Source organism: Haemaphysalis longicornis, unplaced genomic scaffold (genome assembly GCF_048455015.1).
Source record: "Haemaphysalis longicornis isolate Haplotype H1 unplaced genomic scaffold, Haemaphysalis longicornis Haplotype H1 scaffold_7, whole genome shotgun sequence".
NCBI classification, from domain to species: domain Eukaryota; kingdom Metazoa; phylum Arthropoda; class Arachnida; order Ixodida; family Ixodidae; genus Haemaphysalis; species Haemaphysalis longicornis.
This window is the reverse complement of record NW_027526422.1, coordinates 118,206,077-118,278,165: the sequence shown is the minus strand read 5'-3', so window position 1 is coordinate 118,278,165 and position 72,089 is coordinate 118,206,077. Positions and strand designations below refer to the sequence as shown.

Here is a 72,089-nt window from a genome sequence, read left to right as displayed (position 1 = left end):
ATCTTTGTGGAGCTGCGGATGACCGCGATCGTTTACGAAGACAATGCTGTTCAAGACAATACGCTGGATATTATCTTTATGTCATTTCATACAGTAAATTCTTACAAACAAAATGTTATAATTTTTGTAGGGAACAAGATTGCGGAGAGGAATGCACTGCGTTTAAAACTCCCGTGTATTGCTCCTCTATAGGCTGAATGCGGCAAGTCAAAACTCAACAGGAACACTGGAACTCAGGGCACAATATGGCGAATATTGTGATCTGAAGCAGTGTTAATATGATTGCGTTTTCACCAGAAATCTGCCGGGTAGAGGGCGTAGAAGCCAAGCATGGAAGTCTAAAAATGTATGCGGAGTTTCTACTAATGATGAAACAACAGAGCAAGCGTTCGACCTAGGTTTCTTCGGTTTCTAAGTGTTGTTAGGATTTCCTAATCTTAGCTACATTTTGTTAGGTTTTTAATGTTCTTGCTAGGGTAGACTAAGTGTTGAGGGCAGAGGCCATGTTTAGCCGGATTTTACAAGATGTTCTTGAACGCCGATATGACGGCACTCGCGCTGTGCTTCTTGGACCGTGGGAGTTGCATACTTCTTCTACTGTGCCATGTTTTCCGTTAGTCTGAACTTTTGCTCAGCGCAGAGTTTACGAGGCACTGTGTTTCGCCGATACGTCTTCTTTTATGCGGCACGTACCCCGTGTACGGTTGAGCCCACCTGCTAGCCTAGTTCTCGACGCTGCTGGAAGCTGGCTCCGGCTATATTAAGGAACAACTTTCTGTGGCAATGGAGGGAAATCTGCAGTGAGGGAGGGGGACGGAAGGGGGGCTAACTGCTGTGTGTTACTTTGTCGAAGTAGTTCCCGACTGGTTTACGTTCCAGTTTCTAGTGACAGAAATGCATTTGCTACAGCCCATTTATTCCCATGAGCTTCGTGGTTACAAGCGCTGAACTACGATAACCGAGCATGCGGGCATTATGTCGTCTCCTCAACACTTCATTTGCTTTTCATTTCAATTTTTATTTCCTCAAGGACCCCACTGGGGGTATTACATAAGGAGTGGATTCGCAGGGAAATAAAACATTCGAACACTATTTTTCGCAACGCAGGTGATTTGTAATATTCGCTATGAAGGATGATGGGCAGGTGGTTGAAACAATGGAGCAGGGAAGGCCGTTCAAATCCTTGCAGCGCGGGGAAAAAAGAGGCGGGAAAAGTGACAGTTCTGTTGCGATAACTGGACAGTTGAAGTGAATGGCTTGTGCGGTGTGAAATGCGTGAAGGGGGGAGTACGTAGGACGCTGTATAGAGGGGAAGGATGAAAAAAAAAATATGAAAGACGGAAAGGGTGGCGATACGGCTGCGAAAAGAGAGGGTTGATAAACCGGATTGTGCTTTCACGGATGAAACGCTGATGTACTAGTACAGGGAGTGAATGTATCCAACGGCGCGATTTTGGACAAATTCGAGGTCGTTAATGAGATGTTTGGGGCGGGTTCCGTATGAGGAAGGCATATTCAAATTTCGATCTGATGAGGTACTGATATGCCAGCATTTTCACATGTTGGGGTGCATATTACTGAATTGCTTAGATGTTACAGCAAGCCAATTATTTTTGTTGAACTACTTCTAGCGGCGCAGTGAAACAGCGTCGTTCGGCACCGTAGCATTGGCAGTATTACCCCATAAAGTTGTCCCCTAGTATAGAGTTGAGACCTGCAGGAAGACTAGGCAAGGAGACTAGCGCGTATCGCTTTTGTTATTCGAAGCGCGCTGCTTTCGCGCCCTCCCTCCTCGCCAGAACGTACCGTGTGCGTCTTATTTTCTTGGTAATATTTTTGCGTATGCCACCTGACCTACTTCAAGCTTAAACAGCTCCGCTGTTTAAAATGAAAGCGCCGACCTAATACTTTGACCATAAAAGTCAAGTTCATCGACGGCAAGTTAGGTGTCATGGCCTGACTACACGCAGAGCTTAGCGGATCTGTAGTAAGTCAATAAACTAGTACGCCACGATAAACGAGTACGCAACAATACACGAGTACGCGTGGAGCTTTCATTGTGCGATTACCGTGAGGACTTTATCTACTCAGTTCAGCAGCAGAGCACTTGCCCTGCGCGTGTTCTCCACGTCACACCTCGAGGTCTACCGGAAATTCGGTACGTGCCCGGCATCAGCGATACCATAGAGCCTCCCCCTATTTGTAGCGTTTCCTCAATCAGTGCCATGCCGTATGCACGAATAGCGTTTGTTTTACTTCTGCTTATCAGTTTCGACGGCTCGCCTAATTCAATATGATCTGCCGGTATTGCCACTTTCATGGTCTTACGTCTGGCAATTTTTTCCTTGATTTCCTTAGTTTTTCATTTTTTTGCCTACATGTTGCTTCTCCGATGGCTGATGCTGATTGATTGATGCCGATGTTAGGTTGTCATTTAGCGTGTCCACACTGATTCTTTCTGCTTGTTTAAAGGCGCGATTTCACATTGAAGAGTTGTTTAGACTCATGCGATCTGATTCTGACTGCTTCTATGCGGGCGTCCTTAGTTTTCACAAGTTTACTCTTTTCTCTTTTGAGATTCACCCTTAGCTTGCATCTAATCATCCTATGATCGCTGCTCCGAATATAACTCAGCACCTCTCGTCTTACACAATACCCCGGTTGTCGCTTAAAATGAAGTCAATTTCGTTTTTTGTTGCACAATCAGGAATTTCTCTTGTTTATATGCTATTCCTTCGTTGGTAAACGAATGTGTTCATTAACCTCAGGTTGTTTCGCTCTGCAAATTTCACCAGTGCATCACATCGGCAGTTGCGACTGCTTATTCCGAAGCTATTCACCGAAGGCGGTAAGTTGGGCGAGTTGGTTACCAACTAAGGAAATCATCGTACTAGCGAACACCAAACAAAGACACAGGTAAAAAAAGCGACGAAACATACGCTAGAACTTCAACCCAGTTTATGCAGCAGCAACATGAAAAAAAGCCTATATGTACATGAAACGTGGAAAGGGTAAGAAGCAGCGAACACAAACCAAATAAAACAGTATCGCACTTGTCACACTTGCTCATATAACAGCCACCTCACACTGACCGCCAATATCACTTGGCGTAAATTAAACTTACAGGTGTGTTAGGCTATCACCCCTCACCCGTGCAGAACCTTCTCCCCCTCTCCAAAAAAAAAAAACGATTTCCTTTGCAGACAGTGCCAAGGATGGTGAACTGACGCACCTTTTCCTTTCTCTGTTTATCATGAAGGCCTCAAAAATTTCCCGTTCTGTCAGCGAGGAAGACCTGTACAGGATGCGCGTCTGCAGAAAATCTGGAGTGCAATCCTTACACCTCCGGCAGTGATCAGCCAGGTGGCCAGCCCCCATGTGCGCCTTCACAGCCGCTTGGTCTCTTAGAGTCTTACATTAAGCACCTGCCTGTTGGGCCGACGTAGCATTTTTTGCACGGCAGGGGAATCCTGTAGACTGTATCCTGTTTCTGTTGCGTAAACTGAGTTGAAGTTCTAGCGTGTGTTTCGTCGCCTCTTTTACCTCTGTATTTGTTTAGTGTTCGCTAGCACGATGAATTCCTTAGCTATTCACCGGCCTTTCACCCATTTGCTTCTTACCCAGCTTAACGTTAGAACCTCCCATCAAATCATTACTGTTGTTAATTTGTTCATGGCTGATTCGACATCCTCGTAGAAGATAACGCGTCTTTATCATAACTGGTTGTTGGAGCGTAAGCTTTTACTATCTTTATCCTGTATCGCTCCTTTAGCTTGATCGCAACACCTCCGACTCCCAATCTAATGCTGAAAAACTCCTTACGTTCCCTACCTTAACTGTGTGGATGAAGATCCCAAGATCCCAACCCAATGTTGTTCCTTCTCTTGTGATCCACTGTATTAGAGAGTATGCCCCCTAGTAAGCTACATGAAGCATCCTCCTGTCCTTGTAACTTCCCTTAACAGTAGAATTTCCCGCCTAATGTCACAAAGCTCCTCTAGAAATGCAGATAAACTTCCTTTGCTAGACAGAGTGCGTGCATGTAACGTTGCCAGGGTCAGTTTGTAATGATCTGTCCGGACCCAGCCTCTCTGTCTGTCCGGACACAGAAATTCTGAGCACCCTCTGCTGCATCGCTCTTCTGACCGCCGCCGTCGACAGGTGCTCTAGAGCTGCTGGGGCCCAAGTACGGAAAGTTCTGTTGGAGGGTCCTTTGAAGTGGCGGCCATTTACTACACGAGGGTGGTCAGATTCTTGCTTGTTGAGAAATTGCTGTTTGGTCTTTAAAAGCTTCCCTGGCATGGTTGAACCTTCATAGCGTCACCTCTTAGTCATGTGGCATGATAGTTACTTCCAAAGCATGCATCACTCCAAACCTGCATGGGTACGGCACTGAGCTAGACGAAACAGAGAGAGAGAGAAAGTGAAAGACGTTTCCCGCGGATTACGTTGCTGCGCAAGACTGGAGTGATATCGAACCAGGGTTTCCCCGTGTGTATTTTTTATGACTGGAGCTCCTTTGTGTATGGGGCTGTTGGGGTCTCCTTTCATCCTTCCCGTCGCTATCGCCGTTCGTCTCACGTAGTAACGGAAGTAAAGCACCAGAAACCATGTTTACGCCTTGGCCTAGAACGTAACTTGTACTAAACATTTGGCTCCGATCTCCGCTGTAAAAGTGACTGGAAAGCAAATTTTTAGACGACAACCACAAAAATTGCGCATGGCACATCACTTGAATTAACAAACGTGACTCTACAAAGAGTGAAACCAGAGATTTTGCCACCCATTACCTGGAATTCCCGGGAGCGGCGACCACAACGCAGCAGCGTCGCCCACGGCCGTGCTAAAGCCGGTGACGCAGCAGCTCTAGCCCGGCCGTGAGAAAGAAAACGGAAAGGAGCGTCTTTCGAAGGGTGAGACCGCGAACCTAGGAATCCTTATGTGCTAGCTCGGGGCTACACCACCACGCTACACAACAGCAGACACCGAAACAATTCGGCATGTGAACTTAGTGATTCTCATTTATGCCGATTAAAACTAGTTAGTTTAGTCAGTGTGAGAATTGCGAGAAAGCTCAGGGAAGTTTTATAATCCTTATTTATCATAACCAGTTGGTTCTTTCACCTTTGTAATAACTCTTAAAACACAGCCGAATTGGTATTATTCAATTTAGAAAACGCAGTTCTATTTGTGCAAGCAGTGCGCAACAGGTAGCGTTTCTCCAGCGGCCAGATGTCTGTATGGGGTCTCTAGATTTTTTCCCTCTCTGCCAACCAATCCTTAACGTATGTTTGCCGTACAACCCCTTAATTCCGTCAGGTCCAAGTCACAGAGGAGGAGGTGCTTTCGAACAAGTTAATCATGCCGTGTGAAGGAAGCGTGCAATAGAGGCGACGCTTCGCCTAAAGAGGCCCAAAACAACCGTCTCTAAAGCAGGCGACAATGCCGTGCCTCCGACGCGCCCGCCGGTGAGCAGGCACCTCCGCGCGGGGAACGCGTGGTAAATTCTCCGCGCAATCTATAGTGTGCCCCGCTAGTGAAACCTTCCGCCGTGCATATGTTGGTGCGAACTGGGATCAGGTGGCGGCGACCACGACTGCAAACTGTTTCCCCCTCAGTGCATTTGCAGTTGGACGTGCGCAGGATAGTTGTGACGTTGGGATTGATGGGGTGACGAGCCCAGGCCAGTGGCGTGCCGTGGCACTCTTCGGGGAGTCAGTTTTGTCGATGTGCATCGGTGTGAGGTGCATGACTGATGAGGACATTATGGCAAACGTATTGTGTGCGGAGCCAGTTGCTGATGAGTCAGAAGGAGATGACAACAAAGACGACGATGTGCCTTTGCTGAAACTTTGTTGTGTGACGAGGCGCTTTATGTGATGCGCCTGTTCTTCAGCTTTGAAAAGGGCCAAGAGGATTCCCTGTGCCACGTCCGCGTGCTGGAGCAGAGTCGCAGCTGTGGCATTCAGAGATGAGAAGCAGATTGCTCCTACCAATTTTTTGTTCTCAATAAAGATTTTTCACCTTCCTCTCCCCCCCCCCCCGAAATACACCCATTTTTCCACCTTTCATTATTTTCACTATCGTTTAATTTGAAACTCCTCAGCGTGCCCTTGGAATTTGAATTAACGAGCTTTTACTGTATTATAATAGCTAGCAATGAGTTTGTTTAGAGGTTCAACGGCTACCTAAGCGCAGCTGTGGCCCCAAACTTTTATTGTGCTGCTTGATGTATCTCGAAATCATTAAAGATTCAGTGGTTGATTGTAGTGTTTAACGTGCCGACGCAACCACGGCGATGAGGCGCGCCGTAGTGGAGGGCTCCAGAATAATTTTGACCACATGGGATCTTTAACGTGTGCCAAAATCTCGCACACACGGGGGTTTTTGCTTTTCGCCTCCATCAGAAAAGCGGGCGCTGTTGAGTAGTGTTTTCTTTGTCGAAAACAGTACGGAAAACCGCAGGCGTGAACTTGCCTTTAGATATTAGCGAGTTCCAGCTCGACTGCGCGTAACTTAACGGGGCGGCTGGTGCCGCGCGCGCAGATCTCCAAGGAACGATGCGAACAGTGTGGGGTTCACGAAGATCTGTTTTATTATACGCACAGGTATACACTACAGAAAGAGGGTAAGGGCACGAACAAAGAGGAGAGTCTCGGTGCCTCAAATGGCGATGGTTGGCGTCGGTTCGTCTGCAAGCGAACACACATATAAACACACGTCGCTCGCTGGCGCCGCACCGTCCGGGGGTCTGTCGCACTTCGGATGCGCCGCATGGTGTAAACAGCGGCCGCTTTTCGTTCCGATTCTCGTCTTCGGTTACTTGATCCGGGGCCTCCAAAGTCCTCCTGAGCTCTTCCCCGTCAGCGACGTGTAAACTTTAGACACGCCTTCCGAGAACAGAGGAATTCTTAACATCCTCACCCCCAATGCGCCTCTGCTCATTCTTATTACAGCTCCAGAGGGTAAAGCGCTTGAACTGGCCGCCGTAATTCTTTCTTGTTAGGAAGAACTATTCTGCAGGCCCGAGCCTTTCCGTCTCGTCCGGGAAACGTCTCGACCACCCTGCAAAGTTTCCACATCTGGCGAGGTGTTTTATTTTCGCCGAGCAAGACAATGTCTCCCTCCTTGACGCTCTTCTGCGGGAGCCCCGCTGAGAAGTGCGCCGAACGTAGCTCCAGCAGATATTCGCGTCTCCATCGTTTCCAGAACAAATCCATAAGGGCGCTGCGTCGCTGCGATTGCCTTGTGACTGTACTTTTCGTAGATGTCGTTACGATATTACCGCCGGGGGAGGGCAAACTTGTAAGCCTACGTCCGATGAGTAAGTGCGACGGGGTCAAAGGCGTGAGTTCTTCCGCCTGAGAATGCACGTAGATGAGCGGACGAGAATTGACAACCGCTTCTGCCTGAGTGAGAATGGTTACTCTGCTGCCGTAGTCGAGTGCACTTCTTCCAAGGACCTTTCGGAGAACGTTCTTGACTGTACGTACCATTCTCTCCCAGAAACCACCCCACCATGCTGCTCTTTCCACTATGAATTTCCAAGTTATTCGATGGCCACTTAGGTATGCCTGAGTGTCGCTTCCCTTGATGGCGTGGAAGATTTTGTTCATGTCCGCTGAGGCTCGCTTGAATGTGAGAGCGTTGTCCGAGTACACAGTTTTCGGTATACCTCTTCTCGCAATAAATCTCCTCAACCCCATAAGAAATGTCTCAGTAGTGAGGTCTCTTACCAGCTCTAGGTGTACCGCCCTGGTTGTAGCGCAAGTAAAGAGCGCTATATAAGACTTCCGCATGCTTCCTTGGTCCGTGTAAAATATGGGGCCCGCGAAGTCTACACCCGTAACCTCAAAGGGGTCCGCCTGAGTCACCCTGTCAGCTGGTAGCGGGGCCTGAGCTTCCGCGGCAGGTCGACAACTCTGTCTTTGACACGGCACGCAGCGTCTTATGGCTGATTTCACGGCTTGTCTTGCACGAATAATCCAGTAGTCCTCACGGAGGTGGGATAACGTATCTCGTACTCCTGCGTGTAGAAGCCGCTTGTCTTCCCCGCGAATCAGAAGGTCAGCGTAAGGGTGCCTCGCAGACAGAATGATCGGATGTATTGTTCTCTCTTGCTCTGTACTGTTTTGCAGCCGACCTCCAACCCGTAGCAGTCCCTCGTTGTCTAGGAACGGGTTCAAATCTTTTATCGGGGATTTTCGGTCGAGCGGCTTGGATGCACTGTGGGTCCGTACTTCATTTCCGAATGTTCCATCTGTGAAATCCTCAGCCAGTACCTCTCCGCCTCGGTCATCTCTTCGGCTGACAGGCTCCCCATCCTTTTCTCCGAAGAGGTTCGGCAGTTGTAGAGGAAGCGCTTGATCCACACTGTTGTCCGAAGCACTCTAGTGAGGGAACTCTTTTCGCTTAGATTTATCAGAACAGCTGGTTCGCCGTCTGTTATGGTGTTTAGCACCGGCGTTCTGATTTCTTCTTGCCAGAGTTGGGGATCAGCAAGGCAGGGTTCGAAGGTGGGGTACGTTTTGCTTTTGTTGAGCCACTCTGGCCCTTCCCACCATTGCTTAGCATTCACCAAAACTGATGGTAAGATACCCCTGGTTAATATGTCTGCGGGGTTTTCCTTTCCGGGACAGTGCTTCCACACTGCGGGATTGGTGAGTTGTTGTATCTCTTGAAATCGGTTTGAAACAAAAGGCTTCCATTTGGAGGCGGAACTTTTGATCCAGCTTAAGGCTATCGTTGAGTCTGTCCAGCAGTGAACTGTCATGCCTTCAATTCCCAACTGTTTCGTCAGGTTTTTTGCCAGCCGTGCGCCGATAACGGCTCCCATCAATTCCAGTCGCGGTAGTGACAGTCGCTTGAGAGGAGCCACTCTCGCTTTAGCCATCAACAATGTCACCGTGGTGCATCCATTTTCTGTCCTTGCTTTAACATAAGCAACAGCGCCGTATGCCTTTGGGCTGGCATCACAGAACACAAGGAGCTCCACTTCTGTGCACGCATGGCTGAGGTCACGAGCGAGCAGCCTAGGTGTTGCGATCTGCCTCAGCATAGGCAGCTGGTAGCACCACTTGTCCCACGTCTCAGCTATATCGGGCGGGAGACTTTCGTCCCAGTCTGTCCCTCGTTCCCACAGGCTCTGAAATATTACTTTCGCAGTAGTCGAAATTGGCGCGAGGAAGCCAAAGGGGTCAAACACGCGTGCAGATGCCTGCAGAAGAAATCTCTTCGTGTCTTGTCGCTTGCTCAAAAAGTCAATGAGCGTGTTCATCTCAAACACAAAATCGTCACTTTCTGGCCTCCACTCGACTCCAAGAATTTTTGTCACGTCGGAAAATCCGCTTTGGGTTCGATCTGTTTCCGACAATGCCTCTTCGAGCTTGAATTCGTTCGATTTCCATTTACGGAGGTTCATGCCAGCTAGCTGCATGATTTCCTGTGATTCTCGACAAATCTTTTCCGCTTCCTCCAGGTTGTCAGCTCCCGTTACAAGATCGTCCACGTACAAGTGGTCACGTAGCATCTCTGATGTTGCAGGAAACAAGTTATGCACAGAGTCGAGAGGGTGCTTTAAGGTAGCTGCGAGCAGAAATGGACTAGAGGTAACTCCAAAGGGCACTCTTGTCATTCGATACTCCTTGATCGGAGGAAGAACTTCTCCCCGTCTGGGAACGCTTTCGTACCAAAGGAAGCGTAGTGCATCGCGATCCATTTCCGCAAGCTCAACCTGGAGAAAGGCCTTCTCAATGTCAGCCATGATGGCCACATTGTGCATCCTGAACCTAATGAGGATATCCGACAGGTTCGGATTTAGGTTCGGCCCAGCAGATAGTACCTCATTCAAAGACCGCTGACCTGGTGCGCTTGACGAAGCATCAAAAACTACTCTTAATTTGGTAGTTTCACTGCTCGGGCGCGTTACGCCGCGATGCGGCATGTAATAAACAGGCCCCCTCAGGGACTCACCCGCTTCGGGAACTTCCTCAGCGTGTCCGGTAAGGAGGTAGTCCCGCATCGCCCTGTCGTAAGCCTCAGCCGTGCCTTCACTGCGCAAAAGCTTTGTAGTCAGAGAGGAGAGCCTCGCAAGAGCCGTCGTCTTGTTATCCGCAAGCTCGTGTATGTTTTCTTGCCAGGGAAGGGCACCGCAGTAGCGACCGTCCTTGTAAGCGACGTTTTCTTTAAAGTCCTGTAGCACTTGCTTCTCGGTGTGGGTGTTATCTGGCTTGTCCATAATGCCTATGTGCTCCAGCTCCCTGAATGATTTTAGCTGCTTGGAAAGATTGTCGTCATCCAGGTCGGCGCTTACCGTTACGCGCAAGACCTCGGTGCTGGCGTGATAGGCGACAGCGGATGACGAAGTTGACGCACTTCCCTGCAACGTCCATCCGAAAACCGTCTCCACGGCGACGAGCCCGCTTTGTAGGCGCTTGATGTTACCGGTGGCCACCTCCCAGTAATAATCGGCTCCTAGGAGGAGTCCTACTTTGTCGAGACGGGACCCATCGACCGAGCATTCGGCGACCTCCATTCCTTGTTCATTAAGGTATGCCACGGTGGTCATCTCAGGAGCTGGTATCACGTCGCAGCAAATATGAGGGACCTCCAACGCCTCCACTCGGACTTCGTTTCCGCTGTGTTGGTTGCGCAGCCACAGCTCGACGCGGCGGCATTTTCTTTGCTCAGTGGGCCTCTCGTTGCCAAAGGTCATAATTGTCAGTTTTTCCTCTCCCAGGACGCGGAGTTTTAGCCGTCGCGATAGTTCTTGTTTCACAAATGTGCGCTGACTTCCGCCGTCGAGAAGGAGCCTCACTTTGGATCGCTCGTGAGGTCCCTCTGCCCAAACTTGAGCAGTTTGCAGCATAATGCGGACAGCGCCAACCGTCGCTGCTACCTGAAGTGACGGCTCTGCGGTAGGCGCTGGCGGGGCCGCAACCTGGCTCGATGGTTCCTGGGCGGGTCTGTTGTTGAGGCCGCAAAGAGCAGTGGCGTGTCGAGCTGAGCACTTCGCACAAGTGAGCCATTTTGCCGCACGACATTCAGCTGCTCGATGGTTTCGTTTGGTGCATTTGAAGCAACGTCTCTCTTGTTTCAGTATGTTGCTCTTTTGTTCGAGAGAAACACCCGCCTGGCAGTCGGCTGTCAGGTGATCACGTGCTTTGCAAAAGGTTCATGCATTTTCCTTCTTATCCGCGAACGCTGACAGGACTGACGATGATGCCTGCTTTTGGTCGTTTCCCATGCGGTTCTGTTTGTTTCGTGGAGAATGAGACTCTTGAAACCGACAAGTACCGTACTCTGCTCTCTCTTTGCTCTCGATTTCATTTCGCAGGAAGTCTAGAAAACTCAGTAGCTCATCCTCGGTTCCATCACTGCGAGCTGTCTTCCTGCGACAGTACTCCAAGCGAAGCTCCTTTCGAATGCTCTTTCGGAGGACCGTGAGCAGCAGCACTCCGTAGCCGCTCGGCGGCACGCCCAACGCCTCCAACCTTCGGACACCAGCCTGAATTTCATCGTACAGCATCCTCAGCCTCCCTGTTTCCTCGACGTTCTGCACGGGTCGAATCGACAGCAACCGCGACATGTGATCCTCGATGATCACTTCATCTTTGCCGAACCTCTCCAAAAGGGTTTTGACCGCGATCTCGTAGTTTCTGTCTGTCAACGTAAGGTCTTCGATTGCAGCGGCAGCTCGTCCTGTCAGATAGCTTGAGAGATACTTAAATTTGTCAATGGCTGGAAGCGCTGAATTCTTGTGGATTGTCGACTCGAATTCGTTCCAGAATTTCGGCCATGAGCGCACGTCTCCGTTGAATTTTGCAATTTCGAGCTTCGGAAGTCTGGTGGTTGCCTCCTGTGATTGAAACGACATCGTACTTGACGCGGGAGCCGAGGACTGTGTGTTGCTCGTTGAACTGGTGTTAACTTGCAATGAAACCGCCGGGGCAATGTCGCTAGCTGTTACCTTTTTGATAGCTCTTTTGAGGATTGTTTTCATCGAGCTTATTTTTGTGCTGTACGCACTACAGCTGGCCAGTTCTTCATCAAGCTGGTCGATGTCTATCTTCTTTTCGACGTTCTCGTTAGCTACTCTAAGCTCTTCAGATTGTTGGATAAGCAAGTCAAACAATTCTTCCAGCTCACCGATCGCTGCTGGTGACGCTTGCAGTAGCTCGTTGGCGGTTGCAATGGTCTTGTCGATGCTGTTGCGAATTGCTGCTTGCTTTCTCTGGAGTCGATCCAAGATGCTCTCGGTGTCGCTTGGTCGACTTCTCTCGGGTTTCGGCACCAAAATGTTGTTTAGTGTTTTCTTTGGCGAAAACAGTACGGAAAACCGCAGGCGTGAACTTGCCTTTAGATATTAGCGAGTTCCCGCTCGACTGCGCGTAACTTAACGGGGCGGCTGGTGCCGCGCGCGCAGGAGATCTCCAAGGAACGATGCGAACAGTGTGGGGTTCACGAAGATCTGTTTTATTATACGCACAGGTATACACTACAGAAAGAGGGTAAGGGCACGAACAAAGAGGAGAGTCTCGGTGCCTCAAATGGCGATGGTTGGCGTCGGTTCGTCTGCAAGCGAACACACATATAAACACACGTCGCTCGCTGGCGCCGCACCGTCCGGGGGTCTGTGGCACTTCGGATGCGCCGCATGGTGTAAACAGCGGCCGCTTTTCGTTCCGATCCTCGTCTTCGGTTACTTGATCCGGGGCCTCCAAAGTCCTCCCGAGCTCTTCCCCGTCAGCGACGTGTAAACTTTAGACACGCCTTCCGAGAACGGAGGAATTCTTAACAGGCGCCGCGGCCTCGCGCTCAGTATCGCAACGCCTTAGCCACTGAGCCACCGCGGCGGGTCGAAGTCATCGAAGCGAACATTTCATTCTTTCATTACTGTCGCCTGTAGTCCAAACAAAACGCACTGCAGGAACGCGAACTTCATGTCATGATCACGATGAGTGTAGGTGAATTGAATAAAGATTTAAATGCTTCGCGTGGTCGGAAGCGAACCTGAGTCTCTCGCGGTATGCAGCCGACGTATTGCGTCATTTGCCATGGTCGAAGCAGTTTGGGTCTGGCGAGAAGTGAATGTACCTGCAAAATAAGAAATTGCCCACTTTTTTCTAACCACGACAATGGTTGAAAGCTAGGAAATTACGTGGTATTCCCGCAGTTATTAGAGGTCTAGAGAGCACCTTCGCGGTACAATAAATTTTCCCGAGAAGAAACAGGTGTTCGTATAAAAGCGGACAGTCTTACGTCAAACTCTCCGCGGATAAGATCCGCTAGCTTCCGGTTTGCTTTTTTTTTGTTTTGTACTTGATTTTAGAAAGCTCAGCGTTCCACCATGGTTGTCGTTGCGACAGACGGGTAGTTTATGTTTTTGACTAGGAAATAGAAGGGGCATATAGGCGAAAAAAATTACGATGTCGTTTCATGAACACAAAATGGAGAAATCGCAATGAGCGGCGCGGAGGAAGGAGAGGTTGAGACAGTTTTATCCAGGGGCCACTAGTAGCACAACGAATTGCAAATTAAATGGGGAATTCGTATGTGGCACGAAACGGATCACTCTTTTTGTACTTTACGGTAAGACGGCAGCACAGACACGCTACAATGTCCGTTTGAAGAGCACGGGTTTGTGTTTTTTATTGCACGCACTTTGAGCCTACCTTTTGCACATTCCTGAATAGGGCATAATATTCATCAGCCTACATTGCCCACTGCAGGGAAAGTCCTCTCCCATGGATCACCACTTATCCAGGTCCTGTGCTAACTGTGGCAATTTATCTGCGGAAACTTCTTGATCTCATTTCCCGCCTAACTTTCTGCCGCCCCGACCCCGCTTTCCTTCTCCGGGATCCACTCTGTTACCCTTAATGACCAACGGTTATCTTGCCTTCGCATTACATGCCCTGCCAACACCCTTTTCTTCTTAATTTCTACTGATATGTACTTAACGCCCGTTTGTTCCCTAACCAACTCCGCTCTCTTCTTGCCCCTTTATGTTACACCTTTCATCTTGCGTTCCTTTGTTCAATGAGTCGTTCTTAATTTAAGTTGAACTTTTTAGTGAGCCCGCAAGTTTACGCCCCGCACCAGTAAGATGCAGCTCTCATACACTTTATTCCTCAGCGACAATGGTAGGCTGCCATTCATTAACTGAGAATTCCTGCCGAATGCAGTCCACCCCATCTGTATGCTTCTAAATATGTCTGCCTCAAGGTTAGGATCGAGTTCACAACTTGGTCTAAGTAGATGTTATCACGAAGCCGGAGACGCGGCGAAGCAGCAGTCAACAAACTGATGTGTGCGGGCGAGCGTGGACGATCGAAATGCTGTGGCGTCTGCTCTGCAGGCTTTTATCTTTCGGCGGGAGTGTTTCTGGAACCATCGATTTACATCCAGAACATTGTAGATCATAGAAGATTATTCTGGACTAGTGACGTTGGGGCGAAACAGTCTGCTTATCTGAATGTGATAGCCCGTGCGGCATAAAAATGAAGAATGCAAGGCGCGCTTCGCTTGACACAGATAACAGAGCCGGGCGTAGCTCGGCAGTAAAAAAATTCAGGCCAATACACTATGTGAATGTGGTTGGAAAGCAAAGCTGTAAACGGCACCCTCAACGATACCCATGCGGCGTCACTTAAATTCCCTCACGTCGCCCTACAAATACTGAAACAAGAGAGAAGTGAAATGCACTTAACCACACCCGTTGTTACTTCAAAGAGATATTCTTGGTAAGGATTAAATCAATGCATGATGTATAAATGGTGGTTGGTTGAGTTGTGGTGGTGTAGCACATGAGCGGAAACTCGTGTTTTTTATAAAATTAAAGGAAGCTGAAACCTGTTGTCAGACGATCTCACTTCTCCGTGTCTGCCGTCACGGACGGAGGCGACGAGATCAGCGGCAGAGACGGAGGATGAGGACGAGGTAGAGCAGGAGGAGGAAATACTTCTATTCAGATTTTTGAACGGCCCAGGGGAGTTGTTCCTTCTTCACTGGAGCCCACATGCAGTGCATGGCGCCTGTCCACCAGCTGAAGCTGGGTAGGCGGAGAGGGTCTGGACAGCAGCATCTCCAATTGTTCTTGTTTGGTAGTTGGCGGAAAGAGAGGAGGGTGCTTAGCGCTGAAGCCGCACACCCAGGTTATGCGGCAGTCTTCCTACTTCTGAGCAAAATTTATATTCAGCGTCTTAGCGATTCGGGTGCATCAAGTGAAGATACGTCGGGTGTGGGTAGGAGTGGGATTGTATGAGCCGTAGTGTAGCATTCTGTGCTGGCCATCAAGGAGTATTTGAATGTGTTCCTTGATGTTTCGTTTGGTGTGAGGGTGAACGACAAGGAGCTGTGATTTTTTACGTGAACCCTGGAGTCCACGGGGTTTAGGACATTTGCGCACTAGAAGTGAGATGCTATGCATGGGTGTGAGCTTCCTTTAATTTTTGTAATTTCTAGCACACTCGCAAGGCGCGCGTAGGGCAGTTAGGCGTGCCAAGGGCGGAGCGCACAGTGGCGCGAGAGGTCGCGTGACGCTATCATGTGGCATTCAGTGAGAATGCAGGGGGTAAACACGTAGATGCACTCGGTGAGTACACCACCTGTCTTCCCCGTCTCCGCGTGGGCTCGTAGCTAAATCGGTAAGACAACGGGCTCTCGCTTTGTTGCAATATTGGTCCCAGGTTCGATTACCCTCAGCGGCAGTGAATTCTTTTATTTGTTCGCGGGAGTTTTGTGGTGACACCAACGGTCATGAAAGAACCCTCGGGGTGTTGAGGTAAAATCGTTGCTTTAAAAAATGTCTCTACAGATTAGCGAATCAAAAGAACAACCCGGCCACATGGGATAAATACTACACGTGCGCACATAGTACTTTACAGCACATACCGAAGCAAAAAACCATTTTTTTTCTTCTGATCTACTATCAATTCCTAAAACGAATCCTAACAAATTTTTGCGCATTCTATCACCCAAGTCTAGGGGCGAGCAACAACAACTAACAAGTGGTGATTGTGAACCCATACACAGCAATCAATGTTCAACCGTACTGAACAATTATTTTACCTCCGTGTTTACCTATAGCTCCGAAACCATCCCACAATTAGAACCTCCTTCATGCTCCACTTTCCGAGATATACTGATCAGCCCTGAGGGAATAACCAACTTAATTCGTAATCTGAAGCTGTCATCGCGGCAGGCTGGGACAAGATTAACAGCAAACTATTAAAAAACACCGCACATTTCTCAAGCCTAATCCTCCATTATTTATTTACACAGTCATTACAATCATGCGTCGTACCAGACGGCTGGAAGATCGCCCAGATTGTGCATATCTTCAAAGCTGGTAACCGCTTACTAGCAACCAACTACCGCCCTATTTCCCTAACAAGTATTCCTTCCAAGCTACTTGAACACATCTTAACTTCTAATCTAATGGCTCGCCCGAAATCTGTGAACTATTTTTATGCGCACCAGCATGGCTTTCGCAAACACTACTCATGTCAAACACAGCTTGCAGAATTCACCCACGACTTGCTACAACAAATGGAGACTAACCTTCAAGTAGACGCTGTCCTTTTAGACTTCTCAAAAGCCTTCGACCGGGTTAGCCATAACCATTTACTTGCTAAACTATCTACCTTAAACATTCCTTCTAACTTACTTTCATGGATAGAACACTTTCTGAAGGGACGCACACAATTTACCTCTGCTAATCATCACAAGTTTGATCTAACCGACGTAACATCCGTTGTCCCGCAGGGGGCAAGTCTATCGCCTCTGCTTTTTCTAATTTATATAAATGGCTTACCCTTGAAAATCACTTCACAACTCCGACTTTTTGCTGAAGACTGCGTTTTGTACACAACTATTGCCGCCACTAACGATCATAGCAGCCTGCAAACTGACTTAGGCAATATCTTTCTCTGGTGTAACAAATGACACATGCCATTAAATTTAACAAAGTGTAAATTAGTGTAATTTACACGGAAACATGTCACATTTCAGCACACCTATTATATCAACTCTGTTCCAATCGGCTCAGTCACTTTATACAAATTCCTCAGCGTGCTCTCGACCTCATCTCTATCTTGGGCGACGCATATCTATACCATTTTTTCCGAAGCCTCTTGCATGCTCGGGTACCTTCGGCGCAATCTAAAACTTGCTTCTCCTGAAATTAAAAAAAAACGTGCTTACCTATCCTTCGTGCGACCGAAACTGGAATACGCCTCAGCCATCTTGCATCCATCTCAAACATATCTAACCCTCCAGGTTGAAGCCATTCAAAACCGTGCCGCACGTTTTATCACCTCGCAATATTCCAACCATATCAGTGTCACCGCGCTCAAGCTATCCCTCTCCCTCCCAACTCTCCATTCGCGCCGCGTCGTTGCCCGCTTATGCCTCATCCACAAATTCTTTCACTGGCCGCAATCTAGTCACTCTTTACTGAAGGCACTTTACATAACTTCATCCCGTTTAAATCGCAGTCGCCCAATAGCGCCAATTACTGGCAGTACATCAGAATTAAGCACATCCTTTTTTCCTAGCGCTGTAACACTATGCAACGCGTTGCCCGACTACATCGCCACATGCACTGCTAATAAATATTTAGGAGGTAATATTCGCATTCGCACTCAAGATTCGCACTCAAGATTAACCTTCAGGTTCTCCTGCTGTAACACATATTTTGTGCAAGATGTATTGTTCAACTTATTCATTGTGTGCTGCTTCGACCATAATTGTTAACCCTGTAAAATTATGTAACACTTGTTTTGCGATGTTCCTACCTTAGTCAATGTTTCAACTCTGGTGCTTTAGTGCTTTCGTGTTTTTGCATGTTTTTTGTGTTTTCAACAATATCTAGGTTCATTTGTGTTTCTGTAATCACTGTTTTATGACCCTCCTTATGTAATGCCTTCGGGCCTTTAAGGGTATAATAAATGAAATGAAATGAAACATATCCTGTGGAAACGCACAAACACCTCAGCACTCAGAAGACGTCATACTTAGGAGTGGCGGGCTACCGTCTGCTCCCGTTGACCTTCATCCGAAGTTCTACCAGCAATTTTCTGGATGAAAGCGGCTGAGATATGCCACCCTCACTACCGCGATAATAAACAAAGGAAACAAAAACAATTTTATCGCTATCTATCTCTCTCTCAAGGGTTTCTCACCAGTATGCATTAGCACCTGGGATCATATAAACTACTCAGCGTACGTTCCTTTCGAGGCTTCAGTCAACTGTGACGAAAATGTTTTTTGTTATAGTGTCTATGCGTATGTTGGGTTAATGAAAATATTTTCACAGGGAGAAGTATGCGGCACACGGATGTTTTCCAATGCGTTTCATTGACGGAGGCATTATTGATAATGTGTATACTCAAGCCTAACGGCACAGGCGTAGCGTCCAAACTAGTCGAAGCGGCATTTCATAGGATTTGGAATTGTTCATCATGTTAGGCTTTTCCTGTTCACGGGCAATGTTTCAGCAAAAATGTTAGTCTTTTCTTCTGCTCCCTCATCAAGCCGGGGTGTAGTTTCGGATGTTGTATGGAGCTTCACTAATAGGTATTTTATAAAGTAGGGCTTGCATTAGGCATTACTGGCCTGAGTTAGAGTTAGAATGTTGCCAATGGTGAAAACTTGGGAGCTATTTTGTGAGGTCCACGCAATGATTAAAACGGCGGAGAGCATTTGCTTCTGCGGGATTCACAGTCTTTTTACAGGATGTGAAATTTTGTAGGGTGGGCTCGTAGAAAAAAGTGTGCCTACAGTGGGTGCACTTAATATAGGTCGTATTCTATTCACCCAATGCGCGAAAGCAAAGCAGGTGCTTCATATCCGTTCACGTGGCTCTTCCTTTCCATCGTGTAGCAAATGAAAAATGAGGTTTTGGTTCACCGAAAAATACTAGATACAAACGATTTGCCTTGCGCGGCACTCATACAAAAACGAGGACGTTATTCTGCTCGCTTTTGCTTGCGACCTCAAAAATGACACTATATATTAAGATTATCCTGGGACTGAAAACTTTAGTAGTGTGAGGATACTTTGAACATTTGGTGGAGCCCGTGACGGTGTCGAGAGTTCTTATTAACCACACATATTGCTGATATGAGAATACGACCGCAGTTTATAAGAACTTTAGGTTCTTTGGGGCAGGGATTTGTAATATTACCATTTATTAATTTAAAAATCAGAACAAGATGGCAGAAAAGTATCCTTTGCGATAAAAAACATCGGGTGTTGGTGCTCCATAGGTTGACTGCACTTAAGAAAACAGTAGCAATGATTACTCGCTATCAGACATATTGGTGGGAAGAAACGTAATAGATGCTGTTATATTTTGTAGGATTATCTGGGAATAGTGAGCGTCGAAACGAATCGTGGCAGTTACATAAATATTACACAGGGATTGTCAAAAATTTTCGAGAGTGTGACTGTGAACAATAAGCCTAGTTAGATTTTCCGTTGATCTCATGGATGCTACCTGTCGAAATGTGCTGTCACACCCCTCAAAACCTCAACAGCAACTGAACGGGGTTTTGTGCAGCAACCTCCGCCACTTGTTTTGCTTGCCCGACATGGCCAGGAGCCTTCTCTTCACCCCATCAATATTTTCTTGTCCCAATGCGGCTCCTACTGCACGTGCGGCAGTGTCTTGTACCCTCCTGGTGCTGCTTTCTGTCTTTTGCGAGGCTCGGTCCACTGCTCACCCTCCTATTTTATGCCTAGCTCACGATTTGCAATTCATCACAGTGCGTTCTTCAAATCATTGAGGGGAACGAGCTGCCCGCAAAATGGAAACGTTTCACGATGATGTTTTTGTATTTCCAGGTAGAAGGCAAAACCTTGAGCAAAATGGGATTCATCCGCCAGCCTTGGATCCTTATTTTATATAGTAAACAGTCCCTCCACTGCCACTTCGGGATAATGACAAATGTTCTGAGGCTACGTGTCCAAGATGCTGCTGTCGGAAAAACTGAAGACAAAAATTGAGAGCAGGGAAAGATGGGGACTCGGAGGTGATCGGCAGAGAAGAAGCATGTGGTACAAAAGTTCACCTCGTGAAATGGCTTAAACGGAGGGGGAAAAATACTCAGTAAAGAGGAACGCAACGGCAAAGCAGAACAAAAACATTTGACACCACCACGGGGTAAACGGAGAATTTTTCACATGTCATTATTTTTTTCATGCCGAACATTTGGCGGATGCTCGCACTGGATTGCCTGGCTTTGTAGAGATTCGGGCATGCTATAAAAAAACAAGGTCAAACAAAAAAAAAAACAAAATACCGGATACCCACGCATGCGGTTTTAAGCGTATTAACACTCCATAAAGAGCAGTAGAGACAACTCGCACACACGAGCGAAGTGAAACTTTCTACGCTTCGAAGCCGATTCACTCTCCGAAATGTTCCTCCTCATTGTAGTAGCCAACGCTTTGGTGCTGGACCACGCTCTTGTCAGCAGTTCTGAGATGCGCATTTCTACACAGGCGATGAGCGCATTCCAAAAAGCCGAAGAGGTAAGGTGAATCCTCAGGCTGGTTTCTTTTTCTCGTGTGGCGGAAACTGGTGCGTTTTAAACGGTTAAGGGAAGAACATTAGTGAACACATGATGACATACGCACCTGTAATAGGTTTGTATCAGAGGTGTGTTTCAGTGGTGCTTTTATAGCTGGTTTATTAGAATGTGGAAATAAATGTTCATGAAAAGGACTCTGGACAGCTCAGGATCATCAGTTTCGGGCCACTGTTCAAAAGTATGTATACTTGCCATCATCAGTAATTTTTCTTTAAAATAGAAATAATGAGTTGCGTTGCTAAATTTAAAATACTATGTTTTGATAAAGCTGAGGAGGCTGGTAGATAATAGCTGAACTGGTTAACGCTCTATTAGAAATTGACGTGTACTCATGGCTGCACATTCTCACTGAGTTGGAGATATTCGAAGTCATAAAGACCTCAAGAAGAAAGCAGTACTTGGAATTATCAAGGGTTCACGCAATGTAAATAGGGCATTCATAGATGCACAAACATGTTCAGTTTACATGCATGCAGCAGCGCACTTCAGCAAATCGCGGTCCGGCGCAGCACAAAACTCAATTTTATTTGTTCGCCAAGTGTGCTGTACATGCGAAAATTACATGATTGCACATTCAGGTTTGCTCTTGTTAATATATCTATGCCTATTTTATATTCAGCAAATAGTTGACATAGATATCAATGAACGCTCTCACTGGCAAAAGTACAAGTTGTCGATGCATCCAAGAATTAACAGTAAACGACGCCGCACTTGCAGGAAAGAGGTTAGGCGATGCTTTCAACGCCCCCTTTATAAATGCGGGCTCGTACAAAAGACCTAGCATTAGCGCAGACAACGCGTTGACAGATGGCCCCGGTGTGCTTCAGTCCATCTTTATGCGACGAACAGACGCAGTTGAGATTGGTAACTTAATCCGCAAGCTCAAAAACCAATGGAGCATCTGGCATAGATGAAATCGGGCCCGCACAGTTGAAACTGATATCACCATTCATATGCGAACTTTTATCCTTTATTATTAACCTCACCTTAACCCCAGGCATTTTTACCTGACAGTTAAAACTGGTCAAAGCCACTGCTATATTCAAAGGTCGTGAGCGTAACAACCTGTACATCTACCGTCCTATATCGATGCTTCCAGCTTTATCTAAAATATCCGATGGCGAAATCCATGAGCGACCCACTTCTTTTTTCCACAAGCGTCAAATAGTAGCAACCAACCAATACGGCTTCCAAACGCATGCGTTAACTGAGCAAGCTCTGGCATATATCAAGCAGAAGAAAATCGTAACTATGAAAAACAGAAAATACACACTCGGTCTATTCTTAGATCTTAAAAAGAAATTTGATTCAATACATTTTGATTTGCTGTGAAAAAAATATCTAGCTTGGGGATTCATGGGATCGCATTACAAATTCTAGAAAACTACTTCCATGATCGGTATCAAATAGTTGGAATCAATGGCATATTAGCTGCCGAAATCAATTTGAAACAAGGCGTCCCACAAGAATCCCTACTTGGTCCGTTATTATTTCTTGTGTACATGAATGATACTGTTAGTATACCAGGTTCTTCTGATATTACTATGTATTCAGATGACACAAATATTTTTTTCTTATCAAACAGTTTAACATTTCTAGAATTTGTTGTAAACGAATATGTGGTGCATCTTTCAAACTGGTTTTGAACTAAACAAGCTGCGATTAACTGCGACAAGGACAACCTATATAATTTTCCGCCCAATCAATGAGCCCTTAAACGAAGATATAAATCTCAAATTCGAAGGTCATGTTATTGCACGGGTACATGAACAAACGTTCCTTGGTGTTTGGTTCCAAGAACAGTTAAATGCTCAGTACACGAAAATTATTTAGTTACTGCTATGGCACGAACAGTTGGATGCTTTTATGCAATATCAGTATAATAACGCTACGGCTAAAAAGAAACATTCAATTCAAAACTAACCTACGGAATCTTGGTGTGAGGAACAACTTCACAAAATAATTACAATAAGTTTGTTGTCCTGCAAAACAGATTACGGTGTTTTGAAATTTTTCAAGAGAAAATTACCAGACCTGACAACTTTACCTTTGTTTTCAAAACGCTCAATACTTAGAGATGACCAGCTGCATTACTTTAGCCTTCTCCAGATGGTACACAAAAACAAGCTATAGGTAGATGGCGACGCAAAAAAAATCTGTCTTTACTGTGTGCGGTGTACGACGTACGCCTAAAACTAGGACTAAATACGGCAAACAATCAGCCACTTATCAAGTACCACAAGTCTTGAACATTCTAGTGGATAATTAAAAATTTAACCCTAGTGCAACCACATTTATTACTGAAACCAAACTGATGTTTACAGAAAAGAAAGTGAGATATGACAATAACAGGCGTGTCTCATTTTAAGGAACTTAAACTGTATCGTGTGTAGATGCGATTTTTTTCTTAGACATTACGAACAATCAGTCAAGAAATGTGTCGTGTTCTATTGCATCTGCTTGTAACAGGTATTGCAGAAAAAAGTTTTATGTAGATTATACAACGTGTGATTCTCATTATTCGAAATGTACGATTTTTTTTATTTTTTAAATTCACTTACCTTTTCTCTCTATGTTGCTGAATCCCATTGCTAAGCACATATTTGACTCAAACGTGTGCTCTGTTGTGAACTCTTCTATGGTGAACTCCAGAGGGTCAGGAGCCCTCGTCAGGCACTCAATGCATTTAGCTCCTGCCCCGTCAGCAGGCATTGTAACACAGTCTGCTGAAAAATAAAGGCTTCTTCTTAAAAAAGAAAGCTCCCCTTAACCTGTTGTACTGCTGTAATCAAAACAGCTGCGCCGTTTACAAACGAATCCGTTAGTGTTCATTTCAGGAGAAAAATCTCTAAAAAATTGATACTTGTTTACAGGGCGATGAAATTTAGGTCGACTTGTTTCGTTAAATTATGGGCTTAGCTTTACGTAAAGCACGGTTATGAGCACGGTGGTCAGGTGGTAATTTTTTATGTCGGTGGCCTAATTAACTAAAATTGAACAATTCACATTTTTGTGGCGGCAGTAAGCAGGCATGTTTGCATTGCAGAGTTCGACGCAATTGTGTTTCCACGCAGTTCCATTTGGAAGAATTCTCAGAACTCAGAGATATACTAGACAGCGACGACGGGCGCAAACCTCCTTACTTCTGTTCTGTTTTGACAGCGTTTCCACCTTGTGCAGATTACGATAACGTCAGCCGAAACAGAGGAGGTGCCAGTTATCGATTTTTTCCTATGCCGCAATCCCTTTGTCAAATTAAACACTGTACATACCAGGGATGTCACAAAACGGAGGACCTTTGCGCAGGTTGTCACTATCTCGCATGCGTAATCATGCGAATAGCAATTAAACTTCGGAGTTATATACCACCGAGTACGGATGCGCTATAAGAATTCTACGAAATGAAACTGCGTGGGAACACGATTGCGTCCAACATTTCAAATCAAACATGCCTGAATATTCCTTACAACTACAAAGTTAATTACTCAATTTTAATGAATTGAGCCACCGATATAAAAATTACCTCCTCATTGTGTGCCCCACTTTGCGCATAACCTTACTGTAGCGGTGGTCTTCACGTACATCTAAGCGCCTAATTTTTAAAAAATCTGTCGACTCAATTTTGATAACCCTGTAGAATGTTTGAACTTTTGTTGACACATTCTTGAAGCGTGTTTGCGCACTTAATGATTCCTTAGTCAGCTATTTGACCCTGAAATTTTTGAAATTGTGTCCAAAAAGGGACGTAATATGCATTATCTTCGGTCCGATCTGCTTCTTTCCCTTCCGGCAGTGTTGTTCTTGGAGCGGTTGCTATAAATATCGCTATGCCTAGAAGTCGGTCTGTGGTTAATATTACCAAAGATGTAGCTGCACGTGATAATATCGTTCCTGAGTACTTTTCAAATACTTTACACAACCAAAATTTGAAAAAAAAAAACGGCCGCATAAAACTGGATATTAGACGCGCCTACACGACAGATTTAGATCTTCCACCCGGCATGTCCACTCCAAGGAAGTGTTAGGCCTTCACAGCAAGGTTAGCGAACCAGTTATAGCACGCCTAATGGGAAAATAAGACGCATCGCTCGTACACCGACGAGGAGACACACCCTCAAGTACAAGGAATCGGATACCGCACACTATACCAGCCTGCACCAACAACTCCCCAAAATATTCTCTCTAATGTTGCACCAAACCACTTCGCCTCAACAAGCACCCCACGTACCACACTGAGCGGAATAAGCACTCACCCCGTGGTCTGCACAATAAGTACCAAAATGACCAACCCGCTAGTTCTGTACGTCGACGCAGGTCAGAACAGGCACGGCGAGGGTTTCACAGCATTCGCCGTTCAAAATTACCCCAACTCCAGCATGCTAGATTCTAAGGCAGTCCCGATTGATAGACTGATTGTAGGGTTTAACACGCTCGCGCCACGCAAGCGATCACGCGCGCCGTTGTGGTGGGGTCCGGACTAATTTCGGCATCCACGATATCACTAACCTGCGCTGAAATTTCGTACACACGGAAGCTTTTAGTTTACGCCTCTATCGGAAAAGCGGCCGCCCATTCCGGGAGTCGAACCCGCGTCCTCATGCTCATCACCACAACGCCTTAACCACTGAGCCACCGCGGCGGGTCTACCGCAGTCGCGACCCCCGTCACAGTCCCGAGGCCAAAGAGGAGGAGAAAGCGCGCGCCCTTTCACTCACCTCACAACCGCAACAATCATTACAGATTCTAAAACCACTCTGCGAAACTTGGCCGCTCGACGTATACCCCCGACGGCACTCAAACTTTTCTGTAGGTACCCACCGCAATACCCAGCACACCCGCCGCAGTGGCTCTGTAGGTAAGGCGTTGCGCTGTTGAGCGCGACGTCACGAGTTCGATTCCCTGCCTCGGCGGCCGCTTTTCTGTTGGAGGCGAAAATCAAAAACACCCGTGTGTACGAGTTTTCACCGCACGTTAAAAATCCCCAGGTGGTCAAAATTAATTCGGAGCCCTCCACCACGGCGCGCCTCATCGCCTGCGTTGCGCCAGCGGGTTAAAACCCTACAATCAGTCAAACAACCAATCAATGAATTAATCAATCAGTCCCTTGTACAACAGAACTGTAGTCCCAAACATCACGTGACAATCATGTGAGAGCGTGACATGACAACTCTGAAGGGTAGTCATCAGAAATAAAAATATAAGAAACCCACGGCAAGTGCGCTCGCCGCATAAAACAGACAAACAGACTCGCGGTAGTTGTTTGCGCCGTACGCGGCCGCGAGCGCTGCATGCCTGGGTCTGTTCAGTGCCCGGGCCGTCCGGGCGCCTGCGAGGTGCTGCCTACTATCACATCCCCAAATGTAGAGCGGACGTAACGGACAGACTAAGTGGTCTGGTGGAGCGGTCGAAGTTTATCGCGTCACGCCCGCACGGAAGTGTTGCTTGCCGTGGTGCAAAAGTGAAATTAGAGAGTGGGACATCCCCGTCTTTCCCTTTTTTCCCAAAACACGCCAGATTTTTCTTTGTTCTGATCAGTTTATCTCTTGAAATTGCCACTCAAGGCCTTTTCTAGGTACTCAGCCGTTTTTTCCAAGGCTACAGTTAGTCCAGAACATACAACGGTACCTCCGAAGCGCAATCTCGCATTCGATATTTTCCCATATATACATGTCGCACGGATTAAGCAGTCCTATCGCATACCTATCGCACGATTTTTAACGAGTCTGGCAATGAAGTAATTCATGGTAGGCAGAAATGAGAAGAATGGAGCTTCCAGCAGTGGTTACAATAGTCCGAAAAAAATTAGCGCATCAAACAAAAATATAAAGCAAAATTAGCGCTTTATGCTGTCCATCCACACATGGCCTGCGACGTGCAGTGCGCACAAGACTAGGGACTCGTTAAGACCCTGGCCATGGCCGTTAACCTGCGAAGATATCTTCTACACTCAAATGTTGTTGTTCTTTTGAATCAGCTGCAAAGCCACTACTCAAACCAGAAAAAGAACATGGGGACTCATGCTACGCATTGAACAACTGTGGAAGGTGCATACAAAACTGTGGCTCTATAAAGATTTATCATTATTCGCATACAGGTCCGCTATTGTGCTCACAGGCTTACCTACCACAAAAAAGGCCTCTTTTTTTTTTGCTTTCGCCAGACATGCAAGAAAGCAGGCGCTTTTATCCAGCACAAGCTCTAAAAGGAAATAGGTAATCCCATGGAAAACTTCCAAGCCATAAAGTGCATGATGACGATATTCTTCAGTAACAATTGGGGCTCATTCTTGCAGGTCCAAGAATGCGCGCTCGAAGTATTTTTGTCCTAACTTTTTTTTCTTCTTTTTGCAGCCGCCGATTTATCTCCACAGAATAAAGCTAAGTTATGTTTTAAAAATTCACTAAAAATTACTTTCCTTTCAATCGCCACAATTTTTTCATGGGCTTTATGATTACGCCCTGGAGTCCCCTTTGCCGCATTTTTTTAAGATTTGTGTTTTTTTGCTCTGCTTAGGCCATGCAAAATATACACGATGTTGTAGATTTTCAATTTTTGTAGCAAATATAAGCACACCCTCTCAGCCAATGAAGCATTTTTATCTGAATTTCCCCATCTTGGGAACTTTGTTGAAAATATGTTGACATTAAAAAAAGGTCCGAGACAACTGTGATCCGATTTGAAAAAAAAAACCTTCTTTCTGGCCCATATCCACCCTAAAAAGTCCATTGTTGTGGTCGTAGCAAAAATATCAAACGCAAAGCATTTACTCTTACAAATTATCGCAGCTTATATTAGATAGTTTGATCGGAACAGTTCTTCTTTTAGCAAAGAAAAATATTTTTGAATTTGTACATGGGCATTTCGCCACGTAGTACCTCAGAGCGTCTTCTCTGCAGGGAATGCGCCTGCCTTCATGAAAGACGCGCGACGCAGCTGCTTCGCGATGCAAGAATAACTTTCGCTGCAATGGGAAGTAGTCCATTTTAGCTGGTGGATGTGGCACACCCACACAGTTTGTATGTGCATCGAAATATCATGCTTATGCTTTACGCTGCTGGCATAACCGCAACAGCTACAGAAGTCCTGACGAAGACCGTGTACGACCTCAACAAGGAAGCATGCCTGGTGAACAAGTGTGCCCCTTGCTCGAGCAACACTTACGTTGAGCGGGCAATACGGAAGGTGCCCACTCTTAACACCAACAATGTATACAATCATCATGTGTACCAGTTGGACAACGGCACACGATGTAAATTTAAAACATTATACTGACACCGGAAGGCTTTTGTGACCGATTGTTCTCTATGCTATGTACCCTGAGGACGCACCACTACGTCAGCAAGCGGCAGGCGCCCTAATTACGCGATTAAAATAGCACCCGAAGAAATATTAAGGCATTGTGGTTATGGCTTCTGAGAAAACTAGACTTTTCTGCTTCAAGATGCCATACAGTCCATTCATTTCGCAAACACGGAATCCACACAGTACCCATTCGTTGTATATTCCTGCTCAGAGGACAGCTGGCTTGACATGTCCGTAAAATCATTTGTAGAAATATCCGACTGCCTATAGAACACTACTGCTGCTGTATCAGCCTTTGATGCCAAACTGATCCGACTGTTAGCGAAGAATTTGCCTTCTGTATGAAAAATTAATTACTTCTGAGACGGTGCTTTATCCAAATATAAGAAAAAAAGGAACAGCTCACCCTTTGCTTCTAAAAAAGTAACTTCCATCTCCCTGCTGAGTGGAATTGTTTCTCCACTTCACATGGTAAGAGCACATGTGATGGTGTTGGTGGGACAGTGAAGCGTCTGGCAAGTAGGGCCAGTCTGCAGAGGCCTTGCACAGATGAGATTATGATACCTATCTGCAAGCGTAAAGCAACATCACCGTAATTACGGCGCTTTGAATGCCATAGAGTGTTATGCTAGAGAGAAAAAATAAACAATCAGAAAGGTTCGAAAAGCGCCTTTTAACAAACGCACATGATCATTCCATCACTTTAAACTGCCATCCTTTTCCACCCTTCATGCGGGCTAACTTCGCACTCGATTACACTCCAGGTTCGTGTCTCCAAACAGTTCTCATGAGGAAACATTACTGCGAACTTCATGTTTTTTAACAAAATTAAATGTGCGCTAAGGAAGAGTGCGAGTACTGCAACCTTACGGAACACGTGTCCCAGTCGTTTTACGCTTCAACAGTACCTTGGTGACATGCAGCAAAGACGCTCTGTGGAACAACGTGTTGAAGGGTCGGTGAACGAGTGCGAAAATATCTACTGCGAAGCAGTACACATGTATAGTACCAGCTAAGGAAATTTTAATTTCCGCGTCACCATGAAACGCCAGGCTAAATGAAATAAATTACTGGCAGCGCCAGGAATCTAACATGGACGGGGATAGAGAAACCGCGCGACAGCCCATCGTCTTACCGAGTTACCTCCGCTTACAAGAGGAGACGCGGAGACAGACGGTGTACCCGCCGTGGTGGCTCAGTGGCTAAGGCGTTGCGCTGCTGAGCACGAGGTCGCGGGTTCGATTCCCGGCCGCGGCGGCCGCTTTTCTGATGGAGGCGAAAAGCAAAAACGCCCGTGTGTACGAGATTTCGGCGCACGATAAAGATCCCCAGGTGGTCAAAATTAATCCGGAGCCCTCCACTACGGCGCGCCTCATCGCCTGCGTTGCGTGGACGCGTTAAACCCTACAATCAATCGAGACAGACGGTGTACTCAATGAGCACCACGATGGGTCTACCACCTGCGCTCATTCAAGCCTCGTGTGAAGTGCAAATAGCATAATGTATGGTGATGGCGTTAGCGTGGCTAGGATTAGCGGCGAACGGAACAGAGTATAAAGAGGGGGATTGGGAAGGAGGGGAGCTCTTTGGCGGCGACGCGTGAAACAAGACTGAAGTGAAGGTAGTGACAGAGATGACGCCATAGCCAAGCGTGTCACCCCTTTCATCACCCTTCGCCAGACGATCCTCTCCATTTTCTTTCTGCCATCGCTGCTGCTTTGAATCGTATCTGGTTTTGCTCTTTCTAGAGCCGCGTGTGAGAATTGAAGTGACGTTCCATGAATAATTATTTGGGGCGTCGTTTACACCTTCGCAGTTCAACCACCTTCACAGCGTGGATTGGAGTCAAATCTTTTTATCTGCTAAAACAAAAAGTGTTAAAATTAAACTTCCTGAAATAAACCGCGACGATTTGTACTAGTGAATGCCTTGTATTTGGCATTTCATTATGAGCACAACAATGCGTAATTTAGGGGTGAATTTGGGTCTGAAAGAATATGTTTCCATATTTTACAAATGTTTCCCTGTACATTTCTCTCTTTTTAGTTTCAATATATTTTGGAAAAACTCTCCATAATACTGATATTTAGGAACAAATACTTGATTGGCTGAGTGAGTGTGTTTATATTTGCTGAAAAGGTTTGAACTTGAGTAACAACCCGTATTTTCTTAATGGTGTAACGAGAGCGTAAAAAGCAAACGTTTTTAAAAATGGGGCATAGGGCAGTTCAGGCCCCTAAGCTGCTGTCCATAAAAAGATTGTCGCGATTGAAAAAGGAGTGATTTTCATTACTTTTTTACACACCTATTTCCCTTTAAACGTTGGAGATGAAAGGCTCGTTACAAATAGAAAAAAACGTCTGCGTAATATACTCTGAGGGAGCATTGTGGGCCATGCAAGTATGACCCACAATTTTTACTGAAGGAATCGGTGATGGTCGGTTTTCTGGCTGAGACGTTTCGCATGGCATATGGTATGACTGCAATCAAAAATGAAAAACCAAGACGAATAATTTAATTAATGGAATCACAGCTGCTTTCCTGCGCCTAATCCACGGTGGGGAAGAAAAAGCTCGTTATCGATTTCTTGCTGCGGTGACGAAGAATGCATTTTATTTCCTAAATATGCTTTACGTTTTTTCCATGTTGTACCAATTTTAGATATCCGCATTTTTAATACATGTTTGCCGCTATAATACACCAAGTTTTCGATGCTGATTGTAGGGTTTAATGTGCCAACGCAACGCAGGCGGTGAGGCGTGCCGTAGTGGAGGGTTCCGGTAATAATTTTTACCACCACAGAAACTTTTACGTACGCCGAAATCTCGTAGACATGGGTCTTTTTGCTTTTCCCCTCAATCGGAAAAGCGGCCGCCGTGGCCGGGAATCGAACTCGCGACCTCGGGCTCAACAGCGCAACGCCTTAGCCACTAAGCCAACGCGGTGGGTAGCAAGCTTTCGAATATTCAGCCTCAAGTTTGTGCTAGGTCAGTGCTAGCACACAGCGTCTACCGTTATTTTCCGTAATGTTCTGCCTAAAGTTTCGAAATGTCTATTAAAAATATGTATCAGTGAATTCCTACCTTGAAGCTCATCATCCAGGAGCTGTTATTTTCGCCTAAGCCCATTTGCTGAGTCAGCTATAGCGCTGCATGGGTCTTGAATAGGAGTCTAACTCGCCTTTCGCATTTGTGGCTTGAAAGTGGATAGCCCTGAATATATATAAAAACATTAGCCGTGAGGTGCAGAGAGAAACGTTTGTTCGGTGAGACCTCGCGTCTGAGGAAAACTTATTTTGATGTTCTGTTGTGGTCCGGCCGATTGCAAGCGTGACTTCCGCAAAATACTGAGAAAAATTCTGTATGCAGCGATATTGCGTCAACTTTAGCCGTTTATGTCCAGTTGTATTCTGTACATAGTTGTGCTGCGAGGGTACAACTATTTCTGATGGCAAAAACAGCACACAGAAATGGAGCAGAGTACCAGAAAGAGAAAAACACGGGCGCTGACTAACAACCGAATACATTTTATTGCGTGCAGGAAATACATGAAAGGGCCGAAAGAACACAAAAGGAATAAAAGCTAAGATTGCATATATACCATGTCCTTGTGCAGCAAGTCGACTGACGGCGTGCTGATGCATGCGCCGGCTCACTCGTGCATCAAAAAAGCTCCATAGAAAAAAACTTTATCGGACAGCTCCATGGTGAGGACCTTCGGGTACGAGGACGACTTCTTGCTAGTCCACAGGGCCCGGTGTAATGTCGTAACGAAGTTAGAGAACCTGTTCGGAGCCTTCGCCTCTGTTATTTGGGAATTTGTCCTCGCCAAGGAGCTCCCAGTTGGTCAGCTCAGGTTCCTCGACCTGAGGCTGTGCATCAGCGAGGAGCATGTGTTTGGCGATACGCTCCAAGATCTCAGAAGGCACTGCTGCCCCACTTCTCGGCCCACTCCAAGTTCGAAAAATACGAGGTGGGTACAGCGGCTTTGAAGAATGCCTTGTTAAGATCATACCACCACCAGATGAACGCCATGTTCTGCGAACAAGTTAAGCGCCCACTAATGTCTCGATACCTCGAGGACCTCATCCGTATCCTGTCGAATAAGTTGCTCACAGAAGAGAAGGCAGCAGTACGTACCAGGGCGCGCAAATAATATAGTGAGACGACGGTTATCTCCTATATTCACGTTGTCTCGCCTAAACTGAAAGTAATTGTGCAGCTGCCAGGGGCGCATGTTGTGTTTACTGGGCATCCTTTGCGAAACTAAGGCGTTGCGCCCCTTTGCACAAGGTCACGGCGGCCGCTTTACTGATGGAGGCGAAAAGCAAAAAAGGCCGTGTGTACGAGATTTCGGCGCACGTTAAAAATCCCCAGGTCGTCAAAATTAATCCGGATCCCTCCACTACGGCGCCCCTCTTCGCCTGCATTGCGTCGGCGCGTTAAACCCTACAATCAATCAATCCTTTGCGAAAGGGTGAACTCGGAGGTGCCAAGCAGCAATGTTTGCAAAAATGGATAGACAAGCTGTTTAGTGGATTACATGATCGGAGCAGTGTACGAGATCCCTCTGTCCTGCGGCAGCTCATATATAGGTAGAGTTGTCCGTTTTCGGGTTTTAAATTTTTTTTAAATCGTGGGTAAAGATCGCGCGGTATTTTTTAAGCTGATAATCTGGGCGAAATCGGGTTTGTTATAACACTATACCGAAATTAGGGTCTTGTCAGGTTACATCAACAGATATACTTGATTTGTTAGAAGCTATGACGAGCTTCTTAACCCAAACGCGTTAACATTAGTCTTTATTTCAATTGTTAATTGGGGACAACAAGGTTTTCTAGCGAATACTCCCGGAAAGTTGGTGTTCTTTTGGAAATGAATTGTTGATGGTAACAGTAAAGAGCATTGATAACGTCAAAGAACTGAACCATTTTATTCACAAAATGCTGGTCATGAATTTTTTAGACCTCCTTTTTTACAAACATTATCATATGTACGCCCAACATGTCCGTCTCCATTCAAGACCTGTGTGATCGGTGAAAGCATCGGTGAAAGCATGAAACCCATTACCGCATGATCTTGTGTTTCCATCGATTAACTCATCTATGGATGACGTCATAATCACACCGGAGGGTATAGAACGTGCGATTGATCGTCTTTCAAACAACTCAGCACCCGGTCCAGATGGCATCTGTCCAAAAATACTTAAAATGACAAAGCCTGTAATATCTGTCATACTAGCCGCACTCTTTCAGCAGTCACTCGATACGGGAATCGTACCGGACGACTGGAAGATTGGTCGCATCACTCCTATATACAAATCAGGTGACCGATCACTGCCCTCAAATTACAGACCAATTTCCTTGACTAGCATTTCTGGTAAATTACTTGAACATATAATATGTTCTTCAGTTATGAAATATTTAGATCAGCATAATTTTTTCTTTAATAATCAACATGGATTTCAACGGGGACGTTCTTGTGAAACACAATTATTTGAACTCGTTACAGACCTTCACCAAGCTGTTCACGACTCGGTAAAAATTTATGTTATATTGATTGACTTCAAAAAAGCGTTCGATAAAGTTCCTCACACTCGCCTACTGATGAAACTAAGTCGGCTCAACTTACATAGCAAAATTATTAACTGGGTTTCAAGTTTTTTAACCAATCGCTACCAGTTCGTTTCCGTAAATGACCAGTATTCCGCCTTAGCACAAGTTAAATCTGGTGTTCCGCAGGGTTCCGTACTCGGACCAATTTTATTCCTTATTTACATTATGATATCAGTACCAACCTACATTCAACAGTTAGATTGTTTGCGGACGATTGCTTTCTCTACAGACAAATTATTACCACTCAAGATACTAACATTTTGCAGGCAGATATAAACAAAATTTTCCTTTGGTGCGAGCAATGGCAGATGGAAATAAACCTTTCGAAAACTAAAACTATGTCATTTACTAGGGCTACCAACGTTCAACTCAGCTCATAGTATATGGACAACATGTGCATAGAAAATGTGTCTACATTAAAGTATTTGGGCGTTCACCTATCCTCTAACCTTACATGGAATGATCATATTGACGATGTAATTTCAAAAGCAAGTAGAACTCTTGGCTTCATTAGACGACATTTGTATTTAGCAAATCAATCGACCAAACTTTTAGCTTACACAGCCTTAGTTCGTTCAAAGATGGAATATGCCTGTTTAATTTGGAATCCAAATCAGACATACCTAATAAACAAACTAGAATGCTTACAGAACAAAGCAGCACGCTTTGTCACTAAAAATTACTCCACGACATCCAGCATCACAGCTATCAAAGCATCCCTCCAATTACCCTCTCTAGAAAAACGACGACTGATGGCACTGCTCTCTCACTTCCACAGACTGTATCACACCCAATCATCCTTTACAGCATCCCATATCAAGCCCACGAATCTCATTTTTCCTCGACTCGATCATCCGTTCAAAGTCCGCCCCATTTTGCACGCACAAATCTTCTTCGACAGTCGCCGCTATTTCTTGCCATTTATCATTGGAATAAGCTGCCGCAACAAATTGCATGTATTAAAGATCACGACTCGTTTGTGAACCATTTGAAAGGCAGTTTAATCATGCTTGTTTAGGAAAGTAGTGTTGTGCTTTTAACACGATTCACTATGTGCTTTGTATTGGGTGATTTTTCATTCTTGTATTCCTTTTGTTAGTGTTGTCTAACCCCTACTCGATGTTCAAAATTACGCTTGCTGTTTATTTTGAGCAACTGTGTTGAGATCTTTGAGCTGTTTTGTAACCCCCCCTATGTAATGCCTGCAAGGGCCTTTAGGGTATTTGAATAAAAAAAAACAATAAACAGTTGTATCGACATCATAGCTTCAGTAAGCTAGGACCAACAATGTCGGCATTTCACCTCATGGGGCAGCCAGCTGCAGTCATGACAATACATAAGTTGGAAAGCTGTGTTTTTGGGGCTTTCTTGCCGCAAGTATACGGGTAAAGCGGTGGATCATCAACGGAGAATTGTGCAAATTGCTACTTAGGAACGTTCCATTCGGGGAAATAACGGGTTCAACTCGACTCTCCTGAAACATGTTCGGAATGTGAAAATCGGGTAAAATTGGGTGTCACCCGAAAACGAACAACCCCAGATCCCTACATGTATAGGACAAACTGGACGATGCGTGCATCATCCGCTTCGCGAACACGCGAATGTCATCAATTGCGCTTCTGGTAGCAACCTTACCACACACACTGCCTTATGCATGAACGACCCGTCGTGCGAGCCCTTGTTCGAGCAGGGTCGTGTCCTTTAGCCCTGCGGTTACCAGGGACGGATTTTCTTGTTTGTCCGTTTTGAAAACGTCCTTTTTGCGTCCAATTTATTGTCACGTACTTCCAGTTGTCGGCGGGCGTTGGGTTGACTTTTGAGCAACTGTTCTTGGTTGCATATTTTAAACGAATAAAACTATTTAAAACTATCTTTTATGTGTGTATTGTTCCGCCAGCGAATCAACAAGGCGACGAAAAATCGTCTGCTCCGAGCAAAGGCTCCGAGAAGCCGCCGCTCATAGCTCCGCATGCTTTCATGGCGTCACATCTGGGTGTCTTCTTTTATCCAATCAGGGCTTCCTCATAACGGACAATTTTGAAACGGCCAGAATACGGACAAAACACAAGAATACCGCCCCAGATAACACGAGAGATGTATGAAGCTTTCTCGATGCACGAGCGAGCGGGAGTATGAATCAGGAAGGCGTCAATCAACGTGTTTCCTAAGGATACAGTATATATGTCACCGTACCGTTTCTTCGGTTTGTGTTCATTCTGCCTCTTCTTATACTGCCTGCCCTCAATAAAATTTATTTCGTTGTTAGTGAGCGCTCGTGCTTGTCTATTTCTTGTCTTCCATTCCGTTTCTGTGCGTTGTTTTTTTACTATGATTGCGAACCAACTTGCCCTTCTTCACACTTCAGTATTATGCTTGGGCTGCTCAGCCTCAGAGTGTAATTGTCTTTCCAGAGCCCATATTTTGCCTGTTTGCTTCTAAGCTTCCTCCGTAAATTATCACGTTTCCGTTTAGAATATGGTATGCCTGCGAATAATTCTCGAACATTAACCACAAGGTGTTGCTGTTTTAGTGGGCATGTGTTTACCTAGAACGTCAGAGCCCTTCAAGTGTTTCCACTACGTGTTAGGCATGTGTTCTGAGTTTTCTGGCTATAAATTTATTATATCTGGTATTTCAAATATAAACGTGAAGGGTTAGGTTCCCCTTTGTAAGAAGGTTATGATCGGGTGGCTATTTATGTGGCGGACCGCGCGTTTGAAGAAAAACTGCATTTTTACTGTATTAAGTTAAAGTTTAAAAATAGGCAAATATTGAGCGAAACAAATACACATTTTTTATTGAATATGAAGTTTAACGGGCCGACGTTACACAGGCGATGACGCGCTGCGTAGTGAACGGTTACGGATTAAGTTTGACCAACCAGAGATGTTTAGCGTGAGCCAAAATCTCCAACAAAACAAATTGAAATTAGGTCGTCGTCGGCAGTGAGCTACAGACAATTTACTGGTGATAGAATCGACAAAATCTGAGCCCTGGCGCTAAGGTGCAAACTCACGAAGATGAAAAGACTCATGGTAAATAGCAACGTGGCAAGCCCAAAGACTGCTGTTAGCCTTTCCGTTGGTTTTATTCACGTTCAGGGTTTGACTATAGGACCCTTAATTTTGCGAACTGCCCTCATCCTGGCGCGTTTATTTTTTTAGGGTGTAAATCCTCTCCGCGAGGCCCAAATTCTGCAGTTAGTCTTTTTTTCACCCACTTTGGTGTCACTTCATTTCAGCTCCTCCTAACACAATTACAAATAATTGCAACTGACTAGAAGACGGGATGGTGATTTTTTGAATCCGCTACTTTTTGGACAACCCTATTCGTGCTGCCTCCGCGCATAAATTTCGGGAAGTTGACTGCCCCTCATAAATATATAAGTCTTAAAAAACACTCCATTTCCTGTAGTGGGAGAAAACCCCGTTAAAGTAGACAAACATTTGCAAGTAATCTTGATGACAAACTTCAATTTTACATACAATAGAAACTTCTTCTGAATTCTGGCGCTCGCTTGCATAATCCTCTTAAGGCTGCAGATCTAGTGCGAGTGTTAAACTACTGATTTTCACGTTTCCTCTACATGAAACATCGCTTGCATATACAGCTTTGTTTCCTTTCGTGAATCGCCACTTGCGTTTACTGTTTTATTCACCATTTTGGGAAAATAAACAACCGGTGAATTACCCCAAATGTTTCAAACGCCGGCGGGGAATTCTTTGTTAAATGGATGTTCGTCGCCTTGCCATTTCTAACCATTTTTCTGGCAATTGCTCAACGTTGTCTATAGTAGGAATGATTACAAGCTCACAGCAAACGGCAAGGTAGTCGCACGGCGCCTCCATAAAGGGCTTTTTGCGTGCGCTTAATCACCGGATTGTGGTAGTACACTGTTGAGAACAACGTTAACAACTTCGCAAAGCGTTCAAAAAGTATATATTTTGATTTCCCCTTTGGTAGTACGTAAGAATAATTTGCCTAAACGAATAGGAATTTGGCTTTGCGTGGACGCGAGAAATTTATTGTTTGGCAATCACTGGTCTTCGAAGACAAGGTACAGTCTTGTTGTTTGTTGTACAACAGGCCTGTTATTAGCCTAAATTTGTTCCGATATCGAAGGACACTGTTTTCGTTCGAGAAAAATCGCAAACATTGACCAGCACTCAACTTTTGCTCAAAGCAATGCGAGCAGTGACTCCATAGGTGAGGTTATGATAAAATGAACGAAGTCCAGACTGACGCGCATGACATGAAGCTAGGGAAGCCGGAGGCTACCCTCAGCACTACTACGATGGTTTAAGTCCGCGATTGCAGCCGGTTTGCTTCTTCTTCGCTGCCGCAACGACCTTTACTCCATCTTTGTTGTTGTCCCGGCGAATAATAAGCACATCGAAGGAGTGGATCGAATGAACGAACCGCGCACATTTATATTAGGTTTCCGTAGGTGCAGCGTCCTCTCTATCACGTGTTCTGTGTCGCGCATGCGGCGGGATTCCTCTCCCCATCGTCGCAGCCGAATGAGCAAGCCCTTTACCTCTCGGGATTAACTCACAGTTGTAGCCGCGTTCAACAAAAGGGTCTCCATGCCGTGTGGGAAACGTTGTTGGTTGGGCGAAAAACAGGAAGCGATTCAACATGTCTTCATTGATTGCTGAGAGGGTTTTTTTTCTGGGATGTGCGGCTACGAACGCTGAAAAAGAAACTTTCAATAGCCGCGCATGGTATTCGGTATTTTTCGCCCAAACCGAAGATTGAATTCCATTAGATATATTTATGCTACTGGGCCTGCACCGTATATGGAGATGTCGGATGGCAGTCCGGTACTCCGACATTGAGGCGCTTTCTGCCAAGGACTATTCTCAAGAGGTCGTAGTCTCAATCACTGAAGATGTAAAGGCACAAGTTAATGTACCAGATTTACTCTCACAGGTGCAAAACCTAACTCTGAGTAAAATATTTCAGCCACTAGCGCCATTTTTCAAAGTGGGTATATTGATTGTATCATTTATTTCGACTATATTTTATTTGTACTACTGCTTCTATTTTTATAATCGAAACATATCTGGAAACAAAAATAAGAAACAAAAAACAGTTGTAGCCGCGTGAGTAAGACAACTGACTCATTTTCATTAATCAACCAGACACTTCTACCAGACACACATCCACCAGCCACTTCATTTATCCACCACACACACGTTCGAACCCTGCCTGTGCCGGTGATTTCATTTGTTTTTGCTGTTATACTGAGTGTTCTGAAATGCCGGAGTCAACAAATTGCAACGCATTTTCGCTCTTAAAAAACAATACTATTGCTGTCCTTGACCAGCACTAATATTATTTTTTAGGCTTCCGCTTTTTAACCAGATTTCGTTCATGGGTACGTTGCTATTGGCAATTATTGTCTGACTTTGTCCAGGTGTTTTTGAACTAAGCTCCTCTTTAAAATTCTCCCAAGTGTAACCTCACAACCTACCGAGGTATAACCTATGGTGCTTGCCATTGACGTCGCTAGCCGGGAAGCATCCGCAACAACATTGGTACTTGAAGGGGGCATACAAAACGCCCAGGAAACGCAGAGCGAAGAAAACGGAGGGTTCGTTGAGTTTGTTGCTCAGGCAATAACATTTGTTATACTATTTTAAAAAAAAACCTGTTCCCGTGATTTTTTCTCGAAATTATGACTTTAGATAGAATAAACTCAAAAGTCTAAATTACAGCAAATGGTCACGCACTAATCGACATTGTCTTTTCTTTACAGTGCTTCCCATTAAAGGAGACAGTATACCTTGTGCACAGGAACTTTGAAATAGATCCCTACAACGGTAACAATGCTACGTGTGTTAGAGCGACGGAAATAAGCGACTACAAGGATGACTGTGCAACGGTGACCGTTGAGTACCCACCCAACAACTGTTTGTGAGTGGCAGATTATTAAAAAAAACAATTGTTGCTGCGGAAGCCATTTTGTAGAGGACCCTCACCACCTGGCATGTAACGCACTATATCGGATATGCACTGGTAGTAAAATCAACTCATATATTAGTTACGAAAGGTTAAACTTGTGGTACTGTTTTGGAACAGCTACAAACATAAGACATACAGCATACAAAAAATACAACAACAAATTAAAAAAAATTGGATTCAATCTACGCTGTAAAGGTAATTCGACGGCGAAGCTGTAAATGACACGGACAATGATTACCCATGCGACGTCACCTGAATGAACAGACGTCACTCTACAAAGAGTAAATCCGGAGACAACTGAACGTAGCAGCGACGCCAGAAAGAAAACCTGGAAGAGCGTCTGGCGAAGTGTGAGGAGGAGGGGGGCAGGCGGGGATATGACACCATCTCTCTCACTGACTCTTTCTCACTCTTGTTTTATGCGTCGCCGCCAAGCAGCATCTTCCTTGCCCTCCTGCTCCTCAGACGCTGTTCCGGTGTCCGCTAATCCCATTCAAATGAACGCCGTTATCCTAAATTATGCGGTTGACACTGCAAACGGGTGCTTTGAATGAACGCAGACGCCCCGTTGTGCTCGTTGAGTACATACCTTGTTTTCCCGCCTCCTCGTGTGGGCGTAGGTAAGTCGGTAGGGTTAGGATTAGGTAAGAGGGCGGGCTATCGCTCCGTTTATCTATTCGGGTTCAGTTTCGATTCTTGGCCGTGCTAGTAATTTTCTCCATTTATCGTGGGGTTTTCTGCTGCCGCAGACACAAACATTTCCTTGGCTGGTAGAAGTTTACAGCTTCGCAGCAAAAATTAACACATGCCTCCTTTCGAACGGATATTTCCAATTACCCTTGTCCTCAAGATAATAAGGATGCCGAGGCATGCGTATCTGGAGATACATAGAAACCTTATCGATCACGAGATGGACGAATCAGTCAGCTCGGTCCAGGCTGCCGCTGAAGGTGCTGATAATGCGGGCTGCCAGTTCCCGTTGCTCTTTTTCATTTGTCCGCGCTTGTCTGCGCTTGTGCTGTCCTCATGTGTTTCGGTCCTCATTATTTTGCGCGAAATTGTTATATGTGAGATTTGCCGCATAATCTAGGCACTCTTCCGTGTAATTTTGTACTTTTTCAGGGTGTGGGGCACTCCCACAGCCGGCTGAAGTCGCCTGTCATGTGCTTAACCATAGGGCATGAGTGGATGTTCCTTCAAACGAATAAGACCTTAGGTTGCTGTGCACAACGGTGCTGTTTTCTTCTGGGTGCTTGAATGTTGCGCTTGCGCTTTCATAAACAATTCATCTGTATTTTTTGCAGTGAAGTGAACATGTGTATGGCCATGAATCCAGGATACAAATCAAAGAACCTAATGACAGTGGAAAAACCTGGCGGTAAGAGCTGAAAAGGAGTTTTCAATGCGGCCTCTCTTGGTGCAAGCTAAAAAGACCCTTTTTACTTTTTGCATAATCGTAAGGGGCGGGTGTGGTTCACTGCAATTTGTGAAACATTAGTAAGATCTTAACTCCAGTTGTTAAAAAAACATGCGATTTTTTGACGTACAGCCGGTAAAAGGCTTGTCTATAACACAGCTTTCGTACTCTCAGCCCTATCCTGCCCCGCCGGAGCGGGATTTGAATAAAACTACTGCGGAATTCTGAAGTCTTAGCCCTTAGCTTTTGCCTCCGGCATGTTTGGAACGAGTATGTTTCGGCAGTTTTCGAATGTAGCTCGTTGAAGTCGAAATCGCTGTTATAGACAAGCGTTTTACCGACTGTACGTGGTCCTGTTTATCACAAAACCGCTATCACAAAACCACAATAAGTAATGCTAGTGCATTTGCGAGCAGAAGGTTGCTTCAACCACCACACAAATAAAAGCCGAAAATGTAGTGAGAATGCTGAAAATCCATCTGAACGGTTCGAACGATCGCACTTCCCTCCTCCACAACCTAAACTCTCAAAAGAAGAATTCCTACTTCGACGACTGCAGAGCAGTACCTTCCCTAACCCAGTACGCCTCCATCGCATGTTTCCAACGCAATTTCCGGCCGAATGCAAGTTCTGCTTACAACCTGGTACTCTTCCTGACATCATCTTAGAGTGCAAGCACAACCCCAACCTCTCCCCTCTTCCATCCCCCCTTCCCACCCCTTAGCTGTGGGGGATCCTGGTGACGAGCAGCGATCAGGACGTCCAGGCACCTTTGTCCTCCAGAGCAAAGGCTGCCCGACCATAAGATGGCTTCCTGGAATAAGGAACCACTCTTACTTCAGCGGCTCAATCAAATATTTTTCACTCACGCACTAGTCAGACGGTTACGCAAAATTTTTGACAAAGGAAACGGTACTTCAATAAAACGTTTATGTAGACTAAAAGAGCTATCCAGAAAAGAAACAATAGATAAGCTCCTAATACCTTTTTTTATCCATCTGGATGGCAAAATATTACAGGTGCTGGTCATCATTGTGCGGCAGTTCCTAAAACCATATCCTTTATAAGCTGTCTTCTTTATAGTTTCAAACGCTTGTTGGGTTTTTAAACCTTAGGAACCATAGGAGCACATTTACGCTATCTGGATTACCATTGGCAGGTAGGCAGTCATTAGAATGTAATTCGCCTAGTCCACTAGGGCCATGAACAAAAAAATACTACTTTTAAATGTGGAAGACCTAGCTCTTTGTGACTCACTCAGCATCACCCCAACCAGGAGAGATGCATCTAAATTGAGAGAGCACAAGAAAGATTGCAAAACTTTCACGGTGCACACTACCGTGGCGCGTTATTGGGAGTAGCGACGTAATAAGGGGAAGCACTAAAACGTAGCAGTGTTTAACAAAACGTTAGCGCTTTAGTGGTACGACCAAACGAGACTAGAGGCCCCACTGCAACCACCCAGTCATGCCTCTGAGGGGGTGGCTTATGTCGGCAGCCGTCAATCACATAAACATAATCCCTGTTGTGTCATAGATTACCGGGAAGTGGCTGAGGAGTCCTCAACAGCTTCACCTGCTTTCCCTGATTTATCCATCAATTTTTCAAATTTGCCGATACAATTAGTATCATCATTATCGTAACAGGGCAGGGTTTTTATTAAGCAAAGTTGTGTTTTGTTTTCATGACCCTTTTAAGTTTCGTAATTGCTACCGGAACCAAAAGCGGGAGTAGACTACCTAGGAATATTACGGGTTCTTTGCTGTCACCAACTTTTTTCACTTATATGCTTATTAGTATTCTCTTCAAGCACAATCTTAGAATAGATAAACCACGCCCGGTTTCCTTTCTTCGACCACAAGGGAAGATTAAAATAACTTACTGAAGGTTTAAATGCCGTCGAACGTTGGCATTAAGTGGATATCAAAGTGACACTTGCAAGTCGACTCAATTCGCCCAACTATAACCAACAATGTTGCCTTCACCAGCGCCGCGGGACGCTCGATGCTACCTTTTCCAGGCAAAAGGCACGGTGATGTAAATTTACTTCAATGGCAGTGAAATGGCTCCTGCCATCAACTGTAATTCTTTTTAGCAGTCAATGCCGCACGCCGTTTGATCAGTGGTTCTGCAATGCTTCGATCAATGTACGCGTTCCTGTACGAGGAGTTATTGGTAAAATAGGTTCAAATGATATCATCGAGAGATTAATGCCAATTAGGACTCCTTGCACGGATCTTTAACGAAGATACATGCGCTTACAATGTTACCGCGCTTCGTAGTGAACATGTCAACTGCTTCGCCCTGTCGCTTCTAAATACGCTCTCCTTTTGATATATTCGTTTGACAAACCCGAACATGCAGGGGGTTGCTAGTTACGTATTCTTCTATAATATACTAAATACAAACATTTTTTTTTCAATGTGTCTTCCAGGAACTTTATGGACAGATAGAAGTTACAGACACAGCATCTGTTTTCTCCATGCCTTTTGTCTGACAGGCTTTCCAAAGAAGAAAAACCATGGTTCAATATTGCTTAACACCGAATACAAGGAGAAGGTGTTTTAAAGAGGACGAATACATAGCAAAAACCTAATATCAACGCTTACCCTGGTTAACGATGATTTGGCTTGTCCGCCTCTCTTGCCGGCCTCGCTCACCTCGCGCCCGGTGCTGCCGGCAGTATTCTCACGACCGCCCGCATGCCGTAATGTGCGTTCGCTGCCCATCTTTTCAAGGTGTAGCGTTGAATCCTCAGACTTCTGTATTATACTCTGTCTTCTCCATGGAGGCCTTGGGGGAGACGTGTTGCGGTGCTTTGTATGGCGGTTATTTCGCCGACGCATCCGTTCTGTCATTGGCCATGCACGGATCAGGATACTATGAATCTGTGTGTTATTTATCATGCCCGTACGCTCTAATATTCATTCGGTCATGTTTGACTGTATCCAGTGCCTACTAGGGAAGAAGACTAATGCAGGGGGTATGGGTATGTTTCCTGTCATTCGGCGTCGTCCACTGTATGGTTGCAGTAGTTTGTTATTGTCGATTATAAAAACTAAGGACAGTCAAACATAACTCATTACCTACGACCCTATTCTAGAGTTTCTTTTATTCAGCCTCCGTTCTTTCGAGAAGTGAAAACATTTGGGCATTCCGTTTTATTGTAACACAGAAAACCACGCGCCGTTAAGAGACCATATTGCACTGTCCCTGCATCGGGCCTCCCTCTATCGGTACTGCGCGGTGCTGTCTGTATTTTCTTTGCACTGCTGCGTCCCGGATACCGCCTACGTTCTTTAGGGCATGCTCCTTCTCTCCACGTTCAGGCGCCCTCCTCTACTGGTTCTCAATTCCCTCTCCCTGTTCTGTGGCGGCCCACTTTACCCCACCGTTTTCAGAGACTGGGCACTCCACCTTGCGCATAAAATCCGAGGGCACGGTGTCGCTTGCTTTCTGGCAAAATTACGAGTAGCGGCAGCCGCTGCTGGCCTTCTTGCCGGATAACCCGCTTAAACATTTTCTTGCGCCAAAAGACGCTGGACTCCGTGTATCGCGCTAGCCTGGTTGGGAATCCGACTCCTTGCGATGTTCTTACCGAGACAGCTACCCCAGGTAATGGTGTGCTCTGTACTAAATCTTAGCCCAGGCCGACAAAGCGGTACCAAAGAAGCCCGGGAGGAGGTCCCAGTTTATGCTCGTATTATGTTCCACGCCCTTGAAGATGCGGCCGTTTTCCCGAGAGTTGTTAAGACGTTGGCCGGATCTCCTTACGTCTTGTTTTGTAGACGCACTCGCCGCTGCTTTCCTTTAAAAAATCAGCAACTACGCCAAATACGGCGCACCCAATTTTATTTCAACGCGGATATGGCACGATAAGTGCTTCGCGACATGTGGATTCCCCGCTCAGCGTTTGATCCGAAAATTTTTCACTTTATGTTTTATTGAAATACTGTTGTACTGAGGAGTTTTTGTAACATTGGTAACATATGTCATCATTACTATTTTCCAGTGCCGGAGGCTACTTTCAATATTACCGTGGCATATAGGGATTGCGATAACTGCATGGTATTTCGACACGGTTACGCAAGTGAAGGTAAGCTATGCTCTTTAATATTTTTGGAAAAAAAGTCAAGCACATTCTCGAAAGTTCGTAGGGGGTTCCGGTGTTTGTTCAAAAGCAGACATTATTGCCTTGCATTCCATCGGCGTAAATTATATCGTATATTTGCACAGATACAGATGCCAAGCAACAAGCGAGGAACATATGATTAGGAAAACGAGAATTTTCCCCTTTAAAAACTTGCTGTCATATTTTGGATTATATATCAATCGATTCTTCTTATTTGTGTATTCTTCTAACTTGGTCTAGTAAAGCCACCCTGATGATGAAATAGAAGTATAAAGGCAAAATATTTTTTGTTTTTTTAAAACATAATATAATATGCGTTGTATTTTTTGGCGTTATAACAGTGATGTGGAAACCCAATAAAAATAAAAATATAAATGAAATTTCCTTAATCGAATGTAGACCAGGTATGCTTTAATTGACGTGATTAACGAAAAAAAAGACCTATATTTGGCCTTTCAAATATTTCCCGCACCTCCTTCGCGTCGATCCATGAACCGGGAGATGCGTTATTGTTAATTTCACCGCTACAATGTACAATTTAAAACATATTCATTCTTGGCTAGAAAACGCGTACACTTATAGAAACTAGCGGCAAACTGCACCAGATGCGTGGTTTGAATCCACACTACATAAAAGACGCATGAATAAATTTGAAACGCATCATGAGTTGAATATAATATCGAGATATTTAAAACTTCTTCAGAATGGCTTTAAATGAGAAAGATGGTCATCCCGTCAAATACATACAACAGGATACGGCTAAGCTCGTGAGCCATGATGTATAGTTGTGTGCGCGGAAACGTACCAAATCGATCACATATGCGATCACGTAGTGTTTCAACACCGGATTGTACTTATACCTGGGGCAGAATAATTAGGCTTTTGGAATGAACGCATTCAATGCGCTACAAGCGCTCTCTGAAGGATCCTTTCTAACCTAGTTTCGAAAGAACAGTGACAGCCAAGTGTTTGCACTATTCTGGCCTTATTGCAACCGTGGATTCATTTGCGTCCGGGGTGGACAAAATAAAATAAAAGTTCCTAAGCTTCACAACACCAAAGAGCACCTTGTACCGCTCTTCTAGCCTAGACCTAGAGTTCGATTCAGAACCAAGTTTTTGTTTTGCGAGGAGATTAAATCTTGCTCGTAATGGTTCATTCCACGCAGACAACCTATTTGGATATGTACCGAAAATACCTGATATTACGAATAGAAAATAAAATGGCTGTGACCTAGCTTGGGTAGGCTGGATATGCAAGCGAACACAGCCGAAGCACATTTCGCCAACCGAATCACAAAGCTAGTCGAGTGTTCTGTACTACACGCTCTTTGCTGCCATCGTACCGTCAGATTCCGAAGCCGTCGTCGAACTCAAACGCGAGGCATCGATTGCCTCCTTAAAGCTTGCCGCTTGCGTCTGTCCGCATACTTGTCCCGACGCTTAGCTAGCCCAAGTGTCCGTTATTCACACGCTTTTGCATTCCGCTTTGTACGCTCGTACTCACGTTTCTCGTTTAAATCATCAGCCAGCCGAGCTACGTCTGCCGGATGGTCCAGCGCGGCTTGCTGCTTTGACTCATGCGACCACACTGACAACTTCGGGATAGATGGACCCACGTCTTGACTCCATGCTTCATGCCTCGGCTTCACTCGCCACTGCAGCGGCTTCTTTCACCCTACTTCGTCTCCCACACCCTCCTCTCTCCCTCGTTGTCCCTCAAGCCGCCGTTGAGAGAAAGAGAGACGAGGGGAGTCACTCGAAGGGTGGCGGCACTCGTCGTGGTGGCGATGCATTCCTTCAAGGTCAACATTTCGTGCACGTCCACACTCGTTGGGCTAGGCCGATATGTTTGTTTCGCAATAAAAAATAGCTTGTGACGCAAAGTTTGAACCACAAGGCTTTTCTGAGCACGCTGGTATAGCAACGAAGCAAAGTGTCAATGTGTTCATGACTCGATTGTTTATACCGATTAAAAAAATGTTCAAGGGCAAATGGTAACGGCTGTTCTGAGTGATTTGTAGAGATGAGCGTATCTCGCTGAAGCACTCTTACATGGAGTGATGTAGCTTGCGTTCGGGGCGTCGTCGTACACGATATAAGACCCGTGTCGGCAGGACATGAGCAGTTGATCTATATTGTACCGACGCGTTTATTGCTTCCGGAAAGAGCAGCACAAAAATAAACATCAATTTTTTCGTCGGATGAGTTATCCAAACACCGTAATAATGATGCTGAAATAAAAACATAAGTAAAAATATGCCGCACACAAGTCATTAGCAAGTTCGCAGTAACCTATTTATTCTCGCGCACCAAGTGAATAACAAATACTCCCGGTTTTTACAGAGGAACCATTTGTTACTACCCAATTAAGTCACAGGGAATGCAAAGCACCCTGTTTACTGCTGAACAAAGCTTTGCAGTAGTATAGACGTAACTAGTAATATTTAGGGCAGATATGTGAACAAGACAACTCATGGTACGCAGTACAAGGCCGTGTTTGCAAACGAATGACTAAAATATTTCTGTTGCTTAACTTGGTAATTTTACCTTAAATACTTTTCTCTTAGGAGGGGAGAAGCCAAATGGTCAATTTTCATTTTGCAAAAGTTCTTGTGAAGTATTTTGTGGTTCATAAGCTAGATAACAATGCTTTTACCCAAACCCACTAAGCGAATTGATTGTTGCAGGAAACGGTTGCAGCTACTGGGTGCCCGAGAGCAAGCTGGATAAACCAAACACATCTTGCGAGTTCATATACATGATGCTTTGTGGAGACAAACCAAAATATCAGATCTACAGCAACTGCGAGAAAACCATGAAAAAGGGAAAGAAGGGTATCTGCAAAGCACCTTGAGTGTTCCGGGAATTACAGGTGTTCAATCCCCTTTTTATTCTTCTCCAAGGATTTGCATTTCCTGTAAAACTGGAAATAAAACTAATCATTAAAAAATCAGCCTATGCTTCTACTTCTTTCACAAATATGCAACGACTGGTGTCCCTCGTAAGTTGTTCGCGTTCGCGACTGAGGAAACGTTTTAAAACGACGTGCGATACCCTAGGACAATCACCAGGACTTTGTGTCGATTGCGGTGCAGTGTGGCCTGTGGCATTCTTTCAGAAATGATAGAAAGTGAAGGCGACACTATCAGCAGGATCGCCAAAAGAAACGGGCCCATTTCACATGACCTGCAAGTCTGCGCGGCATAAATGCCAATTAAACTGCGCAAAAAACTAAAATAAAGCTTATATATACACCTAACGAGTGCGAAATATCTCGCGGGAGCAGCTGCTATACCCACCTGTACTGACGACGTCGTTATGCTGTACATTTTGTGGAGAGCCAGAAAGAATATCGAGACGTTAGCTCAAAACGTACAACGCCAGCAACCGCTACTCGAACAGACAATTAGGTTCAGGTTAATAGAAAGATAACCGCGGAAGAAAGGCGCCGATTCCAGATCATTGATTTGTGTGGAGGCCGTCTTCCCGAAGGGAAAATGGTGCAGTAGACTTCCACCGCTTGAAATTCGAGCATTACCAGCAAAAAAGACAGACGAAAGACAGACGAAAGACAGGCCAAAAAATGCTAGGGGATGACCTTCTACAGTAGTCGACGAGTCAATATATTTCATACTTTGCATTATTACACAGAAGGACTGCATTCTCTCTTTACGCGCTAAGTATAAGGGTCTGAGCGACACCATGAAGGACGATGTGTGTGCCCTTCTTTCAAAGTCCACATCCCGGCCGGCTCAGCGCCCTTCTTTTTCGCAGCTATCAAACCAGCCAAATTTTGTAAAAAAATTCTCCACACAAAACTATAGTTACATTACTGTGTGAGCAAAAGATATGGTATGTCAGCAAAGTATTTGGAGTGCTCTGTTTATTTTTGCAGTCATTCTGTCAATCGGTCGAGCGATTGGTGAGCAGAAAACGAACTTCAAGAAAGTTGCCTTCTAGACTAAAAACACCTGCCCTCGCTATGCTGTCCACTTGTCTTGCAGGCGACTGGTGTAATCCTGGTGCTTAGTACACATGTTACGTAGCCGCCTGCGATTCCAAACGTTTTCTGACTCCCGCGAGAATTGTACGCCTTGCTGAAGTTAGCGTACAGAGACCTATGGCAAAATAAAGACTGCCAGAGTTATGACGGCGACAAAACGTAAACACTGGTGAACAAGTAACGGAGGGGCAGGAAACCAACGGCGTTATTAAAAGAAGCGAACGGGACCTTTGGGTATTTAGAGTGATAAGCACTTTTGTCCCGGCGTCCGACGGACGTTGCCAGGAACGCTGAGTTGCGGACTTCTAAAGGCGCTGCAAAACGTCTGCGTAAGACGGAGCATCAAGTTTGCGAGGAAGAGGGAAGGCATACTTAACGTTCCAACTATAAATCTTTAATTATTTTTTCAATATTTCTTTTTGCGCCGTTCAGTCCCCAATATGAAGGGGCAGGCACGATCCTTGACCAGACTAAGTAGTGCATAATTTTCAAATGCAAAACAAGTGCACTGATGCGATGTTGTCCCTACAAAAATATGCTGTGCTCCCTTTATTAAACCGGAATAAACTTACACGAGACCAGATATACATCGTGGATTGAGTGGTTTCAACATACTAAAGGCCTCCTGCCACTGCGCCATGCGGTACACCAGCTGAATTTTATTTCGGGCTCATAGGTGTCTTATCCGGGTAAACAGCAGCCGAGCACGTGGGGCTGCGTATTTGGTATATTTTCTCTGTGTATCCGCTATGTGACAACGACAACATTGACGGAAGTGTTCAGGGTCAAATGCATGCTGCTAGTTATTTATTTTCATTTTTTAGGCATAAAAAAAAGCAATATGCGTTCCGTTTCTACTCTCATTTGGCTGTCTTTGGTTCAATTTTTTTTGTTACTCATTATGGCAGGAGCTGTACTCTTTCGTTGCAAGAAAACTAAATGCTTTCATTTCAATCTGCCTGTCTATACAGTCTCTCACGTAAGAAGCTTGAGGGGCCAAGAACTGATGACTTCGCATTGCCCAGTGATTCGCCGAATATTCAGCCCTGCAGACACTCAAACAGTGAAATGTATTTAGGAGAATTTGATACGTTTAAACAAAAATAGGTAAGTTGTGCGAAATTTCGAAAAGGTAATTCGGATCACCTCTATTCTTTTACCATGCCAAAGCCCTAACACGAACGCCTTAGCTAGCCCCCCCCCCCCCCCCCCATTCCCCCACTACTTGAGTATTGGCGCTTGTAAAACGTCCTACACCGAAGATCTGGCCCGCGCTCCCGCTACTCTCTATCGCAATGCTCTTGGCTGCAAGAAATAAAGGTACACTATTCGCTGTAACAACCCTTCGGGCTCTAATGAGATGACCAAAAGTTATCATGATGTTAGAATTCGTATCCTGGATATGATACGGCTCTTCAAACAGCCTGAAATACACGCCACAGTCGTTTGAAATGAAATAAACAGGCTGTGTGCATTTTGGGTTCACATACCAATTGGTTGTTTATGCAAGAAAGTTCAAACATAATGAAACATGGTTGTTAAAAACGTTTATCTTGATATGATTGCCTGGGTCTTGAAGGCATTGTGTAGAACCGAACAAAATACCGCTTCGGTTACGGTTCGGGTTCATACGAATTCATTTCTCTCCGGTTATGTTCTGGTTGGACTCAAGCACAATCCGAAACAATTCGCGAAGCGATTCGGAGGTTTGAACTGGTCCGCGAACTGGTTTGATGAGTTGAATGATCAGCTATAGGATAGATAAAGGTTAAGTGTTTAAAAGGACAATCAGAAAAAAACATACCAACAAAGTTTCAAAATGCTGCTGCTTCCCAATAACAGTGGTGACATTACCTAGGAAGCTTTATACTGGGGAAGACCATAGGAAAACAGATGAAGCGGTCACGATTTATCTGCTACTTTCCCATACAGGCCCTTTGTTGTCCTAGGGACAACGTAAAGCCCCTGCCAAGAGATGTCACTGTGGGGCATATTATCTGCTCCTTTCCTTTTTTGTTGCAATCAAGATCGCCGCTAAGATATCGAACTTCACCATAACCGTCCAACCCTACAGTTGGGCCTGCGTACTGGCGCGTTAAAATACTAGGGTTTATTGCCAGCGGGGTAGCATAAGAAAACATATTTTACAGCAGCCACGCAAATTTTAGCGATGAAGAAAATTATTCGGTCAGCTAGAATAATTTGTGAGCTGTGGTTTGGGTGGGCCATCCCACCACTGCCACCACTGTTGCGACTGGCCATACGAGCGCAGTCACCGCTGCTGCACCGTTGCCGTGCTCCTTCCGCTATCGACGCGAAACAGAGCAGAGCGATGAAGTTCTCGAGCCGACGATGACTTGAACCAACGTTTACATACAGTATGTACACGGGTAACTAAAGCGTTACATCCTTCGCACACAGGCGACAGCACGTGTCTGCTCGGTGCCTCCAAAAAGTGCCGCCAGCACTGATGCTTCCGGAATGATTCCGGGAAGCGAACCGCGGGGGGTGCGCTGCAGCCGTGAGAAGTTTGAATCGCTCCAATCAGGACTCTTCATGGGCGAAGTTTGAATCCAATGGAGGTTAAGCGATTGCGTGAGCCAAAGCCGCCACGACGTGAAAAAGTTGGCGACACAGCGGCGCCGTCTCCAGGAGTGTTGCTGCCTGTCTGCAGCGGCCCGTTCGATTCAGGCATGATTTGGCTAAGCCGGTGCGAAGGAAAATGAGAGGCTACTCTGCGGCGTCTTCAAGTTGGAGCACGTCTGCCACGGGCGGATTTGGCACCGGGCGTACGGTCGCAACAGCTGTCACCTTCTCAATAGTGTAAGCCATATTAAAAGTGAGTTTTAGTTTGCGGGCAGATATTTTATTATTTCTCTGATCAATGGGATACATTTGGCGTGATCTATCAGAATAGTTTCTGGCTTCACAAACCATCCTGGACCAGGGTGGTTTGTGGAATAAAGAATAGGTATAAAATGGTTGGACAATTTTGTAGCGGGCGTCATGCGTAATTTTATTACTGTGCTGAGTTCATAATTTTTTATTCTTCTTAAAGTATCTGCTCCCGAAAAGAGACACAGGGGCAGCAGCGCTTTGCCCAGCCGCGTGTAACGGGAGTGCCGGCTCTTCTGGATGTGCGGCCACTACAGGGCACGCCAGCACGTGAGGGCCTTTACTCAGCTGCCAGTGACGGCGCTTTCTCTTCATAGTCCAGTTCAGGCGTGTTCTGTGGCGTCTCCTACTCGGGGCGTCGCGGCGAACTTGAGTAGCTGCGGGTTCGCACATTGTTGTGTTTCGTCAAGTCAACGAAAAATTGCCTATCTACAGGTTACCTCCTTTCTCATCTGCCACCTAACCTATGGCGAGACGTGCTACTCTTCCGGTGCTGTTGCCCTGCTCTCCAGGCCTCACTTCGTTGGACTTCGTATTTCATCACCGCACATAATTTTTTTGGCAGTGTCAAATTCTACACCTTTAAAAAAGTAGGGGACGTTTTTGGAGTTGTTTTACATCTAGACGTTAAGTGTTGCGAAACGACGATTTTTCTTAGGAGGTGGCGTCTATATTCTTGAATTCACAGCGCAAACAAGACGCATGCACGATAGGAAAAGCACGACTTTATTAGCCTTGTGTCTTTATGCTCTGCCAATTCAAGTATAAAGAGCACCAACTCGTCCAATCATCAATGTTAACCGGGGGATGTCTACTTGTAGAGTCACTGAGGGGCTGATACACAGCCGCAACATCACTGGACGAATTCACCATTGCTTTGTTTTTTCTAGAAGCCTAGTGCCCCAAACAAAAGGCATTAGGGTATCGACGTCGGCCAAGGTGTAGAAGAGGCCGCTGTATGATCCAAGGTTGTTCTTTAAGTAACCTTAAAGTGAAATTGGCAAATAATAAACCACACAGGAGTCAGAAAAAAACACAAAAGAAACATATAGAGGAAAGCGTAAGCAGAGCTTCAGTTGTTAGTAGCGCTGGTATTCTGCACTTCTCTCTCGTCCCACTTAATTTGCGCTGTTTAATCATAACGAATCCGTACCAACTAGCCCAGTTTTCGACTGGTTGCAAACATTTGACTTCATAAGAAATGCAAAAGGCAAATGTCTGCCCTCAGCTAACCTCACAAATGCTCAAAATGATATTTTGGCTTGTTGTGTCCAAATAAAAAAAGTTTGAAGCACATGTAAGCAAAGCTGTACCCAATGCAATAAGACCCAACTTTTTGGGAAGGTCGTATTAAACTGGAAGGAAGTTTTAGGGAAGCAAATTAATTATGCTGGAAAAGTGGTGCTGTGCATTACCCAGTCTGTATATGATATTGAAACCTAAACAGTGGTTATAAAGTTGCTTGGTGTAGGATTGCCATGTTCCGCAGAGTTTAACTAGACACCCTGCATTATTGCTTCCCTCATTCGAAGGTGGAAGTTTAGGCAAATAATTGTCACGGTCTTTGCGCCGTTGGTGACCTGTTCTGTCTAATTTTATAGGCTATTCTTAACGTTCATTCTTACACAGCACACTAAAAAACTCAAAAGCAGTAAAAAGCTCTGAAATATATCTTGAAGTGTCATATGTATTCATATATTCTCAAAACGAGTATACCCGATAAGGCACAGTCTATGGAAAGCCACCCGTTTACAGCTCCACAAAGGCTTGCAGCAGTATACACGTAGTACTAATATTTAGGGCAGATATGTGAACAACACAACGCATGATACGCAATACAAGCATTTGTTGGCAAACGAACGACTAAAATATTTCTGTTAACTGAATAATCTTACCTTAATTATTTTTCTGTCAGGGGGGGAGAAGCCAAATGCTCAATGTTCATTTCGCAGAAGTTATTGTGAAGTATTTTGCGGTTCGTAAGCTAGATAACAATGTTATACCCAAACCCACGAAGCGAATGCATTGTTACATGAAAAGGTTGCAGCTACTGGGTGCCCGAGAACCAGCTGGATAAACAAAACACGTCCTGCCAGTTCATATATACGTTGCTCTGTGGAGACTAACCAAAGTATCAGATCTACAGCAGCTGCGAGAAAATCAAGAAAATGGCAAAGAAGGGTATCTGTACAGCATCTTGAGCGTTCCGGGAAATAGAGGTGTTCAAACCCAATTTTATTTTTCTCCGCGGATTTTCTTTTTCTCTAAAACTGCCAATAAACCTAATGATTTCAAAATCAGCCTATGCTGCTACTTCTTTCACAAACATGCAACGACTGGTGTCCCTCGTGAGTTGTTCACGTTCGCGACTAAGGAAACTTTTTAAAACGAAGTGCCTTACCCTCGGTCGATCTACAGGCATTTGTGTCGAGTGCGGTGCAGTATGGCCTGTGCCATGATTTCAGAAACGGTAGAAAGTGAAGGCGACACTATCAGGAGGATCGCCAAAGAAACGGGTCCATTTCACATGACCTACAAGTCAGTGCGGCATGACGGCTCATTCAACTGCGCAAGTAACAAATTAAAGCTCGTAATGTACACTTAAAGAGTTCAAAACATATTGCGGGAGCAGCAGCCATAACAACGTGTACTAATGACGTCGTGGGGCTTTACATTTTGCGGAGAGCCAGAAAGAATATCAAGACGTCATCTCAAAAAGTACAATGCCGGTAACCGCTACTCAGTCAGGCAATTAGGTTCAGCTTAACCGAAAGACAACCGTGGAATAAAGCCGAAGATTCCAGATCGTTGATTTGTGTGGAGGGGGCCTTCCCCAAGGTAAAATGGTCCAGTGAACTGCCGCATCTTGACATGGCAACATTACCAGCAAAAAAGACCGGCGAAGCCGCCAACGCCTATTCAGAATTTCGGTGGAATAGCTGACTGCGGTTAGTTGCCAGGCCAAAAAATGCTAGGGTATGACCTTCTACAGTAGTCGACAAGTCCATATATATTCACTGTTTTCGTTAATTGCAGAGAAGGACTGCATTCTGAATCTGCGGGCTAAGTATAGGTGACTGAGGAACACTGTGAAGGACGATGTGTCTGCCCTTCTTTGTATAGACGAGTAGCTACATCGGCTGAGCCAAGCAGGTTGTTGCCTTCATTATCTCCCTTTTGTCGCAGACCACATAGCGGACAGCTTAGCATCCTTGTTAAGCGCAGCTATATAACCATCCAAACTTCGAAAAAAATTCTCCACAGAAAACCCAGTGTACAATTACTCTGCGAGCAAAAGATACGGCATGTAAGCAAAGTATTTGGAGTGCTCTGCTTATTTTGGCAGCCATTCTGTCAATCGGTGGTGCGAAAGGTGAGCAGAAAACTTCAAACGCCTTTCAAGGGATGCTGCCTTCTAGACGAAAAACACCTGCCCTCACTATGCTGTCCACCTTGTCTTGCAGGTGACTGGTGTAGTCCTGGCTCGTAGTACCAATGTCGCGTACTCGCATGTGTTTCCAAACATCTTCTGACTCCTGCGACCGCTTGTACGCCTTGCAGAAGTAATCGTACAGAGACCTATGGCAAAACAAAGAGTGTCCGACTAATGACGACGACAAAATACCGATACTGATGAACAAGTAACGGATGGGCAGGAAACCAACGCCTCTATTAAAGGAAGCAAACGGGACCTTTGGATGTTTAGAGTGATAAGCACTTTTGTCCCGGTGTCTGACGGACGTGCGAAGAACGCTGAGCTGCGGATATCTGAAGGCGCTGCAAGGCATCTGCGTAGGATGGAGAATCAAGTTTGCGAGGAAAAGGGAAGGCATACTTAACACTCAAACTTTAAATCTTGTATTATTTTTTCAATATTTCTTTTTAGCCGTTGAGTCTCCAATATGAAGTGGCAGGCACGATCCTTGACCAGACTAAGTAGTGCACAAGTTTCGAATGCAAAACAAGTGCACTGATGCTTGCCCCTAAAGAACAAAGTTCTGTGTTTCCTTCATTAACCGGGATAAACTCGCGCGAGACCAGATATACATCGTAGAATAAGCGGTTTCAACATACGAAAGACCACCTGCCACTGTACCATACGGTACACCAGCTGAATTTTATTTCGGGATCATAGGTGTCTTATCCGGGTAAACAGCAGCCAAGCATGTGGCGCTGCGGAGTTGGTATGTTTTATCTGTGTATCCGCTTTGTGACAGCGACAACATAGACGGAAGTGTTCAGGGCTGTATGCATGCTGCCAGCTATTCATTTTTATTTTTTTAGGTTCGAAAAAACCAACATCCCTTCCGTTTCTACTCCGTTTGGCTGTGTTTGGTTCAATTTTTTGTTACTCATTATGGCAAAAGCTGCACTCTTTCGTTGCAAGAAAACTGAATGCTTTCATTTCAATCTGGCCATCTATAGAGTCTCTCGCGTAATAAGCCTGAGGGGGCCAAGAACTGATGACATCGCATTGCCCAGTGGCAATGCGATGTCATCAGTTGTCCGAATGTCTGAAGGACTGAATATTCAGGCCCTCAGACATTCAGACAGCCGAATGTATTTAGGAGGATTTAATACGTTTAAGAAAAAATCGCCCAGTTTTGTGAAATTTCAAAAAAAGATGGTTTCGATCACCTCTACCTGTTTACCATGCCAAAGGCCTAGCACGAACGCCATAGCCCCCCCCCCCCCCTCCCTCACAACTTGGAGTATTGGCGCTAGAAAAACTTCGTTCACGTGAGGACTGGCCCACGCTCGCGCGCCTCTTTATCGCAATACTCTTGGCAGCAGTTAAAGAAAGGTACATTATTCTTTGTACAGGACCCTTCTGGCTCATATGAGAAGACCAAAGTCCACATGGTGTTCGGAGTCGTATCCTGGTTATGCTATGGCTCTTGAAACAGCCTAAAATACATGCCACAGTTGTTTGAGATGAAATAAACAGCCTGTGTGAATATTTGTTGAAATGCAGATAGGTTGCTTGTTCAAGAAAGTTAGGACAGGATTAAAAGTGGCTGCTAAAATGTTTATCTAAAAATGATTGCGTGAGGCTTTATGGCAGTGTGTCGAACCAAAAAAATCCCGCTTCGGTCCCGGTTCGGGTTCATGCGAATTCATTTCTTTCCGGTTCAGTTCGGGTTCGACTTAATCACAATCTGAACCATTTTGCGAACCGGTTCAGAAGTTCGAATCTGTCCGCGAACCGGCTCGATGAGGCGAATGATCAGCTATAAGAGAGAAAAAGGTTAGGTATTTAAAACGGCAATCAAGCAAAAATATAAAAACAAAAATTCAAAATGCTGCCGCTTCCCAATAACAGTGGTGAAATTTCCTAGGAAGTTTTAAACTGGGAAACACTTTAGGAAAACAGACGAAGTGATGACGATTTATCTGCTACTTTCCCGCACAGGCCTTATGTTGCCCTTGGGTGTACGTAAACCCCCTGCCAAGAGATGTCATTGTGGGACATATTTTCGGCTCTTTCCTTTTTGTTGAAATCAAGATCGTCGCTCTTATATCGCCCTTCACGCCAACCGTCCAACCCTACTGTCCAGCCTGCGTACTGGCACGTTAAAATACCAGCGTTTATTGCCAGCGGGGTAACATAACAAAATATATTTTACAGCAGCCACGCAAATGGTTGCAATCGAGAAAATTATTCGGTCAGCTAGAATAATTTGTGAGCTGTGTTTTCACTTGGCCATCACACCGCAGCCACCACTGTTGCGACTGGCCATACGAGCGCAGTCACCGCTGCTGCAACGTTGCCGTGCTTCTTCCGCTATCAACGCGGAACTAAGCAAAGAGATGAAGTTCTCGAGCCGACGATGAGTTGAAGCAACGTTTACATACAGTATGCACACGGGTAACAAAAGCGTTACATGCTTCGCACACAGGTGACAGCACGTGTCAACTAGGTGCCTCTGAAAAGTGCCGCCCTCGCTGATGCTTCCGGGATGCTTCCAGGCTACGGACCCCCCGGGTCCGCTGCAGCCGTGAGAATTTTGAATCGCTCGAATCAGGGATCTTGATGGGCGAAGTTTCAATCTGAAAAATTGAGGTGAAAGCGATTTCCTTAGCCAAAGCCGCCACGACGTTAAAGGGAAGACGACATAGCGGCGCCGTGTCCAGTCGTGTTGCTGCCTGCCTGCAGCCGCCAGTTCGTCCGTGGAATGATTCGGCTAAGCCGTTGCGAAAGGAAAGGAGAGGCGACTCTGCGGCGCCTTCAAGTTGGAGCACGTCTGCTGCGGGCGGATGTGGCCCCGGGTGCCCGGTCGCAACAGCTGTCACCCTCTCAAGGGTGTAAGCCATATTAAAAGTGAGTTTTAGTTTAGGGGCAGATATTTCATTATTCCTCTGATCAATGGAATACATTTGGCGCGACCTATCAGGGAGGTTTGCGGCGCAATGAATATGTCATCATCCGCCTTATCCCTGCTAACGACCAGTCAGCTACATTGCGGAATAATATTACACAATATGACTCGACAAATTGGAAGGGTAATTTGACGACGGAAGCCACGACATGGAACGTTTTTGGACAGACGCTGTTGATTTCGTCGACAGCTATACACCACCATTGGAACGACTACGGAAGCAGTAGAGTTGCGAGTTTGGCAATGAGTGAAAGGGCACCCCATAAACCCATCATAGCGTAAAAGTGCGGAAAGAGCGGAAAGCGTGAGCCCTACGCGAATGGTACATTGTGGGACCGGCCAGCGTTTGAGGCATGTATCATCTGCTTTAGTGGTGTTTTTTTGTTCAAGGCAGACTAGCTAGTGCCTGAAAGGTCCAGGAATGCCGTTTTTTGAAAGAGCAATAAGTGTGCACCATAAAATAACCAATTGTCCTGTAAAGGAACGATAATTTTTCCTCGTAAAAATGAGAAATCCTCCGCTCTACCGTCTTGAAAAACTCTCAATTATACCAGAAATCACGGCGCTCCCTCTCTTTGGATGAATGACACGTTCGGTTGTGAAAGGTCGGACAAATGAAAGGTTGTGTGTATAGCAATATACCCCTCCTCATGTCTTGCTTATTCGATTTGGCGTATTTGACCTATAATAGCGTAAGACCACGTGAGGTTACTCTTTTGTTGTTTTCCGATGGAAACGAACTTTTTAAATACATTGGGGTGTTTGATGCCTCGATACACCTCTGTACCGGGGTGCAGGTTATGTTGCAGGACGTTCGTCAGAATAATTTAAACCACTTGGGATATAGTTATTATCTGCGGAAATCTCGACATCTCACTTTATCTCGCTTTGTTCTCGCCCAGAAATCTCGCTTTATTTTTCCGAGCGACAATAATTTTGGGCGAACATTTTTGCAACATTCACAATTGGTTGCTTACGCAATCAAAAATGACTGACCTCCTGACCCGTAAATATATACAACACATTTTAGATCCCCTTGGAGGCGTTGGCAAATGTATTTAATAGTATTTTAGTAAACTTCTCAGACGTTCATTGCATAAAACACTGGTAATAGGATGTACACATGTTTCCTCTATGCTCCGTTGTTATATACCGGTTATTGAAAATTGACCTTTGCGCTTTTTTTAAAATTACCCGCGGGGAGCATGCGGAGATTACCTTGAAAATAGGCGATGTGGCCAGGTTTACAGAAAGTGAGATGATAATTATCGCGGTTAGCAGCCCAAAAAAATAGAAATGAAAAACAACGTTTTGTTCACTGCCGTAAGTGGGCATGCTTCTTTTGAAAAGTTAGAGGCAGTCGTGTTTTTAGGCAGTGTTCGCTGGACGAATGTTCCTAGCGTGCCGCTGCTCCAAGATGTCAGTCTCCAAATTTTAATTGTCGTTCAAATGATCGCATGTGCAAGAAAGCTAGAATCGTCGCAAAGCTCCTCCCGGGTGTGGCGCGGCCGTTGCGTGCTATGTTTAGTCTCACAACCGAGTGTAGGCTATTTGAAAATATCATAACTCTCCCCCTTCCCCTATTGGCTGGTATTTCAAGAAATCACAGCACTACAGCCGTAGCAGACGCGTCAGCTCAGAAAGGAGCTTTGCGCCGATACTGACTCTCTTGCAGGCGCAATCACGAGAACGGCAATGAAAATTTGCAGTCGGATATCCCGGAGCACAGACATGGCAGACGAATTCGACCAAATAATATTGTGTAGAAACACGACGGCCTCTATCTTTGCACTACAAATACACCGATTTGCTGCTGTAAACAAAAGGTTAATTATTCAATTTCAGTGAATTCGGCTGCGGAAAGCGATGATTATCTTCTCACTTTGAGAGAGATAATTACCATCTAACCGTAGTCGTTCTTGTTTTTTTTTGTGCGGTAAACAAACGCGCCATATAACTTCGCGGGCGGTCATCGCGTGCCTCGCAGTGCCTAATTTTTAGAAAACCATCAAGTTTAATTTACACAACAGCTTTTTGCATGCCATAAAGGCATGCCAAAAGCTCTTGCGTGACCCCTCGCAACAAAAACCTTAGTTTCTTTTCTTCGCTCATTGCTGGATCCACACGAGGAAAAAGGCTCTTCAACTCCTCAGTGAACACGAGCACGTTTTCATTGGTATGCTGCGTGCCGGTCTGCAGCCGCTGCTTGGCCCGTTCCTTGCGTGCCAGAGTCCGTCAAGGTTTTTCAAATTTCGATCTTTAATAACTCCCAGGTCGTCAGTGTACGTTCCTGGTTCTCGAACCAAATGCGTGTGGAGTATTGAAGGTAGACTACACTTGCCTGAGTGTTTCGTCTTCATCCAGTCAATTAAACGTTCGGACCCTCTCGAGATGCTCCAGCCATTCCTCAGGATCTTCTGTAGGTTACCTGTGAAATGATGGTCCTCGCGGGGTTGCTGCAGAACTACGGGAGAGCTGGCTGCATTGGTCATCGTGGATGCGTTGTTCACGGCACCAGTCGTGACCTCTTCTGCCTTGAATTTATCCGTAAGTGCTCCAAACCCCGGCTTCTGGGCTTGCTGTCTGCGGCTGGCACGAGTTGGGCTTTGTTGACGACTTTGAGATGGTTTAGGGTGCATGCACCCCAAACCTTTACTGGATTTAACGAATCCAAAGATGACGCAGTTGGCTTGAACAAAAAGCAAGTTTATTGAAACAAATTTGCGCTCCCCTAACATCTAAAAAAATACACAAGTGGCGCAGCACTCAACGAAGTGGCGTGCGCTGGCGACTGTCGGCAAATCAAATGCAGCGGCGTCAGCTCGGCGGGTATTTATCTTTCGGCGGTACTGTTTCTCTACCCGGCGAATTACACCAAGAACACTGTAGATCAACGAAGGTTATTCTAGGCTAGTGACGTTAGGGCGAAACACTCTCCCTATCAAATGAGGTAACCCGTGCGGCATAAAAATAGAGAATGAAACAAGCGCTTCCCTTGGAACGGAGACAAAGCGTGGCGCGGCGCGGCAGCGAAACCAAAACATAACAAACAAATTTATTGCATAATTGTCAATGCAAGCCAATGTCTATACACGTTACATACACAACTATACAAGCCTACACACTTTTCCTATGCAAGCCTCAGCATGCTTTGCACGGACATGTCTAGGGTAAAAGCCACTACGCTCGAGTTATATTTCCTGTATGACTCCAAAACTAAGCGCGCGGTTTTGAATGCGAAGCTTTATATGATTTACCACCTGCCTCCGTCTGCCCTCCCCCCCCCCCCCCAGTTTTCGTTCATGTGTTTCTGATTTACTCGGCGCCGCTGTTGCCATCCTCCTGGCCACTGCCCACACCGCTTTCACAACTGTTATTCTCCTCGCTACCACCGATGCACCTTTCACAAGCTGCACAATTGGCTGATAATATCGGCAATGCCAATACCAGAGCAACTTGCCCGCTATGAACTCCGACTTGAGCCGATAATATTGTTTCAGAATGAAAGGCTTTCCGCGTGATATTTTGTACTGTGTCATCATCATCATCATCATCATCATCAGCCTATCTACGCCCACTGCAGGGCAAAGGCCTCTCCCATTATTCTCCAATTACCTCGGTCCTGTGCCAACTGTGACCAATTTATCCCCGCAAACTTCTTGATCTCATCTGCCCATCTAACTTTATGCCGCCCCCTGCAACGCTTGGCTTTTCTAAGGATCCACTCTGTTACCCTTAATGACCAGCGGTTATCTTGCCTTCGCATTACATGCCCTGCCCACGTCCATTTCTTCATTTTAATTTCTACTAATATGTCTTTAACACCGGTTTGCTCCCTGACGCACTCCGCTCTCTTCTTGTCCCTTAATGTTGCACCTATCATTTTCCGCTCCATTGCCCGTTGAGTCGTTCTCAATTTAAGTTGAACCTTCTTAGTGAGCCTCCAAGTTTCTGCCCCGTAGGTGAGTACCGGTAAGATGCAGCTGTCATACACTTTCTTCTTCAGCGACAATGGTAGGGTGCTATTCATCATCTGAGAATGTCTGCCAAATGCACCCCACCCCATTCTGATCCTTCTAATTATCTCTGCCTCGTGGTTGGGATCTGGGGTCACAACTTGGCCTAAGTATATATATTCGCTTACCACTTCCACTGCCTCGCCATCTATCTCAAACTGCTGTGCTGTCCCGAGGTTATTCATCATTACTTTAGTTTTTTGCATAATAATTTTAAGGCCCACGGTTCTACTCTGTTCGCCCAGTGCGGAAAGCATGCTTTGCCATTCGTCCCCCGAGTTACTTAGCAAGGCAACGTCATCAGCAAAACTGAGGTTACTGAGGTATTCTCCATTAACCTTTACTCTCACCTGTTCCCAATCCAACGTTCTGAATACTTCTTGTAAGCCTGCTGTGAATAACATTGGAGAGATTGTGTCTCCTTGTCTGACACCCTTCCTTATAGGTATTTTACTGCTCTCTCTATGGAGAATGATGGTAGCTGTAGACCCATTATAGATATCCTCTAGTATTCTTACATAATGCTCATCTACCCCCTGGTTCCGTAATGCCTGAATGACTGCTAGGGTTTCGACCGAGTCAAATGCTTTCTCATAATCTATGAAGGCTATATATAGGGGTTGAGTATACTCAGCGCACTTCTCTATCACCTGATTGATCGTGTGAATATGGTCCATTGTTGAATAACCTTTGCGAAACCCTGCTTGTTCTTTAGGTTGACTGAAATCTAAGGTTGCAGAGATTCGGTTAGCGATACCTTGGTAAATACCTTGTAGACGACTGACAGTAAGCTGATCGGCCTGTAATTTTTCAAATCCTTCATGTCGCCGTTCTTATGGATTAGGATGATGTTCGCGTTCTTCCAAGATTCCGGTACCATTGCGGTCGTTACGCACTGCGTATACATCTGTAGAGCGATGGCGTAGAGGTAGAACACCCGCCTTGCGTGCAGAAGGACCGTGGTTCGAATCCCGGTGCCGGACAATTCGCACCGGATTAAAAAAAAATTCATGTATTCATGGAATTGCACAAAGGGGCTTGGGGTGCGGCCTGACCCCGGCGACCATTGCCAGTAATGCACTGCCTCACCAGAGCAGGATTGGCCACCCTGGTGTAGTAACGGCCACAACCTCCCATGAATACGCCAAATAACCCTCTACTGTGTATTAGGCGTGCAGGCACAGCTTGACTTCATGCCGCTACCGATGACACCCGCATTGTGCTGGCGGGACAGTTAAACATGGAAGTGGCGTGGCTCAATGCTACCTGTCAGCTGTAGTCATTGGTCGAGCGGTTTTGGTTTGGGTTGGTGTGTTACACAGACAGTAAGGTGCCCAGGATGCAGGACGGAAACGGAGTCAAATGTTTGTCCACTAGAATAAAGCTCGAGTCCTTCAAGGTTTTACCTCCTTATGTACAGACGCGTGTCGTTCGCTAAAAGGGAGAACAGCGGAAACCGAAGGAGCGTCTGCCGGAACTGAAGCGTTGCGTAGAGTTAGCGATAGGGAATTTGACATGAGGAGGGACACCCTATTGTTTGTTTACGGTGGCGATGAGATTGATTGATTATAGGGTTTAACGCGCCGACGCAACGCAGGCAATGAGGCGCGCCGTAGTGGAGGGCTCCGGATTAATTTTGACCACCTGGGGATCTTTAACGTGCGCCAAAATCTCGTACACACGAGCGTTTTTGCTTTTCGCCTTCATCAGAAAAGCGGCCGCCGTGGTAGGGAATCGAACCCGCGACCTCGTGCTCAGCAGCGCAACGACGGTGGCTATAAGAGGCCCTTTAGGGAATTTCGATGTGTCCTTATTTTGGGTTCAGCGGTGTAAAAACTCCGTCCTCTTGTTCTTTTGTGACGAGCGCTGAGATTGTGCCTGGGTTTTCCGAGATACGTGTATTTAACTGCCCGCCTGCTGTGTCTAGAGTCTCGATTTAAACTTCTAACCGTAGACACTATGATGAGATCCTCCGAGTCTCATCTGGGCAAATCTTTGTCATTTATGGTGGCTCAGCCTGTATTGTTTTTGAACCCTCCATTTCCTCCATTGAATCGTACTTAATGTGTTTATGCCTAAAGCTCGCTTTCACCGCTTCACACCAGTCTTCCGGCAGTCCTTTCTATTTTCTATGCAGTCCCACCTGCTCCTATATCCCTTGACAACATTTTCCCCAGTAACGACAAACTGCTATCCATGCGGACACTAACTGGTTTGCTGAGGGAACATCCAAGGAACTTGCGGTTTCATGTCGTAGGGGGCAACGGAGGCATCGCAACATGCGGGGAGGGTGGGCTTGGGGCTTTTCAGCAAACAAGTTAATTGGTCATTCTGTAATTGTTTACCTTGCTTCATCCCAATATTCGAAACTGAGTTTTTCGCAATAGTTTTGACGTTTAAAACATTGCTGCACAATATGTGACTGTTGCTGTTATTTGAGATTCCTCATCGCTTTGTCCGCGTTAATATCTCCAAAAAATTAATTAGTCATTCGTACGTTAAATCGTCTTGTGCCTCCTTAACGGTATATTCGTCTCATTTGGGTTCCATGTCGCAGGGGCCTATGGGTAAAAGAAACAGCCGGTTCTTTAGCCCGATCATCTTTAAATGGCCCTCCTGCTGCCCTCAGCCCGACTACATTTCTCCTTGTACGAGCGAGGGTCCGCTGATACCAACGGCTAGGGACGACACAACTAGGCGCGATATATACTTGGACAACTATGCCCATTTCGCTCACACTTGGGATGCGAGATTTTGCGAGTTCCGCCAGTGTGAGAACACCTTAACCAGCCTCCAATGTAGAACAACGACGCTTAATTTTTATCGGCATCGCGTTGGTCTCACCCCCTCCGGAATGTGTGCTGCTTGCGGTGAAAAGAACAATTGAACAGTTTTTCTTCTATTGCCGCGGTTTTTCTTTCCATAGGCGACTTTATCTAGCCGAATTATTTCAACGCCTTGATCTTCCTCTGCCGATGCATGTGCTTCTCTCTTTCTGGGACACATCCCTGCCCTGGGATTTGTCACAGAGGTGTGCTTGCGGTCATTCACACGTACAATTCCGAGAACAGACGCACGTCCTGTTAATTTGTTAAAAACTTTGTTGTTCGCCTATTCTTCTAAAAATACCACCAATGAGTGATTCGTATCCAGTTCTAATATATGATTCTGTCACCATTTCGCCAATGCATTTCTGCAGGCTAACTTTGTAGTTCTATGAGGTGGGCATGTAACCCCAAAAAGCCCCTCCGTTTCTGGGCCAATTCCCCACGTGGGTATGCGTTGTCATCATAGGAACACCAACAAAAATGACATGCCCATTGTGGCGGCGGGAAGTGTAAACGTGCATGACCACGGCCCCAATGCGAACACTCCGGTGTCCTCAGTGGTGGAGCGGATTCGGTTGGTGGGTTACGCAGACACTAAGATGCTGAGGACGCGGGAGGGAAACAGACAGCTTCATGTTGGTCCACTGAAATAATTTTAGTACTGCGAAATTTAAATGTCGTAAATGCTAGTTGGTAAATTGCAAATTAAGACACAAACGTGTTTTCTTTCGGGCATTTTGTGTACTGCGTCCACCATGCATCTCATCTTTCTTCACAGAGTGGAATGACACTAATTTTTATTTCGTTGAGGGTTAACTATGCGGCTACCCAGGCGGGAACTCCACAAAGACACCTATCCGGGCCTTTCTATTAAGAACATTTCTGTATAGCGGACGTGGAGACTGGTTAGGGCCCATTGGAATATCAAGACAAACAATGGAAGCTCCAAGAAAAGAGCGCCTTGTGTGTGTCGACTCGCTTGCCCCTGTTTTCCTAGCGCTTCAATTCTCTGTCGTAGCGCACATGCAGGACGTGCTCCTGGCAAGTGTCCCGTGCTTAAATCTGCTGGTGAACCTATTGGCCTAAGGTAATGACGGGTGCGTCGTGTCAGGTGCCTCTTCTGGAGGCCCCGCTTCTAGCAATGTCAACGTTTTGGTCAGAAGCGGGCACCAGCGTTATGTCAGATGCAAGCAATATACTACGCAAGGGGACAGTCGGCTGCCCACGCCTTTTGAAGAGTACATGTCACGGATGTCGCCAAGGAGATTTACTCCCGCGGGGGGGTATTCATCGTGCGGAACTTTGTCCTCTGGCTTCGCTAGCTGGGAGGGGTGTCAGAACTTGCAAAGCGGACACTTTCTGCGCAGGGAAAAACCTGAACACCCAAAACTCTAGAACATGCATGTTTCCGGCTACTCTAAGCCTGTTTCTCTGCCGACAGGCCAGGCGCTAGATTCTGCAAGAAGCAAGACTAGGAGGTGATCAAACCGGAGTATCCTTCGCTTACCAGTTATTTCTAACGAAGCAGCTGCGCAAATTGACACTAACAGCACATGCGTGCAGTGAAGCTGCTCTTCCCCACCTAACTACAAGTAGTACATCTTCAGAAGGCTCATGGAACGGCGTTATGCCCGTAATGCTTTGCCATTATGTCCTAAGATGATTAGGGTGAGTGCGCGCGGTTCTCAAAAAAGGCCAGCTTTTGTGGACGATGGATAAGCGTTTAGTTCTCAGAAGAAGAGAATACTAGCAGACTTCTTTAACTAGACATTCAGAAAGAAAGAGAAGACAGTTCGAGCGAGCTTACTTGGTTGGACGTAAAAACGCCGGGTGTTTCCAATTACCCCCAAAGTTGAAGTAATGTATATATACGCCACAAAATGGGCCACGATTCTGAAGACAGGGTTTAGAACGTCACAGCGATGTGAATTGGTAGATTGGATACAATGAACGTTATAAGCACTAGCTGGTGCTTCTAATATAGGTGTTGCTGCGATCCAGGAAACAAAGGTTTTGCTCTGCTGAGGGCATGGATGCTGTGTTAGAATATTTTGGAGCCAGAATTAGATTGCGTGACAACCACTCAGTTGTCACCATATTGGCTGTGTACTTTTCCTATAGGAGTGTTTTTATTGGCATGTGAGCTCTTACTTTTTGTTCAGAAGAACTGTATCGTGGGCAGTTTATTTGTGCACCCCAATTTTGCACGCAGATAAAGAGGTTTCTATTTCGTGCTGGGGACGGTTTTTTTGAACAGAGGGTATTACACTAGCTTTAGAATATTTTGAATGCGTCTGCGGGTCAACGACGGTTTGGGTAACCCTGCATGACTTTCTGCTCACACTGGAACAACTTAACATTTGTTGTGTGAGCCCGACCACGTAGACCTTGAATGCGAAAGGTGTACAACTTACAGTTCACACACTTTGAGAGTACCCGTGAAGCTCTCCTAAACTGTCTGCATGTAGCAAGAAAGCCGAGCATAAACTTTCAACTAAAAAAGCGAGCCCCGGATCATAACAACTTGTAATAAGCGTTTAAATACAATAAAAAGCAAGATGTTGAGGGGGGGCGAGAAGCACGAGGAAGAAAAACTTTATTCAACTGAAGAACTGGTAGGTGGGCGGGGTCTTTAGTCCAGGCCTCTGTTGGTCTACCTGCCGCCTATTCCCTTTCGGCATGCCATAACTGCCTCTTCGGCAAAGCTGGCAAGTTCACTCTGTCACTCCTCGTCGGTAGGACTGGGAATCGGTTTCAAGACTGGGTTATTCTGACTTTCTCAGTTCATATAGTACAACGTAGCGGATTTGCCGACGTAATTTTAAAGGCTGTGTAAAGTGTGGGGTGAATGGCATGTAGTCTGGGGGGGGGGGGTGGGTAGGTGTTTGTTTGTAGAAGGCGGAAGGTCACATCTTGCTCTTTGTGCAGTGAGTCAGCTCCTGGCAAGGGAGTGAGTCGGGATAGCCTGTAGTATTGCATGATGTCGCTGAAAGTAGTGTGAGGATGATCTGCCTGGCTGTCATCCTCCAACGGTGCCTGGTTTGCAAGAGCTCGGGCGAACGCATGGGATGCTTGAATTCCGCGGAGTAACGAATGGGCAGGCGTCCACAATATTTATAGGGTTCGTTTGAGGGGATTCTAGGCTAGAACCTGCATTACTGTTTGAGAAATTATTCCCGCAATGTACGTACGACAAGTGGCTTGGGAGTCAGTAATAATGGCACTGGGATGAGTCTGGCAATGACTAATGCGATCGCTGTCTCTTCCGCTAGGGGGATAGTGCACTCACTGCGTTAGACGTACGCTCGTGATGAGGGCAGTGGCGATTGCGACAACTGCCGTTTTGGTATTCACGCGAGCGTAGTCCGCTGCATCCGTATACACCATGGTTGTAGATTCTGTGTGTAGTTTTTCGAGGGCTCGGGCTCTTGCTAGTCTTCTCCCTTCATGGTGTTGAGGGATATTATTCCATGGAACTGGGCTTACTCGCATCATTGATAGAATTTCCGTTGGGATATCCGCCGTAGTTTCAATGGTTTGTGAGAGTGCGTTGCCCAGGCGTTTGAGTACATGGTTTCCACGGTGGGGGGGAAGGGTCGGCGTGTTCTCTGCGCAGTGAGGTGGGCTTAAGTCCGTTCTTTTAGAGTGTTATGCAGTCCACGTGCTTGCAGTCGAGAAGTTGATGTACTGGCGGGCGAAGCTAGGGCTTGTTTGTACGCTTTGCGGATGGCGTAAGGTGCGATATAGGTTATTCTAGAAACAGTGAACGCTTCGACTAAACTTAGCATATCTTGATTTTTTATGCCGTGGTTGTGATTCGCAATCCTTCGAAGCATACTAAAAATTTGCGCTGTGGTTGCGTCTAGCTTTTGTATTAGCTGGTTGCTTTTGCAATTTTCTTGATAGGTCACGCCGAATATCCTAATTGTTGAAGAAAGTAAAATACTATGTCCGTCCAGTGATATCATTATGTCCACGGCTGTGTCGCGTCGCCTCTGTTGCAAGAGTAAGAACTCGAATTTTTGGGGGGTGCAGGTTAGTGCGCAAGCTTTTGCATAAGCCAGAACTACGTGGCGACTTGGAAGCGGTCTTGCAAGGTTCCCGCCGATCATTTGTGATCCATGTCCTGATATCATCGCCATATATTCCTTGGTGAATATCCGGGATATCAGCCACCTTCTTGGCGAGATTAATCAGGGCTGTGTTAAATAATAAGGGGGCAAGACCGCTCCTTGCGGAGTTCCCCTGCTTCCACACGAAATCACGTCGGAACGGAGGTCTTCAACCTTATTGACCGCATTTCTGTCTGTCTGGAAGTCCGTAGTATTCTTATACATTCTTGCCCCTAAACAGAGATCGCTGAAGTGCTTGAAAAAGAAGCATGGGCCACATCATCAAATGGCCCTTTCAGGTAGAGGCCAAGTATAGCTTTAGGCGTGGTCTTGTTGATCGCCTCGAATGTGTCATTGTTTAGTTGCAGGGGGATGTCATGTGTCGAGAGGTGCAGGCGGAAACGGAACATTGTGTGGAAATATTTCATATGTTCTTAGGTATGATTTAATTCAGATAAGTACGATGTGCTTTAAAAATTTCAAATGCATGATATGAGGGAAATCGGTCGCAGGTTGTCGACGGTTAGCGTTTTGCCCGGCTTGGGTAGCAGTCTCACCTCAGCCTCCTTCCATGTGAGAGGGACAAAACCAGAAGTCTAGTACTCATTCATTAAGTCTGTAAGGGCTAAGATAAAGCTTTTCTCTAGAGTTGTTAGCGCCTTGTTGGTGTATTTATCCATGCCGGGTGAGGTATTTCGACGGACTTTGACCAGGGCCACCCGACTCAGCCGGTGTAATTGGCTGGTCGAAGGCGGGGTTCGGTGGACCGATGCATACAGGGTGTTGTTGTTCAGGGCAGGCTGAAAAGTACTTTGTTTTAGGTTTTTTCACGAGGTTTTTTGTAGATCCCGGATATTGGTGGAAGGTGGTTTGCATGGACTTGCTTGTTTCCCCCCCGCTGTTGGTAGGTTCGACAAGGTACCGGAGTAAGTTCCAGGTTTTTGAGGTGGTAAGCCTTACATTTAGGCTGTCACACAGGTGGAACCAGTTTTGCCTACTGGGATGTGCACCATTGTTGCCTGCCTCCACGTTACGATAATCGGCTATGCGGATTATGAGTTTTCTCTTGTGTCCCTGACGCTTCCATGTTGAGAGTAAGCTGCGCCTTGCCTCCAAGAGGTGGAGTCGGTGATTATCTGCTGCTGGGATTTGGTCGGAGGTTAGGATTATTTTTTCGCCCTGGGTTACATCGCCAGCAAAGTCTTGTGCCCATTTATGTATATCAACCATTGGGTCGTGCGGGTCGTTCCTTTGTTTATTTCGCAACGCATTCCAGTTTGTTAGCTTCGCTGCTCCTAGCTTTCTTCTATAGTGGGACCCCTGATATTTTGTCTCAGTGATCGTGTGATCGCTTCCCAAGTCATCCTCGCGAATATGCCAGCAAGTACGCGGGGAATTACTTGTAAGAGGGGGGTCTGGGAACATATCCTGTGTGAGGCTAGTACCAATTTGCGTTTCTACGTTGGAATTGGTAACAAGGGTAAGGTTCTCTTCGCCCATGATTTATGACAGCTCCCTACCACGTTTGTTTTGATACTTCTAGCCCAATGGTTGATGTGCTGCGTTGAAGTACTATTTCGCCTTGGAGCGACGCCAAATCCGCACTGCGACAATTGTGGTTGCGTCGAAACAATTGAACACATTTTATTCGAATGTTCGGCCTACATGGAACCGAGATCCCACTTCCTCGAAAGCATGGAACGTCTACAACAGGGACCAATCACTCTCAGAAATATTTTGGGACCATGGATTCATCCGTCAAAGCAACGCCAAGCTCTACGGAGTTTATGCTCTTATTTGGATGAAATTGGCCTAACTTCAAAATTGTAAATTGTGGCCCAAGCTCAAAACAAAAGTCCGCTACCGCGCCAACTACACGACAGTTTTTTTTTCTATTTCTTTCCTGCCCAGCTCTTCCTTGGGCCTTTTCTTCCCCCATCCTTAACCCACAGCAGAGAAGCATGTAGGCGTCTGTAATTGCCGGCTAACCTCTCTGTTTTTCCAATAAAGAGCCTCCTCTCTCTCTGTCTCTCCCAACTGTGATAACTTCGTTGGAGCCTGCTACACGTTTTGCTTGCTGGAGAACATCGGCTAATCCTGGAGCCCTGCTTTTAGGTCGGCAGTAGATGTTAAGGACAAATATACTCTTATCCTTGGTTTTCTGGGGGGCTAGCTCAGTGAGAATGTGGTGATGTGCATTTGCCGACAATGTTTGTTGAATTGCTATGATATTTCTTCGGATGAGGGTACTTACGTCTCTTCCGTTCTGCACCGAGTGTGGAGCGTATCCGAGAATTTTGACCATGTGGTTCATTTGTTGTAGGGCTAAGATGTTGGGGAGTATTGCTTGAGATACTACGTATTGCTGGAGGTCCTCATTCTTATGTTTGAAACTGCGACAATTCCGTTGCCAGATTATAAGTGTGGATAGTATGCTTGGAGGTGTCTTAGCGTTCATTGTGGCTTGCAGAATCTTCCGTGGTCGTACCAGTCTGTCCTGGACGACGGTAAAGGTTCTCTTCACCGTCATTTGAAGCTTTTCTGGCAGCGCACAGTGTGGTGGTCATTTGTGGGCATACCGTTACACTATGATTTTGTGCAGGGTATGCGACAAGTAGTCTGTGGTCTGCTGATGCTAGATTTAGTGAGAACGTTGCACAAATTTTTGCTGCGTGTATAAACAACCCGTGGCGGCTGGGCAAATATTCTTTTTAGGCGTTGACTTTGAGCAAGGATATTGTGATGCTTCCTTAGTACGGATGCAACTTTCGGAGAAGAGGCCGAATGGGTAAATACGAGGTTTGTTTGTGGATTGGGTTTGGAG

At 45.7% G+C, this 72,089-nt stretch overlaps 1 protein-coding gene across 1 annotated transcript; it reads left to right on the top strand.

Annotated features, from left to right (window-relative positions):
- Window positions 1–20,332: 20,332 nt before the first annotated feature.
- LOC144144962 (uncharacterized) lies at window positions 20,333–47,964 on the top strand. The gene is made up of 5 exons (XM_077676461.1): window positions 20,333–20,538; window positions 39,275–39,432; window positions 40,785–40,858; window positions 44,910–44,993; window positions 47,719–47,964. Exons 1-5 carry the CDS (start codon window positions 20,425–20,427, stop codon window positions 47,883–47,885), a joined length of 597 nt encoding a protein of 198 aa, XP_077532587.1. The 5' UTR covers window positions 20,333–20,424; the 3' UTR covers window positions 47,886–47,964.
- Window positions 47,965–72,089: the final 24,125 nt, after the last annotated feature.

Coding starts and splice junctions, on each gene's coding strand:
- LOC144144962 (XM_077676461.1), top strand. CDS start 20,425: ATGTTCCTCCTCATTGTAGTAGCCAACGCTTTGGTGCTGGACCACGCT. Junction 39,433..40,784: donor TACCCACCCAACAACTGTTT/GTGAGTGGCAGA, acceptor TATTTTTTGCAG/TGAAGTGAACATGTGTATGG. Junction 44,994..47,718: donor ACACGGTTACGCAAGTGAAG/GTAAGCTATGCT, acceptor TGATTGTTGCAG/GAAACGGTTGCAGCTACTGG.